Genomic DNA, 72,089 nt, shown 5'->3' on the forward strand with positions numbered 1-72,089 from the left:
GGGCTTATGAGAGTATTATGTCCTTGGGTGGCGTTTAGTCACACATCCCTACCTACAATTGAGTTAGAGTAAGGATTTGGTAAAAGATCCATCATTTAATGTAAATGTAAAATAACAGATCGTGAATGATGATGACAAGTTACAGGATTTGCAAAAAAAAGCTTGCGGACAGGTACACTGCTATCAATTACACTTGTATGAAATAATTAACCATTTTAATCGGTTATTGAAATTACAGTTTTTTAAATTAAATAATGCCCCATTTTAATAGGGTTATTGAAATTCGAGTTTTTTATTATTAAATAATGCCTCCATTTTAATAGGGTTATTGAAATTACAGTTATTTTTTGTTAAATAATGCCCCCATTTTAATAGGGTTATTGAAATTACAGTTATTTTTTATTAAATAATGCCCCCATTTTAATAGGGTATTGAAGTGACAGTTATTTTATTATTAAATAATGCCCCCATTTTAATAGGGTTATTGAAATGACAGTTATTTTTTAATTAAATAATGCCCCCATTTTAATAGGGTTATTGAAATGACAGTTATTTTATTAAATAATGCCCCCATTTTTATAGGGTTATTGAAGTGACAGTTATTTTATTATTAAATAATGCCCCCATTTTAATAGGGTTATTGAAATGACAGTTAATTTTATTATTATTAAATAATGCCCCCATTTTAATAGGGTTATTGAAATGACAATAATTTTTTATTATTAAATAATGCCCCCATTTTCATAGGGTTATTGAAATGAGTTATTTTTTATTATTAAATAATGCCCCCATTTTAATAGGGTTATTGAAATGACAGTTATTTATTATTATTAAATAATGCCCCCATTTTAATAGGGTCATTGAAATGACAGTTATTTTATTATTATTAAATAATGCCCCCATTTTAATAGGGTTATTGAAGTGAGTTATTTTTTATTATTAAATAATGTCCCCATTTTAATAGGGTTATTGAAGTGAGTTCGTGCATCAAGGAAATGGCGTTGGCCTCTGGGTGCTGCAACTTTAACCTCTGTCCGGAACTTTGCAACACAAGTGCCTTCTTCCATTGCCCCCTGGCTATCAATGTTCCACTCGGCTGAGCGGGTATCTATTATTTACCTCAGAGTCGGGTAAAATTCTGTCCACCATTCAGTGTTATCAATGCTCGAGAAGAGGACGCCTATGCAGGAATGTTTTCATTTGCCTCCGAATCTCTTCTCAGAATAGCAGTATGTAAAGTCTTACGCATATTTGTCTAATTGCATCACCATAATATAAATTTGTTCAGCATAGACATTCCTCAGCAGACGATTGATAGGACACAAATAATTACAGTAGATCATCATTTAAATTTTAAGACAGCTTCAGACACATTGTAAGACGTACACTTCAAAACCCATATATTGTCCAGTATAACTTATAATTGGTAAGCCAAAACATCAGAAAGCTGATTAAATAGCCACAACAATACAATACTGTAATATAAAAAAAAACAATTTGTACGCTCTACATTTTTGAAGAACCAGAAGAAAATAAAAATGTAATCGCATAAAGTGTCTGTAACTCCAGACTGCATTGGGAGGAGTATGCGTGTTATGAGTCACCCTACTCGTAATGTTGCAAATCATCATCGGAGGTGTGAAACCAAATTATTTCCCCCCCCCCCCCCCTTTCAGGAGGGTTGGGTGGTTGCCCATGGGGCCTCCTCTCTGGCACGGGAGCCCCACCGTGGGCTATGTAGCATGGCCACAGTGGCACTGCGAGCAACACTTCAGACAGGGAGTTAACACAGTCTGGGTCACGTGCCTCATCTGCTTTTATTTTACTTCTGCTGACTTTGCGCAAGCGATTTGACAGGCCTCTTGTGGCTTTTGAGACATGTTTGTTTCTCTACATGCTGCCTGCTGAAATATATTCATTAGCTAAACACGTTTGTATATGCGTACGTTACTCTGTCCTGCTTAAATTAACGCCCGTCACACCTACTCTATTTTGAAAATCACGTATATTTTATGACATATACACCGGAAAGTTTCTCCCATGTTCAAGGTAACTGGTGAAAATCATAATTAGTGGGGACTTGTTTTATCATAAATACTTTATTTGGGCAAGATATGATTAATTTTAAATGTTAACTTTTAATTTACAAAAATATATTTTAGAATGTCAATAATCTTACACTTATGTTCGATACAATACGCTATGTTAAGATTCGAATATTAAAGTAAAATGTACAAAGATTTTTCCAAGTAAGAAACACGAATTAATACATAATACTTAAGATACCTTTAGCATCGCGATACATTCACGTTCTGAACCAAATAATTTTAAATACCATTGGTGTAAAAAGATGTTTAAAAAAATACATAACAGTGTAAATCCCTTTGCCACTCACCTGGTTTTTAGTTCTACCCATTCAAATCAAACGTTCACCAATTCATTTGCGGTAGTATCCTGTATTTAGTCTTCTTCCGGAGAGGTTTGCATTGAGATATTTGGCCAAATTTCATTCATGAGTCTTTGGCTTCGTGTAGATGGAAACTGGAGTACCCAGGGAAAGCTTATGTATACAAGGAGGTAACAGTCAAACTTCCACACAATTCATTGCTGTAATGCCATCTCCTGACCACCTTGCAACCCGAGCCTACAATTGGTATTCCCGGACATTCTGACATGCAAACGTTAACGAGGGTCCATCCTGCTTGCTTTTTCAGATCTGACGAGATCAGGTGCATTCAAGGATTAATCGTAGGTTATACACAGATGAGTTGCATTTCCTCTCCCGTACTTGTGTGTGCTACACAAATTATTTTAGAGCGCTCAAATTTCATATAATTTTTGTTGTATCTGCAAAGGAAGCATTTAAGAAAATTATGTCCATTTAATAGGGTAGTGCTTCACATATCTGTTGTATAGAATAACCCAACAAGATACTGGTCAGAATTGTCTAACACAAATGAATTAGCAAATACAAACGTACAATTCTTGTTGCTAAAATTTGACGAGATTTGTGTATACAATGTTGTACATTTTAGTAGGTATTACCTTCAAAACATTTTATTGTATGATTGGGGAAATACAATCCAGGAATTAACCTTGAAAGTTAATTAATATAATTTAAATACTGTATTCTTACATGCAAACAGTTCATGTATCGATCTGTTGAAATAGCCTTTACAATAGTGTAGTCTCAATAAGACATGTTTCTTTGTTTTAAAAAGTGTTTATTGACACGATGCATATATCATCTTTTAATTTGTTTGTACAATGCTTTTATACTCCCTTGAGTGGGGGTGATATAATTTATTACAGAACCTTTAAAAACATTTATATCCTGAACCTGTCTTGCTCATATGGCTGTTGGCCTGCATGTATACCATTACTGCTGTTCCCGATGATCTTCATGAACAATTTTTTTTATAGACGTGATAGACTAATGGGTATCCAGTTCCTCATGTCCTAGTTATAACCCGTTTTTTAATAGATTAAAGATTGAAGCACTATCCGATAATTTAGGTATTTAAAGCATGTGTGTACATGAGATATGACAAGGTCTTGGCGAGGCCTTCATCCAGTAGTGGATTGATCATGGCTGACGATGATAGTGAGTGGTCCCTAAACAAGTGATTGAAATTGGAAATCTTAATGATTGGATTTTGTTTGTCTATTTGACAACCACAGTTGACTCATACAGCAAGGGATGCTTACAGAGTTACTCATTTTAGTGACACCGCCCACCTAAACATTTCGGGTGGGGGGGGGGGGAATCAATCTTTGAAGCAAAATAGATTTAATATAAATTAAGCTTTTCATTTAGAATATATTTAAAGAGAAGAAATATGCATCAGTAACAATTTTTGTGTTACAAAATAACATTTATGAAAACTTACAAATATTGGTCCAGAACATACAACTGGCCATCTAAAAATGTCAGGCAGTATGGATAGAGCAGAGGGCAACTCTGACTCACCTTATTGATCCTGAAGTGATAATGGCGTGAGTCAACATTCCTGAAATATCAACTCATGGTCTCATAATTGGGAGAATGCTACTTTACCAACTGAAACCTTCCTTATTTAACCACCCACACGAGAAGATGATTCCAATTACATACCAAAACTTTAAAACTATGTTACTTTACATTTATGGGGGGAGGGGGGACATTATGGACAATAAGTTAAGAGTGTGTATCATGGACAAAGGGTTTCGTGTTTTTTATTTTATTTAGAAAATCGGATTACATGACCAATGGAATACATTTGTGGAGTGTGGCTTTTTAAGGGTTTTACAATGTGTGCTGAACTTCTTTCGTGGGGTAAAACATTTTAGGGATGTGTAGGTTTTGTGTTTTTATTAAGCTTTTGGGAAATGCAGTTACACAAGTAATGAGTATAGTAACTATAATTTTAATCATTGCTAACTTATTGTTGTATTTATTCTTACAAATGTCAATGAGAGGTTTCCACATCGACCAACGAAAATCACTTCCAGGGTCCTAAATGCAATTTTGTATGGGATGTGAATTGAATAATCGACGCATATTCATTACATGATGACATTTTAAATTGCCATTGGTAAGTTAACAGAAGCTGTGGACATTCTCTAACCAGCTCATAATGTCCAATGGCAATGGTGTCTATCTTGTGGTACATCTATCCGGTGATGCCCATGATAGATCCTTTCCATCTGAGCGATCTTCAGCGTCTCTCGTGGAGAGTCCTATGCAAATGCTCACATTGTCCTGCTAACTGATCAGTCTCCTTTCTCTTCAATGCTCCCCTTCCATTTTCCCTTGCAGGATCACCTTCGTCATACCTCCAGCCGACCTTCTTAGGTTATGTTCTGCATATGCCACCTTCCTTCTCATGTACAGGTGTGTTTTTTTCATTGGTTCAGAAATACAGCATTATGATTTCAAGACTAAATGCCGCTGTCCAAATCACAGCAGGTAATGGTGGTTGTAGTTGTACACATTAATCTGTATATGTAATTTATCCCACACTACATCTGCATGTAAGTAATTTGCACACTATCACCAACATTTTTTGACAATATTAAAGATCGTATATTTACTTCCTCTCGTCAACATACTATGTTAGGATGGAATCCAATAATGCGTTCACTCTCTAGTACGCATACAGCCCTTGTCAATCCACTTCTGGATGAGAGCATCTCCACACTGTATGGAAAGCGGCCAATCTAGGGGTTATTTGACTGTACTTCACCACCCGGAGTCAGTTCAAGTTGTTGAAAGCTAGGAGCATAGATGTGGGAGCATAGCTGTGGTCGGATATAAGTATAGTACAATGATGGATGTTGCTGCACAGTCCACAATGTAGCCCTACAGACTATAATGCCTGTAATTCATGGCAGTTGCCCATCCAAGCTCTAGTCAAGCTCAATTCTGCTTCGTCAAGATCAGACGAGATGGGGTTTGTTCAAGGTTATTTAGTTAAAAGGCCCAATCAGATTAGATAACAATATTGCATGCAGTCATGGCCATATAGTATGTAACTATTTGTGACAGTCTGTTTAACACGCTTTAAGATTACCCATTTCATTTTCCAACGAGGGCAGTGAAGTCTTGAACGATATATATATGATTGCCTATATATGTGTACTCCACACTGACATACCAAAGCGAACCACTCATACTGAATGTGCGTGGTTTACTGTACACCCACTTAGCATGCTGCTAGCAATGAGGCATCTATTTTTATCTGCACACAATTCAGCATGCATGCGTTTTTCCTTCTCATGTTGACAGCATGCTTGTTCTGTCATGGCAGGAAAACAAAGGCATTGTATCAGCCTTTTGTGATGTTGAAAAACGCAAAAAAATAATGTTTACGCATTAATATTTCAGATACATTTGCATTTATATTGCTTATCATAGCAATACCATGCAGAGTACATTACATCACCCACAAGAATGAATCATAATTAAAGGAAGCTGCGACCCAAAAAAACAAATAGTCGCTACTTCGTAGACAAATAATTAACCTGTGTTCCAGCCTGTCCAACGTGAGATTGAAGCTTTGTTCATGAGAAATTAAGACTTTAAAGTCACTTTCAGTAGTGCCACTTAGGGTTTCCGCTTGCTTGGGTTTGACATGGACAGTCGAGAAATTGCAATCTATGTTCGGGCGGCAAAAATTGATTTGTACCCAGGTACACGAGTTTAGTGCTGAACGCTATTATAGTAACATGCACAGTATTAATATACACCTCGGCTGACTGATAAATATGTCTGGGGTTGGTGGTCGTCGGTAAAACATGTGACAACCCGCGTGCATCTATCGTGTGCTTTCATGACATCACTGCAGCCTGACTGCTATACCGTTTTGAAACACACACGTGCCAAAACCTGCGATGCATCGTGGAGGCCAACTATATTAAGCCAATGTAAGACGCCGCACACTGAAATTCTTCAAACCTACGACTGAGACCCCACAATTAAAAAAAAAGGCGAGTCATATTTTTTGTTGCATTTAGAAGAGGCGTTTTCAACTGCAGTGGATCGATGTTGTTTTGGGAATAAAATGCAATCTCCTGTCTTTTTGTTTGTCTCTCTTCAATATAAGTAGGTTTACCTATTAATCCAATCTTGCAAAAATTAAGGACTTCTGGCTTGTTCAGCTGAACTGGGACTGAAAAACAATATGCAATGTGCCCTAGATGAAAAAGTTCAATCAGTGGATAGTACCTGCTATGACACGGGGCCAAAACATGGACACTGGCAAAAGAAAATATGAATAAACTCTTGAAAAAAGTTTTTTTTTTTAAACAACGGTTTTATCCACAACTTCGTTTAACTCACCCTCGAGAAGGACGTCAATGATGCGGCGCCTGCTCCCACATCAACGCTTACTTGAAATAATTGTTTATTGGCTCTTTACTTGATAGAGGCATGGGTTGTCTCCGGATCTGAGTAGGTGTGCAAAATTTGGAATTGATTGGACAACAGGAAGTAGACTGACTTTTGATTGCAAGATTTGACCACGACAAACAGGAGCGAAGTGAAATGAAAGCGTTAAAGTGTGCAAAGACGCATCGAGAGGCAAGATGCATTGTGCGATTTACACTTATAGACAATAAATAGGAGCACTTGGATCAGGGAACAAATGTATATAACAAACATATTTACTCTCAAGAAAAGTCAATGGACTTGGACAGAACACATGCCTGGAAGGGATGATTGGCTCGTGGACAACACTGACCAGAGAGTGGTAGCCAGAGGAGCATAGACGCCAATGAGAACCTCTACTGGAGATGGAGCAACGAGGTCGACTCATGTGCAGGGACTCGATGGAATGCTGCGTCACGAGACCGCGATGGATCACAATAAGTTGACAAGGCCTTCATCACAATGATGACAGATTACTTTTTTTCATCACGTATAACTAAATTATTTGTTAGGGTTTAATTTTTTTTTTACATCTGATTTTGTAGCACGCATTACTTTAGAAACACAATAACTACAAAAAACGGCTAAATATTTCATAATGCCTTCAACAGAAGTTGGATATGTGCTCATATTCGTAGTAGCGTGCATGTATCAGAAGTTGCCCTTTGCCTCAATCCCCAACCAGTGTAATATAAGGATGCGTTGCTTAAATCACAACTGTGTTTAGATAAAGTTTGCTTATATCCAGCTTCCGATACGTCCACTATCAAACCCATAGTTCCATCTCAAATGTGTCTGACATTTATCATGCCACGTTGAATTCATCAGGGCAGATAGGATGACTGCAATGACTGGGTAAGTGATCAACTATAGTTGAGCTGCAGATAAACGATGGTGTTGTTTTGAACATGTGTCCATCCTGTAAACGCTTTAACATGAATTGGATTTAATTAACTTTGTAAATATATCAAAAAGGCCATTGCTCAAGACGTCGTCTGTATTATTCACAAATGCGTTGAGTGTTACGTTATTTGTGCTTGCACACCTCACAGTAGCACGGTTGGTTACGTACGGTGGAAAATAAGTTAAACACATGTCCATACATCACATTTTGGCACGCGTTAAAATATTACAGTCATTTTTACATTGTGACTTAAGCAATACCAGTGATGGTATTGTAAAGTTATAATTGCAACGCTGCTAAGAGTTAAACTTGCTACAGTTTACTCTATTCAGAATACAACAGTAAAATACTCATTTATTGTCTGTGTGCTGTTAAGATCGAGTCATTTAACATTTACCTGAAATTATATCAATACATGTCATTCATCCTTTAAGTATGTAGGCGGTATCTATATGCATAAGATTTTGTTGTGGATACATTATTTTGTCCTTGACCAAACCGCTCGGAATTAACCCGATCTCATGTTTCAGAAGCGAAGCAGTGTTGAACCTGGCTTGTGCCGGAGAACGCAATACATTTGTCGGCAGAAATTGTAATGTTACTTACACCAGAACTTGTGAATGCGTGTTCCTGACGTAATTCGAAGTTTTTACTTTAAATCACATATCAAATATGCTATTTTTATAGTTTTCTTAATAACGTTGCTTACATAAGAAGTGCTATTCTAGAAATATAGCTCCAAATGTATTCTGGAGCAGGAAAATTGTTGCCAAAATGTAAGCATTCTGATCTGTCAGGAGAGATGATGTAGCCGCGTCTCTAATTCTACTACTATTTGTATGTGTCGTTAAAGTAGATGGGAATACTCAAATGTGCACTGTAAAATCATTCATAACAATAGAATAACTATATATCGGTACAATGAGTGCACTCTTTTCATTGTACATAATTTCACAGTACACTCATAACACTTTGTTCTGTTCGAGACAAACCGGTCTCTCCTGTCCATTCATAGTATTGTTTGTGATCATGCCCTTATGGTCTGCTCACGGTATTTAAACATGTGTAGTGACTGTGAATGTCACTGTGTGGTGCCGGGCTTGCGAGGCCACGGCGGATAATGTGCTGACATTATGTGCAGCCCGCTTATTGGGCTTTGTACCAGCCCTAGCGGGGCTTGGGTGAGCGCTGGTCAGCGCAGAGGCACCACGTACAATGTGCGGTGCGGGCTCCAGGTGAGGGAGCAAGAGAGCGCGTCAGCCAGCCAGGGTTACGTTGGGGCATGATACGCTGGTTGACCTGCCGACACATGACCGGATGATATTGGAGGGGGGCCACCGGTAGACGGGGGCCACTGGGCGGTCACGTGGTATAGAGGAGCTCTCGGGAGCCTTTGGGAAAGAGCTCGAGAGATCTAGAAGGTGGGCGGGGCGAGGGGCGGAGCCAGCCCCAGCCCAGGCCGATATAACGGGGGTCCCGTGAGGGGCTCGGAGTTCTTCGGGTTGTTGGTGATGAAGATCCACGTCGGGTTGAAGAAGCCTCTAGCCACGTGGTCTGGGACCCAGCTTGTGGCCTGGACCGGGATAGCAGGACCGTGTCTAGTTCTGCCGTAGCATGGTTAGATGGGCGTTCAACACCCAAGTGTAGGTTACATTATGTTGTGTTGAGTTGATGTAATACATAGTGTTGCTCGCAAGACAATGTCTGCGACTTAGTTGGACTCACTACACATGTTTTACTTAGATTTGCACTTCCCTTTCATTGCATTGGCTTATTATTACTCTTTTATATTTTGTTAATTATATGAAAGTCTACCTTGAATTTTACTTTCAGCATTTGCTATAGTGGCCCAAATGAGTACAATCCTTTCACAGCATCCAGGACAAATAGTTTAAAATGTCTGCCTTGACCTGTTTCTTGGGAGATTAATGACTACCGCTCACATATATACCCCAAAATGAGAATGTGTCCGTTCAATGACACTGCAATATTCTCGGATGTGCACAAGGAATTTATGTCATGTACATTCATTGTACTCATGGTATTTTGTCAGTCTTCATCATCCTCGATGAATACCAAAGTGATACTTGTCATTCCTGAGTTGAGCAGCAATCACAAGCCCTGCCTGCCTCTCTTTTTAATATTCATATCAGAAAAAAAAATTGACAGCAGAATTGTCCCAGTTGTGCTTTGACTTCTGTATCCAAGCATTTAACCCAGAACCATCATTTTACTTGCTAATGCACGATATGCTGATTATATTCTAGCCACCCTGATGGAAAATAAATGACCTTTTATTCAACCTGAGTGACATGCCCAAAGATAGTATGGAACTGAAACAATATTGTATATTAATTTAGGCTTTTTCATACACCATTAAAATAAATTATGATTAATTTATATTCAAAGTGTCTAGAGGTGATGGGACATGGTAATTCCATAAAAAATTGACATCAAGAAGATTAGGCACCTGTTTGATTCAGGTGAATGTGTACACGTGTTGAGTATAAAAGGTCACATGTTTAATGTCTATATAAATATATATTTGTATATGTCACATAGTATTTTTTTTATAATCAACATCCTCATTGTCCATCAAGTTCAATGCATCACATTGTCAAGTAGAATTTTACTTAAAACTGCACCAAATGTGAGTTAGAGTTGCATGAAATCATAATGCAAACAAAGGACAGTATGATAAAAACATATAATGGTGCAATTTTATTTGCAATGGACTGATGAAGTATGGCTGATGTTCTATGACTATCGCCTCATAAGACGCTGTACGTTTCTCCTTCCCCATGAACTCAGCTATTTTATTAGTTGGTCAAATTGCTGGTTATCTCTACTTATGTGCAGGTAACCGTCAATGAAAGGTAGCTACGTTTGTACAGAATATATTTAACGTGAGCCATGAAAACGGTTCGCAATTCATAGCTTGGTAGAATACAATAAGTGACTATTGGGTCATGCCAACCTAAGTGCATTGGCACCATGCCTCGAAAAAAATCCCTGAATGTGCAATAAACTTTGTTCTGTTTTCAGCAGTGACAGCTTGATGAGAAATAACTTTGCGGTATGTACACACCCGTCTGACCTTCTGATTCACCATATTTTAGAATTATACTGGTAAAGATTCCTCTCTGAGCACCTGCAGTGTAATGCCAAGTACCATTTGTTGTGCTGGAAACTTAAATAACACATTTGCATTTAGATGCAATGGCAAAGCAACTTCCCCCTTTTATGTTCCCTTTCAGGCGCAATACTGTACCCAATAATTTTATCTGGCATGGTTGAGGTCAAGTGATGCATTTGTGCCCTGTTAAGCTCATGGGAGGCTCTGCAAATTGGCGGTAGAAGCAAAAAAATCTCACGCAAATGACACAGCCAAGGCCCAGTAGTCTAGATGGTCTATGTAGAAGCTGGTCAAAGTTAAATCAGTTTATGATCTGATTTGGTTCCCGCAACTTTGGACCGATCCCACAGTTTGTATTCAACCAGGGTACAGAGAGCACGTCCACTGAGGAGGTGGAGCGATGAAGCAGCTCACGTGCAGGTACTGCTCAGTTCACAGAAGGCTGCAAAGTAGAACTAAAGCTAATTGTGAGCAAAGCAAAAGTCATGCACAATTAGTTTGCTTAACAAAAGAAAATGATTAGTGGAGGCACATGACTGTCAAACACCACAGTGCGGATATCTCAAGCAATCATTGAATGTGGACATAGTTTTACATTATGAAATAAAGCGATGAGTGAGAACCGGATGGGAAAATTGGGACATTTTTATTTGATAAGTGAAAGTATCTTACTAATGTGCCTAAATAATGATGTCTGAGCCAGCCCTGGGCCCACCCCAGTGCCTACTGCATGCCATGAAATATGTAAAACATTGCTAATGACAAAGAAAATAGAACAAGCGCTGAAAAGTATGCAACAATACATGTTGGGAATTACACCGAGGGACATAAATAAGTACACATATAGCTTCGAACAAACACAAATCGGACACATCATTGACTGTCAAAAAAATCACTGGACCTGGGCACGACAAGTTGCCAGCTGGGATGGTGGCTGATGGAAAGCACTGGCGAAGGAATCGCTGTCAAAAATTGGGATCGTGAATGAGAGGACGAGAACAACAATGATGGAGCTCGTGTGCAGAAACAAAAAGACGGATAATGGAATAGGCAAGAGTGTGAGGGACAGTGACTTTTGGAGGTCCTCATTCAGGAGTTAATTGATCATGGCCTCTCACTGCAAAGAGCATTGGTGCCGTAGTTTGCTCTGCTCTGCTATGAGCCTGGCAATCAGAATTCAACTCCCAGCCACGGCTAACATAATTGGCGAGTGATATCTAAACCAGTCCTCTCTTAAATTTTGATTTAAAGCTTTCGTGACTGCAGTAATTCATATTCTTAGTTTTTTCGGTAAAGTCACGTTGAAGAGAAACAACAAAATAACAAAATATATATAAAACAATAAAAAATTCTCACGACGTTTCGACCATAACTCAAACGGTCATCATCAGGTGAGTTATGGTCGAAACGTCGTGAGAATTTTTTATTGTTTTATATATTTTTTGTTATTTTGTTGTTTCTCTTCAACGTGACTTTACCGAAAAAACTAAGAATATAACAGTCCTCTCTTTTTCACCAATACGCACTTACTAACCTGACAAAGTATGCTAAACTCTAATGACCAGAAACAGTGTGGACAGGTCTTTGGTATCTAGCAGTGAATTGACAAAGAGCTGAAACAACATATATTTGTGTGTGTTGAGACTTAAAAAAAAATAACTTTGTTCCAAAGCTACAACTGCCTTTGAGCTACTTTATGCCGACATCACACTTCCATTTCATTTCTGTCAAGCAACTATCACTTTATTGGCAGGGTAATGTTTTCATGCTGTGCCCACTTACTGAGACGTGCTAGAGCTTGTCACATTGCCATGACAGTGTAAGGGCAACGGAGCTCTTCCCAGTGTCTTCGAAGCACAGACATGCTAGCCTGTGTCTCGTGGCAGGCAGCACAATTTGTGATCTCAAAGAGTACAAGACGAACACTCTACTGAAGTGGTATGCACTTTAATGTATGGCAGTAATAATCAGTTATCAACCACGAAAAATAATACATTTGATCAATTAAAACGTTCCAATTTGCACAATACGGAGTTATAATTTGTTTTCAGAATTGCATTTGCAACCTGACATTTTTAACCACATGCAAATAGATTCAAGTTGAAATAAATACCATCTAATACAGTGTCATTTGAATTGTGGTTTCTGTCTTTTAAAATTGTAATCGAATGACCCTCCATGGCCAATGTTCTAGATGCAGTGGGAGTACGCAATCATTTTTATTTTTTGAACTGATACTTTTTAAAAAGTATTGGTAGGCTGAAACGTATATGTACATATATACAGTATGTACTTTATTTTTATGTGCAAGGCTTAAGTGGAAATAGGTGGCTTGTTTTTGAGGTCATGTGGTGTTTTCCTATCTAAAAGAAATGTCTGCTTATGTAAAGGCATTTACTCCCTGCAGACTTGAATAGGCTGACATTTGTACAAACGAATGTGGGCCTCAGGCTACTGCCACCTTCATTAATGCAACACAAAATACATGAAATCAAATTAATCTTGTCATAATTCAATGTTTGTGTTCTTACTTTTTTTGCATGATTTTATAATTTGTTTATTGTAGTCAATGTACTTGTTCGTTTTATTCAGTGTTGTAAGGAACTCCATTGTCTAAATCTACCCTAATGTAAAACTCACTAATAAAGCATACAGAATGAAGATTTGCAAATCACATTACTTGTTGCGTTAATTAATGCTGTCTCCATATATGCACATAGCTTAATTAAAGGATGTTCGCACGTTCCAGGTACATAATCTTGGCTATTATGAAATGTGTTTTGTGCTGCCCTATGAACTGCGAGTACAAATCTACTTATTAGAATGCGGTGACTGTGGTGTATTTTAATCAGCATTATTCGTTAGAAAATAAATGCTTTTTTTAAATAATTGTATGCATAATTACATGTTTACTTCAATCTTTCTCTCATTTTTTTAATATTTGAAAAAGGAACATTACATCACAGCGTTTTTAGAAAATGACATAAAGATATACCGTTTATTGTCTAAAAATATTTAGAACATTTTGGTCTCACTTACATTATGTACTCTCCTCCAAGTCTCCCCACCACCTCTGCTTGACAGTTCCCCACCAGTATCCTACAATTATATCACTACCATCCATCTCCCCTTCAAAAAAGTTCAACTCTCTCCTTGACCCAATCCCCACTAAAAAATACCTAATTTCCTACCAACTCTGTGATCCTCTATGCCTCTGCCTTCATTCATTCCTCCATCCCGAAATCTGTTCCTCTTGAGAGAAAAATCTAGACTGAAACATTCCTGATAATGTCCACCACATCAAAAAAAAGTTCCTTCCTTGGAAAAAAAATCTTCCCGAGGATAATTCTCTCTCACCTCTCCTTCCTTTCACAATCTACAAGGCCAGGTCCAATTCAGTTTTCACTCATTGTTCCACTGAGCCAATCCTCCTGCAAATGGCCAATGGCCTCTCCTCTCCTGGCTGTATCTTATTATCGTCATAGGTATGACTGTGACCTTGAACACCACGCATTCAATCCTCTTCAAACGCCTTAAAGAATACATCAGAACGTCTGGCACCTTCCTCTCTTGATTACACACACACCTCAAAATCTGCCCCTCCCACTTCTCCATGCAATAAATATCTTCTCAAACGTAACCTATGGAGTTCCATATTATTCTATCCCCCATTCTATCTTCTCTCACTTTTAAAATAAACCATAATTTTTATGCTGATTAAACTTAACTCTGTATCTCCTTTGGCTCTTCACGGTCTACTCTTACATCCTGCCTTGATGTGTTGTCATATTGGAGTCAGTGGTGGAGCCAGTGTCGGGGGGGGGGGAGTGTGAGGTGGCACGTGCCCCCCCAATGATCCGATCGAAATCCCTAATTTCGATCAGATCATTGGGGTTTATTAGTAATAAATCGGCATTTTGCGACCCCCACTGCCACTGTGTAGCATATTATTATGTGCCAGGGAATCTATGATATGATAGGACAATAGTCTGAGTCCATAATTGGCAATAAGTAACGGCAAAGCAGTTATAAGTGACTCAGAATTGTGCGCAGTTGCGTATACAGTACACGACTTCCCTGAAGGCGTACCTTCAGCGAGCATGATGCTCATCACACACGGTTCAAATTCGACCCTCGATCGATGGCTGCAGAAGTGCCCGGCGAGTTGTTCGCCAGAGCGTCTTCCAGCTCAGCGTCACCGTTCGCGATCTCCTGACCCTTCGTCTTCAACGGCGGCAGCTGATGAATCGGAAACAGACACACTAGCCAACTCCCTGCGCCCAGTGCCATTGCCCGCAGGGGTGCGTGTCGTCGATCGGGATCCCGGGACGAGACCCACCATTTCGACGTATGATCCAAACATTGTCAACGAGATCTGTCGTTTGTACCTGATGCAGGGCCAGTTCGTTCCACGCCCCCGTTCGTCGGATGGCAGCTTGTACCCGTCAAAGATGATGGGGTGACAAAAGCACCGCCCGCAGCCATCGTGATTTGAGACGTACGATTTGCTCGAATACTCATTCCACACCGAGTTGATATACTGTTTCACGTGCTTCCTCTTCCCGTCCCGCAATCGCTCGGACGCTTTCGTCTCGAATGGATTCTCGGCCTGGAATAAGGTGGACAGCCGCAATTGCTGTCTTCTCCAACATCAAGGCGGTGTGCAGTTGCTCCACAACCAGACGGTACAGAAGGCCAGAGACATGATGAACACGGAGATGCACATCATCATGGGCAAGCACGGCCTGGAGAAGCAGATGGCTCAGGCGATCACCGACAATCGGTCTTGGTTGGAGGGATCAGTTGATGCGATTCGATTCCTGATGAAGCAGGGGCTTGCCTGCCGGGGCCACAATGAGTCGGACGAGTCGCTCAACCGTGGCAACTTCCTCGAGCTGCTTCAGTTCCTGTGCAAACGCGACGTTGAGCTGGTCTGCGTCGCGCTCGACAACGCCCCGCAGAACGCCATCATGACTAGTCCCGACATCCAGAAGGACATCATCCACGCCCACGCCCAGATCGTCCGAAAGCTCCTCGATGATGAACAAGCCGACGCCTTCTACTGCATCATGGCGGACGAGACGCGCGATGCGAGCAAGAAGGAGAAACTGGCCTCGGCTTCGTTGAGATCTAGACTGGCGTGCTGCGCGAACGTCTCGTCGACCTGAAGCATGTCACCGACACGTGCGCCCCCACGCTCCGCAATTCCATTGTCGACATGCAGACCAATCGCTGTTGCCCGATCGCCAACTGCCGCGGGCAGGCCTACTATGGCGCGTCCAATATGAGCGGCGATATCAACGGCCTGCAAGCCCTGATCAGGCAGCGGAACGATTTGGCCGATTACGGGCACTGCTGGTTGCACAAACTCCAACTCTCGCTGGTTGCTGCTTGCAAGGATGGCGTCCCCGACATCGGCCTATTCTTCGCATTGGTCAATGATATCACCAATGTGGCGATGAGCTCCTGCAAGCGCAACGATGATCTCATCAACATGCAGAAGAAGATCGTGCTGGAGATGATCAACGAGCTGCTGGTTGAGACGGGCCGTGGTCTGAACCAGGAGACGGCATTGGTGTGCCCAGGCCACACGTGCTGGTTGTTGTTCTGGTGCACGCTGCGTTGCTTGATCGACATGTTCGGCGCGACAATGCAAGTCATCCAGCATGTGGAGACGGATGGCAGCAAGTCGGAGCAGCGGGTAAAGGTGATGTGCCTGCTCGATGGCATGTGCACGTTCAAGTTTGCGCCTCATGGAGAAGATGCTGCTTATCACGCATGACCTGTCGCAGGCGCTGCAAACGAAGGACCAGGACATCATCAATGCATTGTGGTTGGTCGATGGCGTCGTCAAAGCGCTGACAGAGATGCGCGTTACCAGCTACGACGACCTGCTCCACAAGGTGCAGCAGTTCTGTGAGACCCACAAGATCGAGGTGCCCGATATGACCACCAACTTCACCCGACCTGGCCGGCCTCATCGCGATGGGCACATGAATACCAATGATTATGTTTTCTGTGTCGACCTGTTCTACGCAGCGATCGACAAGATGCTGGCTGCGTTCGCCTACAGATTAAGCGCCGAGTCGATGGAGATGCTCCGCCTAGCAGCATGTATCTCTCCACGCAAGCAGTTCGCCTCGGTTAATGTCGACAAGTTCCTGGAGCTGGCCCGAAAGTTCTACATGATCGACTTTTCTGACGTCGACCTAATGCTTCTCGATCAGCAGCTGGTCCACTTCGGCAGGGAGATTAGAGAAGGACGAGCTATTGAAGAATGTGGGCACGCTCCCTAAACTATCGGTCATGCTGGTGCAGACCGGCCGGGCCACGGCCAGGCTACCACCTTGTATACCGATTGCTGCGGCTGATACTGGCGTTGTCGGTGGCGACAGCCACGGCCGAGCGCATCTTCAGCGTCCTGAAAATCATCAAGACGCGTTTGCGCACCGCAATGGGCTCTGACTACCTCAATGACGCCATGCTGCTGTATGTCGAGAAGGAGACTGCTGCGACGGTGACGAACGATCAAATCATGTCATACTTCCAGGCCATGCGCCATCGCCGCACACGCGTCGAATAAAAAGCAAGGGACAAGTCCTTAAAGACTAACAACTCCTATTATTTTTCATTGCTGGAGGGGTTGCCCCCCCCTACCTGAAAATCCTCACTCCGCCTCTGATTGAAGCAACTTTAACATCTGCAATTAATTGTACTCACAAGAGATGTCTTTGTCATTGTCAAAAATAAGACTACATCTACCGCACTCCCCCAACACAACTAAAAGCTTGTCAAGAACATTTGAAATATTTAAATAATTATGACCCTGAACTCTCTTTACAGAAATAAATCTTACCCCTTACATCTCCGAAATCTGAAGGATTTCATACCTGTACAATATTGCCAAAATCTACCACTTACTTGCCTCTTTGTGGATGAGAATCTTAATTATAGGTGCCACGATGGCTAGATGGGATGCCACGGTGGCAAAATGTTAATTACTTTGCCTAGTATACAGAAGGCCGTGGGTTCGAACCCGACCCTGACACCTGCATATTTGGAGTTTGCACGTTCTCCCCGTGGTTGCATGGATATTTCTCCTGGTCCTCCGGTTTTCCCTCCACATTTACAAACATGTTTCGAGTATTTGGCTGCTATACATTTCCACATGATTAGCTACTTCACGGGGCTATTTGTGTCCTCTCCGAATGCCTCACCTCCAAACTCCAAATGATCCGGAATTAGTTTTTTTTTCTGGCTGCTTGTTGTGCGAGGCCATTGGGCCTGTGCTCGGAACAAAAAATTCCGCACCAATATAAAAACCACATTTCCCCAATTCTCAGACCTATCCAACTATTAACTCACGAATCCACTGATCACTCCTCACAAATGACCACAGCCCACTGTGTTCACAACTACGCATTCATTTGTAATGTCACTACCGTAGTAAGCATACTCTTGACAACTTAATTTACTGTACAGTACTTATGATTGGGTGACAATTAAATAATTACACATTACATGTCCTTCAATAAGTTTAGTGTTTATCATGTGTTTTTTTCAGTGGTCAGTGCTAACAACAAAAGCCTATTGAAATTAAATGCTAAACTGTGACATTGAACATTGTAGTTCTTGCACTTATAGTACTTACGAATTGATGTGAATTTAGTATGTTATTTTGAATGTCAGGTTAAGATAATACACTGAACGATACCTAAAGTATAGACATGAGTCAAGAATTACACCATTCTACAGCAGGGGATATCACCTATGCCAAAACAAATATGAACACAAAAATCACAGCTCAGTGACCCCAAGAACACGTAAATTTTGTGTTTTATATTCGGTAGTTAGAAAATAACTGGTTGCCCCTAAAAGTCAGACCGCAAGGTCTGGCAATTTCATTCAACATCTCATGGGGCTAGGTAAAGCCCCACTTACTATGCTTTCAAATGGTTGTAGTGGGGAATGAGGGGGTTGATGGGGGAATGTCCAATGGTGCTAAAGGAAGGGGCCGAGGAATAGACCATTGCAACGGGTGGGTGGCTTTAATTAAAATGAAACACTACATCATGCTCACATATACTTCACAAACGAACGGGCATGTGCTATGGTTTTAAATATTCACCAATTTTGTGATTTCAAACAATGGCAACACAGCAGTTATCCTTATCAGCTGTACTGTAGCTTTAATTTCTGTTTGGGAAAGATTTGTTTATTTGTAAATATAAACAAAATAAATTAAATAGTTAATTGTGGGACAGTGCGCCTAATATGATTATATTGGAAAAGGAAGACAAAGACTGATAGTTACAACCAGCATCATCAGCGAAACGTCATGTCCAATTGTTAAATGTTGCGTATTTCTCTCCGATACACCAGTGGCGCTGAAGGTGGGGGGGGGGGGGGGACTCTTTACTTCGACTGAGAGCTAAGATAACTGGGGTCCCTGAACACTGGCTATGATATCAAGGATTAACAAGGAATACGATTTATTAAAGATCATGAAAGTGTATGTATGTGTTGGGCAAAATTGTGGTAGAATGAGAAGAGAAATAGATCCTTCAGGTGTTCCCTAGCTGCTGCCCTGACCTTGTCCATTGGCCATTAAAATTTTGAGCAGTTGCCAATACATGCACAAGTGCATGCATTAGCAATGCATGTATGGGAAAGCTTGACAGCACAACAAAAGTAAAATGTAAAGGTGCAACCCTGAAATTACTTACTTACGCCACTGCTGACAGAAGGGCCACCACTTTAAAGAACTCCAGAGAACCTTTTACAGGATATTTTGGTATGCTAATTTTTCACCGGCCACACATCTTGAGTGCTGTGGGGGTACCCACATTTTACCTGACCACATACAACCTTGCCAATCGACTAACAGTGGTGTACCCATTTATACTTTTGGGAGACAGAGGCTGGGGGATTTATGAAAACCATTTCTGCTGCCGCGGCGGGAGATCAAACCGGTGACCAGTGGACTGAAAATCCGGCGTGCCAACCATTAAACCATGGCAGCATCCATTCCACTACAATATCACAACCCAAATTTAATTAGTCTTTTTTTACTACTTCTACTCTTTGCTTAAATACTCTAGAGCTTATGTGGTGAACTTAAGTGAATACAACTCAACAGATTAGAAGCCTCTTATGGTTAATTTGTTTTTTAAAGTTCTCAAATAAAAGCTGTGGAATGGCATTCCATCACAATATATATAAAATATGCATGCGACAACTCTCTATAGAACAATTTGATGGAAATAATTACTGTGCACCCCATTCCACCATTTCTCGAGTGTGCAGTTGAAAAGCAATTATCTTGTTCATAAATGTAGTGCTTTACATGAACATATTTAGAAAGTAATACAAAATATCAAATGCAAATTGACAACCACCAAAAAGTTCAAGGAAATAATCAGTCTGTAACCTTAATTAAGATGTGTATTTGTTGCAATACAAAATGTACACTATATATAAAGTACTTTAATAAAATTCCCCGTAAAATTAGCGATGCATCAATTCACTGATCAAAAAGTGTTTCTTACATTTATGGTCCATCCATCGAATTGTATGTGTACGAATACATTGTTTGCCATTTACTGTATGCAAATTATATTAAAATTATATGATACTTGAGAGGAGAAAACTGTGCAAATGGGACAAAAAATTAGATTAATGATATGACAACTGATTGTTGAGTTATGGATCTTAACTCTTGACCATTTATATTTTTGGGCAGGTAGGAGTAACTCGTCGACTAAAGAACATAGATGGTCTCTCATATGAAGAATAAACATATTTTACCTGATAATGATAACTGGAACAATACCGACATCATTTAGTAAACAATAACCAAAATAGGTGATAATTACACAGTAGGCATTTTTTCTTTGATTTTAATGGAGATTCTGTAATGAATAAAGGAGAATGACTCACTTGAAATAAAAAAAAAACATGCACACAAGCTGAAATGCAAAAAAATTGTAAAACTTGGTAACATTAATTAGGTGCTAAAAATTTAATTATCCTAGAAATGTCCGTAAGACCACTCAATTTTTTCTGAATTCTTAAATCAGGATATGGTTGTTGCTCACAGAACCTGACGGAATATTGTACGTGTATACGTTTAAATATGATTATTATTAAAATATAAGCAGACTGTATTTTGAGATGGCCACTCTTCAGACATAATTAAACCACAGTGCGGCATGTCCATGTGAGTGAAACATTCTTCTCTAAGGTCATATTAAACAGGCCTCTTGAAAGTTTATTGTGTAACAGTAATTGCCTCTTTATGGTAGCAGGGGTAGCTATAGACTTTTTTTGCATGGAAATTGAAATTGAGCAACTCAATATAACGAATTACTAACTTTTTTATTTGTTGCAAGTACCAAAGTGGTCTTAAAACTGCCATGCTCCTGTTTCTGAGTGATATCCCTTTTTGCCATCTTGTTTATGGCGAGGTTACATACCATAAAGCAGAAAACCCTCAATTGAATACATTATTTTTCATATATTCGACTTTGTGCGACGGCTGATGGTGATGTTATTTTATTTTTTATATAAATGTAGTAATTATCGCACAATTATAGTCTATATGTGCTCTTCATCTGTTGTAATCTACAATGTAAATTATGACGTTAACAAGCTGGTGCACTTCTGCAAGGTTTGGCATCTTCAGCCCAGTGCTACTAGGACAATGTCGAGCTCATTCCACCTTCTCCGCCAGCAAACTGAATATTGCCCTCAATGGGCAGCGGCTGAGGCACGACCTTCACCCAAACTCCGTTTGACCATGGAATGGACACTGACTTACCATGATCATGTCAAGGAGACAGCCACAAAAGTAAAGTCTAGCAATAACCTGCTTGGAAAGTTACCGAGCGTGTTATGGGAGTCAGTGCTTCAATCCTATAATGCCAGCACGACCTAGCCCCTAATCTCAATAGCAAACTCCTGCGCGCCTGTCTAGGGCCGGTCGTTATTGATACACGGCTACATTCGACAATGCACATTATCTCAGAAACTGTTTAACCGACTGCTGGTTCCGTGCAACACCGCCCCACTCACAAATCCACTGCGAGGCTGCGACTGGCAAGCTACTGGAAAAGATTCGTGCCAACCACAGTCTGCTATTATACAGTCCGATCCCTTTAGCCCACCTGCTGCCCGTCTGTCATCCCGGCACTCACCATGGACTAACGTTCTGCACACGCCAGGACGTTGTCAGCAGTCGTTGTGGCACGAGCAGTGGCTCTCATCGTCAGGTCGCTTCCGAAAAAGAAGCTAATAGCTCAGTGGACTATACTTGCTAAGAAAACAAAAACAAGTGTAGTTTTATTTGTATCTTTTTCAAGTGAATTACTTACCTTTCTATACTTTGCACTCCGATCATGTTTTAGTATTGTTTGTTGTTGTAACGTTCTCATCCCGCGCCCCTATTGAACATCTGTGGAAAAAGAGCTTCATAGCTCATCAGATTCTCCCCGTAGTAATACATGTTATAAATCCATAATATTAATAAATACAATTCCATAAAACAAATATTCTAAATTCTGAATTTCGTGTGGACGACCCTACGATTCACCAGCCTGATGTTGATGTTTGACGCCATGACTGGGCCGTGCTCAACAGGTTCAGAACTAGCGACGGTCTCCCTGTGTGCTGCACCGGTGGGGGGTTTAGCTATGGTGCAGGACAAACAATTAGGCATAGCAGTTGAAGACTGCGTCTACTAACCCAGTGGCGGTGTGAGGACGACGCCGCATTCTGCAAATGATGAAGCTGCTGCCTGGCTCAATGCAAATGCACATGCTAAATAAAAATGGAAATAATTTTTTCTTTCATAATGCACATGCAAGAGATGTAAATCATCTCCAATGCCTGTGCACTTTGCTTGAATTTGCTGTGTAATCCGTGCCTGCATTTATCACGACTGATTATGAACCTAACCTCCAGGGAATGAGGTATGTACAGTATTACTTTCAACACAATGCTTGTGATGTTTTATGACGCCACTTTGGCAACACATCTATTTTGTGCTTCAACGTTGTATTTTACTTAAAACAAAACTCATTGTTTTCGACATCGCACTGCCCCCACGCGAAGAGTTTGTGATGAAATATGGGCCCTATTTAAAAAAAATGTCACTTCTTGTGAGTCAGGAAATCCATGGCACTTCTCAGCATTTCATCAATTATTGGGTCCATGTGGTAATTTTTCAAAGTTGACACACACACATATAACTACTAAAAATTATGAAATTTACTCATCCGTGGATTTATTCAGAAGCCGACAGGCCACTTATTGCTATGCCTGCGGAAATATCACGCCCGTCAGTCCATTCCACCATCCATTTGAGGAAACGTGTTTTCACCAAAATTACAAAAACCCATCAACTTTCCACATAGCTCTTCAATGCCAATGCCCAGATCTGTGCCTTTATAGGCAAGATTTACAGTGACATGCTTTAACCAAAATCTATTACATGTGTACAACCATTAATGCTGCATACCAGCATGTGCATTTGGAATGTGTGCACCTAATAGAACGCGATAAGCATTCCACGTCATAGAATGGAGGACCCTTTAACGGCCTGGGTTGCCAGCGAATTTTAGTTTATACCACACACGGCTATACAACGTGTACGTGGCTTTCGAGCATGAGCTGATGCTTATTAAATATGTCACGGAAAAACATTGTTCATAATACGTACTGGAAATATAATTAAAGCATAATGAAATGTGGGGGAAATAGGTTCACCAAAAAACTATTATTGAGGTAGCCGGGTGCCTCAGAGGTCATAAATACATGGATCATTCACAGTGCGATGCTCCCGATTTCCACCAACATTTGTACATATACAGCACCTGGTGATGGAACAGGATTGGTGAAATTGTATGTGCTCTCATGGCTCATGGGCCGATTTATTTCGAACTTCATGGACAAAAGAGAAAATGTATATAAAGTGAGAGTAACACAGAGTTTAAAATGGGCTTCTTTTCTAATGATGAATGTGGTCTTATCACATCCACAATGTCCTCCATAACTCTCTGACAGTTTTGCTTGAAAATGTCCATTTTAAAACATAATTGAAATGGTGTTGAATGAAATTCTTGACTTAAAGCTTTCCTGACTGCAGGAATTCATATTCTTTAGGTCTTTCGGTAAAGTCACGTTGATAGAAAAATAACAAAATGAAAAAAAATCGTGGTCATTTGAAAAAAAATCATTGTGATTTTTTTATAATTTAATTTTTCTATCTACGTGACTTTACTGAAAGACCCAAAGAGTATTAATTCCTGCAGTCAGGAAAGCTTTAAGTCAAGATTTAACCGCCTCTACGGGGAGGGTTTCCACACAACCATTAGATCTTTTAACAGACTCCGAGACAAGAAGGCTCATCTGATCGAGTCGCTCACTTCTCTGAAGAGACGCCGCGACACCAAGGCAATACCGATCGCCTTTATTTTCGTTTGCATTCTGACCACAAGTATTGTGGTTAATGCAGACATAAATAGCCGAGGTATAGCTAGCTCTGCGATCTTACATTGACTTGCAAATTCCATCTCTAGCCCCGCCCACTTCAAACATATATAACCTTTGACTGCAGTAACTCTCTCGCTATATTTCGTCCTGCCTCAACAATCCGCCTGCTGTATTTTTTCACCTGAAAACGATTGTTTATGTTGCGATCGAAACGTCGTGATTTTTTTTATCATTTTATTATTTTTCTATCTACGTGACTTTACCGAAAGACCCAAAGAATATGAAATATTCTTGAATTGAGGAGCTCATAACTAATTGTGTATTAGGGACTGGAGCTTCCAGATATTATCACGATGGAAGAGAATGACATCTAGATGATCCAACTGAACATGATCTGATACTTTCTGGATAAATTCTTTCCACATGTGGAAGAAATAAACTAAACTATTTTCTATTTGACAAGGTAAGGCCCACTGAGCTATAAAGTAATTTTTCAGAAGCAACCTAGCCACATACCGTATGATAATTTGACGAAGTGGTTTATTGCGTGGAAATGTATAACAGCCAAATACTCTAAACGCATGTTTCTAAATGTGGAGGGAAAAACCAGATGACTCGGAGAAAAATCCACACGACCAAGGGGAGAACATGAAAACTCCAAATATACAGGCGTCAAGGTCGGAATCGAACCCACGCCCTCCTTTATTCATCTCATGATATGATACGAAGTGCAACAATCGTAATACTAAATTTGGGAAACAAGAACATTCTTTCATAAAGTAATTATTATATTTAAAAAATATAAGTAATAAGGGAAAAATGATGAGCAACCAGTGCAGAGGTTGTGATCAATGTATGAATTAACATAACAAAATGAGTACAATTTATGTGGTAGTAAACTCGTTTCGTATAAGTAAACAATTCCACATTTGAATATTAAAATGTAAAATTGATATTGCTAAATCAGAACTACCAGCAGAGATGAGCACTATCCATTGCGCATTTGAGCATGAAGATATTCTCATTATTTTTTTTCCTTTTTGAACATGGGTCGTATATGAAGCACATTAAAATATCCAAAGTGTGTATTGCTATGCACCACGCAAAGAAGTCCGTGCGTTGAGTAACAAGCTATATTGGAGAACTGGAAAAAAATATAGACAGCCAATTATTTACTTGCCATGCTTATTTATTACAAGCCTGTGTATACTTTACAAAGCAGTACAATCTAAATCAACTGATTACTTCAACTGCTTGACCCTATTAAAACAACTCAGTCTGTAAAAGATGCGATTCCGGACATACAGTACCTTGGCGTCTACAAACTATGTTGCCTCTGTGGTAGTAGTTACATTGGAGAAACCAAACGACATGTCTCGGACCGCATCCGTGAACATATAGCAGACCTAAAATACGGTAGGACCAACACCTCGGCCGTGGCAGATCACTAGTATAATTCAGTAGGCTCGCATGACATTTACTTCTCCAAAACAGAGGTTCTCTGCAAGCCATCTGGCTATCATGAGAGATTCTTTTATGAGGCTATCCACATATACAAACACAGAGACAATTTCAAAGGAGAAGATGGATTCTGGCTTAGCAATCATTGGAAGGATTTGATAAACCATTTCGGGTCTTAATTGATTGTTCACGCTTACGGTGGCTTTCAGACCACATCCATTATTTTCGTCTCCCCCCTCCTCTTTTCTGAACATAGATGGACTCGTCCATCTGAATAACTGCCAAATCGCTCTCCGTGGTGCTAACGTTAAAAGATAACCGCCACTTTTTTCAAATTTTATTGCTGTGGTTTTCACACCTGATGATGATTGCTTGTGTTGCAGTCGAAACGTCGTGAGAATTTTATTGTTTTATATTTTTATTATTTTATTGTTTCCCTTCTACGTGACTTTACCGAAAGAACCAAGAATATGAATCCCTGCAGTCACGAAAGCTTTAAATCAAAAGGTCCTAGGTTGCCACCATGACAGGCACCAACTGCCTTCAGGTCACAACTGAACATCGTCCACTCGGACTCAATGTCCACGACCTCCCCTGGAGTGTAGGAGAAGTTTTCCCGGAGGCGGAAGTTTAAATCTTTCTGCACTGGGTCTTCCGACAGACGTTTCCAGAACACCCACAATATTCGTTTGGGCCTTTCACGTCTATTTGGTTGGTGATCAGTTGACAGCTCTGCCCCTCTCTTCACCCAAGTGTCTAGAACATACGGCCTTAGGTCCGATGATGCAACTATAAAGTAAATAATTGACCTTCGGCCCAAGGTGCTCTGGTACCAAGTACACTCATGAGCATTATTGTGTTTGAACATGGTGTTTGTTATTGACATTCCGTGATGAGCACAAAATTCCAATAACATCTCACCTTTCGGGTTCAGATCAGGGGGGCTATTCCTCCTAATCACACCTCTCCAGGTATCTCCATCGTTTCCCACATGAGCATTGAAGTCACCCAGTAAGACTATGCAGTGCGTAGGCAGCACTCTTTTGAGCACTGCACCCACCATCTCCAAAGACGCCGAATACTCTGAACTACTGTTTGGTGCATAAGCACAGACAACAGTCAGAGTTTTCCTTGCTGAGACCCGAAGTCTCATTGAGGTGACTCTCTCATCCACTGGGCCAAACTCCAACTGAACATCACCCAATGGGGGGCTTGTGAGTATCCCCACACCTGCCCGGGACCTCTCACCAGGGGTTACTCCGGAGTAGCAGAGAGACCACCCCTGATCGAGACGTTTGGAGGTGAGACTGACTATATCTAGTCAGTAACTTTTCACCTCCTCCACCAGCTCTCTATTGTTGTTGTAACTTGCTGACCCGCCTGTACTGGACATCTGTGAAAAAGAGCTTCTCTGATAATAATCTTTAGCCCCAATTTGTTAAGGAAATAATTCTAGTATTCATACGAAACTATCATGCTGATAGCACTGTAAACATTAATATTCCGCCATTGGCTACTTTCTCCAAATAAAACTCTTGGTCTCTGTGTGCTATTTGGGGAAATGCTTCAGTGACCTGCAGAACTGTTCATTAAGTGAATTAATGTTGTCTGGAGCTACAAGCAGCCCTCTGGTAAATAAATACGGAAATGTGAAACATCACGGATGAGTCATCGTTGTAATCAAGACAGATAAATAGCTTATAGCCAATTATGTCAAATCATTCTTCATTGTAAAATGAATGAGTTAAAATGAACTTCAACCTAAAGGCACAAATTCAACAATATAACTTATTTACATTGATATATATACGCATACTGGTTATTTTTTCTGTCGTCACCATCATCAGCCATGGTCAATCTGCTGCTGAATGATGGCCTTCCCAATCCATCATTTTCTCTCATTGTATAGTAGGAGTGATAATAATACACCTGGCACCTGTACAAACCTGATTTTATGGTTGATGTGATCTTGGACAAATTCCATTCCTTGGCTGCCATTCAATAATTATGTTTTTTTTCATTCATATACATTTGTTGCACACTCCAAATGAAGGACGTGGGCAGGTGCTCCAAATCGAGGCCAAACACATTCATTGTGGTAATCTGTAAAAATGTAACAGCACGTGTGTCACACAGCAATCCTCAACCGAGTCGCCATTAGCCACGTGACTGGAGAACAGGTTAGGTTTACTCAATAACCCTTCCAGCCACCTCCAGGCCCGACTCAGTTATCGCACGCTGGTGTACAACACGTGCATTGATGTACTGCACAGCACGTAAGGACCTTCACAAAACCACACTTTACTCCATTGCTGCATGAGGAAATAATTAAAAGAGTGGTACATTCCTAATGTGCCACACATTATATGTGATATCTATCTATTTGAAGCTGTGTGCTATATGTTATACCTACGTGACTTTACCGAAAGAACCATAGAGTATGTAACATCTATGTTGAGCCCAGATTGTTGAGAATGTGTTTATTTTATGACTGTCAGCTGAATGTAAATGCGCATTTTGAGTTCGTTTCCATTCAATAACTGTGAAACCAGCGTTTAATTACCCAGAATATTACTTGCGATAGCTACATATTACAATATCAAAATAATTACTCAATTTCTTTCCCTGCTATATTATTCCAATTTATATGATAAGAGTATTATTTAGAATTATATTCTTCAATATGTTAATGCGTGTAATTGTTTACTCTCATATCTGACAAAATTTAGTTTTAAAATTTAGAGGACAAATATACAATTCTAGATTTGAAGCTTTCGTGACTGCAAGGATCCATACTCTTTGGTTCTATTCGGTAAAGTCACGTAGGTAAAAAAATAAAATGTGATTTTTGTTGTTTTATTTTTTACCTACGTGACTTTACCGAATAGAACCAAAGAGTATGACAAATATACACTTTGGTTGCACACTGTAATTGTCAAGTTTATTTTTGAAAGGCTACCCACTGCAAATGACGACTTGGACCACTGTGGAGCTTCCCGACCAAGCAATCAGCCACATACATGCATGTGAGGGGTGAATGAGCTAAAATCTGCATTGCACTTCTCTCTACCAAAAGGCACATTTTGAAGTGCATGCGCACGCACCACCCACCTAATTTTACAGTGGCCAAAATGGAAATTCGATGCAGAATTGATTGCATTATTTCTGTTCCAATTGCATTGAATTTCCAACCATTACATATTCAGTATGCACTCTTTCATTTGTAAAATGAAAGTTTCATTATCTCTACCCCCCCCCCCCCAAATAAAATATTGTCACACCAGTTCTGAAGAAATGCATTTGTTTTGGTATTTTTAAAAAAAATATTTTGCAGGCCCCATGCTCATGCATCTTAGGACAACACGCATTATTCAAAATATTGTCTTCTAAAATGTTTTCAAAGGAGCAAACATGCCAATTAAAAGCCTGCATTCCAATTTCACTGCGTTAAAATCTCAAATAACATTATGTTTGACCTCCTCTGTAAGTGGGAGAAACCATTGCTCCCAAAAAGAAAGCCAATGCGTATGAAGTGACAATACTTAATAGACACAATTCGAACCTAATATCACAGGATCAAGAGAGATGGCAGTGAATTAGGGAGATCTTAATCAATCAGTTGAGTGACCATGGTGAATGATGATAGACCCAATTCACAAGTTGACAAATGCTCCTTTTGGATTGATATTTTGATGAAAATATGCCAATATCTTAAATGGAAACATTGGAGAAAACTGCTAAAGGCAATGTGTTTCATCAACGCCGTATGTGGATCGAGCACAATGTTAACACAGACAAGGCAGAAATACATCTCATGTACTGTTATCCCATGCTCACCTACTGGCATAACACCTGGAATTAACTTGCTTATTTATCATGCATCCTCTTTAACATATTAAAGAATATGTTTTACTTGTAAAATTCAAGCGATATACAACTTGTTCTGTTGATAAAGCATACCGGAGGAATATTAAAATTTAAAAAGCTGAGTTTTGAAATGTCTGTTCTTATTATAGTTTTAATATGATGTGTTTGCTTCCATAAGCATATATATTTTAAAACATATAGCATTTATTGTAGTTTGGTAAGAGAAAATTACCATGTATAGAATTTATAGCATGAATATTTAAGTTTGATTATGCTCTGACATCTGCTGCCAGTTTCCAGCGTAAGCCTTCCCAATCTCAATGCCGTCAGGTTTTATTATGTCGGAGTTGTTATTTAAATCACATCCCTTATAATGTGCATGCGCTTCATTAAGTGTGAGATATTGGTAAGGATGTCTATTAACTTTTAAGTGGAGGAATATCTTGGCTGGATGCAACTGCGATACTATTGAAGCTTTCCCCAGGTGGTCGAGAGTAAAGCTATAAACTTTATACCTACAATAGCTTATGATGCGATGCAAGTTACAGAGAAAAATTAAATGCATTTGCAGCCATAGTGGTAACTTATGATTTGCTTGGCAAAAGAGGAAGATGAACAGTTTCATTTTACAACAAATTGTACACTGGGGGAGGAACAGTGGTGCAATGGTAATCACAATCGACTATTATGAAACTGGCCTTCAGGAGCGAATGCTTGCTGTCTGAACGGGTCCTGGGTGACCCCCTCATCCCCTGCCCCATTCACCAACTCGCACTGACCGGCATGGGCAATTATGTTACAAAAAGAAACCTCCAAGACTGGCATGGCATGGGAAGGCCTTGATCCAGCTGTGAATGGACAACTTATGATTTTATTTGACACAATATGGGGAGGCTTGATCCCAGAGCAAGCTGGATTTTGCCCAGGTAAGTCATGCACAAGCCAGCTGCATAATCTTACACTTCGATGATGATCTTGAGAAAGGATTCATTACAGGAGCTGTATTCGTCACCTTTCACTCAAACTGGCCACTCACGGGGATTCAACAGCTATGGGGCCGTCCATAAATGACGTGACGCGATTTTGGACGATTTTTGACCCCCCCCCCTCGTCAAAAGGCGTCACAAAAAGTCAGACCCCCCCTCAAATGTGACGTCACAAAGCTCTGCCCCCCCCCCCCCCAAAATAAAACATGCTTCAAATCGCTTTAAACTATTGTGATTGTAGTGCGTATTTAATGTGCCGCTGCACTCTGATGTTGTTGGATAAAACATTTATTAAAAAGTCTATTTAATTAAGTAGAACGTGTTGTCTATATTTATTTAAAGTTGCGCATTTTAACGTGACGTCACATTTCTCACCCCCCCCCCCCTCGTCATACATCGTCACAAATGTCTGACCCCCACCCCCACCCCCTAGGTGCGTGACGTCATTTATGGACGGCCCTTATGACAGGGATTTGGCTCCTCCCCCCCGTCGTATTGTGAGCGCCGAACCGTCCGCTCACGAGCCGCGCCCACCAACGGGTTGCACGTGGCTCTTTGCGTTGTGCAATAACAGTTGCAACATTACCACCGAATGCGTTTGAATTAATAACAACAGTCGCCATTCGCCACTAAGTGGCGGTGACGTCAACAGGGCGCTTGTGCCAGGCTAGGTGCAGTTTGAGACCGCGTGAAAGTTAGAAGGCTCGCTTGCTGGCAGGAGGTCACTGGGCAGACCCAGGTGACTGGGATGACAGGCAGATGCACCACCTGTGCCCCCCACGGCACCATTTGAATTAACACACACATGCAATAAATTCGTTTTCGATCATACTCTATGAGAGCACAGAGGGTTCCACTGCACAAATAAAAGTGAGGCTATTATCTTCATCGCCGCCAATGTCACATGCAAACACCCTCGTGCCACGAAACTTTTTACGAAATGTCATTTTAGTTGGAGTCAACATCCTTTGTTGTTGCGTCCATAATATATCGACAAAGACTGTAATAGCCCTGGTACTTACCAACAATCTATAATAATAAAACATAGAGATCAAGGGTCAAACATGATTCACAGCTGGTCTTGCGATTGAGCATTGATCCGTTGATGATGAATAATGATGGCCACAAATGCCACGTGATGGTTTTATCCTCTCACCATTTTCCACAACCCTCAAAGCTCTGCACCGAGGCTCAGAGCGAAGCAAGTGTGCAGGGCCCCTGCATGAACTCTGCGGCATGCACAGAGGCTGTTTTATAGCTGTACTGTATCACACGATGGTGGATGGGAGAGCTCAAATCTGACCTCCTCTCGAAATCTGATTCAACAATGCCCTTACATGCAGCGGTAATCTATAAGGAGAATTACGGTTTGGGGTGAGGGGGCGGGACCTGCTGTGGGTACAATTATTTTAGAGAGGCGCAAAACTCCCCCCACCTTCAACGGCACTAAATAATGAGTGTAAAAATATCCTCTCGGGGAGTTTGGGGTGAGGAGGGAAAACTGACATTTGAGCTTTACCATTGGGAGCCTGCTGACTGGCCTGTAGCATGTATCGATTAATTGATGAATATTGATTCTGAAAGTTCACGATTCATGCATCAAATTGTGTCCGTGTCAATCGACATTTTAAATGTATGCACATCACACGGAAGGGATAAGCAAATGTTACCTTTAGGCTAAAAAAGTGTACAAAACTGATCATCACCATGAGAGTAAGTGCTGCAATACAAAAAAACTGCAAAGTAGATTGTGTGGGAGCCTGTGGACAATATTTAATTTTAATTAAGTATATAAAAAAATCACGAATTGTAAAGTTGGTACCTTTGCCAACGCTATCGTTAACCATATGATCTGAATATATAAGCCAACAAGGCTGCAGCCTATAGCCACTCGGCATGCTACGTTTCACTTTACAGGCATTATTTGTTCATTTGTTATTTGTGCAATAACGCTCATGAATTGAATTGGCCAAACATCTAAATGCAGGACCCTCGTGAATACGAATCTGAGTGCTCAGCCGACGCTTTCTCAGGTAAACAATTTGCATTATTACCATCTTACACACGTACACGATTACAATTAGCGAAAGTTTGTTTTTCTTTATAAGAAAAAAATAAGCAACACTTGGCTTTTCTGTGAAAGTTTTTAAGTAAATAAACTGGCTAATGGAAAAGGAAATATATGTGTGGACCAAGCCATCAGCCAGATTGTCGTTTGTATGTTTGTTCCAGCACTGTGGGTCCGTTTAGAGTAACCGGCAGGTCCTACAGAAACAATCACAAGGCTAACATTCGCTTTGTATGGCATACTCTACACTCCCATGTATTATATTTATGACCGTGCATGCTGCTGCGTGTTAAATGTATGTCTATGGTGGTGAGAATGAGGAGGAAAAACATTTCCCCTCTCAACAAGAGCATCTTTATGTGCCACAATTCCAAAGTGTCACTGTGTTTATTGTAGGTTGAAATCATGGAATGGGGCGTTTTACAGAATAAAACTGATATATTCTATGACAGGGCTACTGCATCTCCTGCAGTCTAGGTGTTTAGAATTGCACATGCATAGAATGAAAGCATATCTCTTGTTGCTTGGTTATAAAGTGCATGTTATCTACATCAGTTTGATGGGTATACCTCAAAGGCTATATTTTATTTTTCCCCAGTATCAGTTTTCCAGCGTGGTGGCAATAGATGATAGACTTCACTTTGTCAACCCTTTCACTTTGGTAGATCTACTTCCGAAAAATGGTTCTGAGGAGTGTCACAACACTGAAACTGGCACACAAACACTCATGTCTACAACAACGTTATGGGAGCACATCATCAATAATAAATGTCCCAGAATACATACAAACATATATGCATGACGGTGTTTATATGATCATCTAAGGACACCAAGCCAAGTTAACAGTATTGTGTTCCATGGCACTGTAAGGACTGAACTATGACTGAACTATGCAAAGGTCATATAAGTTGCTTCATATAATTCTTTTAAACCTCGCCAATTTCCCCACATAGCAATCCACAATTGCTTTTTTAAGTCTTATCTTTGCATTTTGTGGAGACCTTCCAACTAAACTATTTAAGTCGTAATTATTGATAACATTTACATGTCCAAGTAACTCTTCTTTTTGATTTGTTAAATATGTATTTTAAAATGTTAGTATGCGATTACATTGAATGTATACTTGCATAGAAATGCATTGAACACCTATATGTAAGCAAATACGTGCAGTTGTTTGCCTAATTTGCGTATATTTTCCATCATTCTTTATCTATCCTGGCCACCTCCACCTCAAAATATAGAGTTTACTAGATTACATTGGGTGCAGTAGTTATAATTGGACATGCTCAATAAAAAAATAAGTACAGTATTAGAAAAAATACCTATGCTTAACAATTCATTTCTGCTCAACTAAATGGCAGGAAGTTCTTAAAATATGAACGAGGAAGAAAGTAGCAAAAGAGAGGAGTCTGAATTTTGCGAGGCAGTGGTTGACATGGCCCTACGTATCAAATTGTGCCAAATAAACGCTACATGTAAACATAATTTTAGAAAGTCCCCATTAAACTTGATGATCCATGAAATAGCTTGGTGATCCATTGTATTTTTCACATGCGTTGCAGGTGTGACTAGATGCTCCTAAACGAAATACATGCTTTTAAAAATAATAGGAGAGGACCCGCATTGTTTTTAACGTATTATTGGTCATGCCTTTTTAATAATGCATTGGTATCTATGGTGTAATCATATACATTTTAGCAATTTTTTTCTGTTAATTTCAAAATATGGAATGTTATTTCTTGCCTATATTGATGAGGTCTGTACAACACCATTCAGAGATTGCCTGAAGACCACCATTACACCATGCATAGCAATTTGACACCGAAAGCATACATCTTACAAGGTAATTTTATTTTTATTTTTACAGTTCACCTGATGAACAGTTTTCATTTTAGAGGTAATGAATGCAATGATATAAAATGAAAGGGTTATAAATCTTAAAATCTCATCATTCAAATTTTCAAATAATGACGTTGGTAGCAAACCAAACTCAAAATATCTGATATAAGAAAACTAATATATTAATATAATTGGCTTATAATTTTCAATAATGACATAATTTGGTTTGCAGAGGAAACCTAGATAGCTGAGATTATATTATGCCCTCTTGGCAAACATGATATTTCATGAACTGATGTCGGCCTGAGTAAATATATATTTTGCCTTATACGTTATTTGGCGAGCTACAAAAACACAGTTGCTTATGTACAGATTTATAAACAATGTTAAGACAAACAAAACGTTTACGTAAACGGGAGTATGCCATACGATGTAATCATCAAAATGTTATGCGACAGCCACAGAATCCTCACATTAATATTTATACAGCAGCTGTAAATTAGATTCCATTCTGGTTTTCATAACGAATTTTTTTTGTTCTTCAATGACTAATAAAGGACAAGATTCTGCTATGAGCTTAAAAAGCCTATTTATTTCTATGCCGTGACTATGAATCTATGAATAGAGTTTAATAATTAAAATTTACACTTAACTGCCAGCATATTATATTACTGCATTGTACAACAGAATGTGAATATGTCTGCCCTTTATATTCTACGTGCATGTCATGGTCACTGAAACCAAGGAATCAGACCCTGATAGAGGGCAAAGGTGTTCATAATCAGTAATGGGTTTCCTAGATATTAAAGCGCTATGTGGGTTCAACATTCATACTTTATATTAGGTTATCTGTGACTCCTCGCGTATTCTTATTGCGCATAAAAATACAGTTTCTGAAATTACTGGACTTTGAATCAAGAATATTATTGTTTTGTGACACGTTTTTATAATTGTTTGTTAAAAATGTTTTACATATTTTTTTGTATGTGAAAGGCATGCATATATGCATGCTTAAACATGCTCTTGCTTTTCACAAATTATGAGCTTGACTTTTAAGCAATACAAGTCTTCGAGTTGCATTCATAAATAATGTAACTACATTATAGAATCAACACATGAACTGTACTATTTGTTAGCATGGTAGCTATAACCATGTTTACACAAATCACAAACACTGTCTTTATTTTTCACATGATAGACCTAGACAACCCGTTATACAAATTTTAAACGGTAATATATTTACATATGATATGGGACTTTGTGTTATCTCGCTTTAACCCGGGAGCAAAGTATAACGCTGTGGTGGTTGTGCTGCAATTTCCCAGCAAACATTGCTCTGTGAGCTATGTGCTCATGGCGATGTCAGGAAATTGCTCCACAAGTGCATCTCAGGTGGGAAAGAGCGGATTTAACTTCCTCATAACAGCTCACAGAGGGGACCTAGTTATTGGAGACTTTAAATTAAGCCAATACTTCAGACAGGCGTAAACTTTAATTTCGTGGAACATCAATAATCAGTTCAAAAGCAATACTGTCAATGTTTAATGTTTCCTGAGGGTTGTGTTATTTTTTTTCGTACATTTACAATGGCAGTAATTGTGGACAAAAGATTCACCCTAGACAATTGTGTTAAATTTAAGTGTATTCGAAATGTTGATTACATATTTATTTTACTCACGATTTGAACAATACCAATGTTTATTCGTTGATAGTGTTGAAATCTATCACAGGGTACACATTTATTGGACATGTAGCAGTTCCCATATATACAGAGTTGAACCTGTAAAATTGTAGTTCCCAAATTCCAATATAAATCCCAGGCAATATATACAATGTACGGCTAAATTAATATAATATATGTTAAACTTACAACATTATCATCTGGATCATTAAATTATTTCTGGCAATGACCCACAGACTCGTAAGAAGAACTGCCAATTACAATGTATAATTTACGACATAAGCTTTCAAAATATCACGGTACAACACAGGCTAATGAATAAATAAAATATGAAATTAGTTAAAAAGTGTGACTACTTACAGTAGCAATAAACTGGTTTGGACAAATATCAAGCTGCATTATAGAGCATCCAAAGTTTAAATATCTCATTTGTAATTTTCCAGAATTATTTTTCATTATTATCAAGGTAATGTGTGTAAGAGACTACCACAAAGGTTTGAAAACTAAACAGCATCGCAATGCACAGTATGCTTTTGCTGTATCAGAGGAATGATGGCACGACATTGTACTGAGGTAATACCAGATTGCCGCAGTAAATCATACTTCCTTCTGCTTAACATCTCCCACATCCGGCATTTCCTCAGTGCAGGCAATTTCGAGGCACTCATTCCCACCTTCATTACCTCCAATTTCAACTATCCAACTCTCTCCTTGACGGCCTTCTCGAATCCCTCATCACCAAGACTCCAGATGATCCAAAATGCCACTGACATACTCACCTACAGCTGTAAAAGAGACCACATGACCCCAATGCAATCCCTTCCATCCTGAGATCAATTTCAATATCGGTCTTATAGTCTTCACGATCCTCCATGGACTCGACCCTGCCTACGTATCCTGTCTAATCTGACTCCACTCCCCTTCGTGCACTCTTTGCTTAAGCAATTAAGACTTTCTATCAAAGCCCAGTCAACGTTCAATCAGTGGGAGGTCACTAATTCTCCTCTGCTGCCCCTGTGGTCTGGAACTCCCTCTTCCCCTGCACACCTGTCCGGTTAACGCCTTTCCCCGGTTCAAGTCCAGGCTCAGAACAATTCCTCTTTAGTCTGCCTATGGCTGACCATTTCTATAAACATAATAAATCCAAATTGTATTATTTGAAATAGTATCTGTGATCAAACGTATACTTGTGTACCCCAGAACATGTCAAATAAATGTACATGCATTAACCAAAAGATGCCTTGTATGAGTATGTCAATATAAATAAAGTGTGGAACAGCAGGGAAACATTTAAAAAACAATAATATCCATACGTAAAGAAACAAATATCTGCAACATTTTCAGTTTAACCTAATAAATAATTGAAAGATAGCCACAACCATCGCTGGCCGTACCTGTAGATTATGTTGTAATAATTCATCAGCAGACACCTGTGCTGAATAAGAGCTGCCGATACATTACCATATGCCTAACCCAACTAATATGAACAGCCTGTTTGTGCTCGCTGTAATCACCCCAAAGGACATTTAGGAGAGCGGTCGTAAGCAAAATAGAATGATCACGGCATACTGAGGACATTAGACATCCACGATATGACCACTCACACAGCAGCTGTAAGCCGCCTGAAATCACGGAAAAACTTCCTAGCCACAACTGAACAACTTAAAAATAACCACCGACTTCTACACGACTGGACAAGTGGCGATCACAGCTCGACACAATAACCAAAGGACATGACGTCGACATTGCAGAACACCTCATCACTGGCGCAGAGAAAGATCGGTCAACCTGAATATGTGGAAATCACCTTTAAGTGGGAGTCGGCAGCTGAAAGAGTGAACATGTAAAAGTGGGGCTACTCTAACAATTCCGAAACGTGTGATCCCGGTGAGACACAGCCCACGTAACATCTATTACTCTGTCGATTGCTGGGGCAGCCATGTACCGTGGAAGACCTCGACAGGGCTTCAGACTGGGCCACATCACCATCATGTTGCCAACACTGCATAAACAGATGTATATATCTTGACTTAAAGCTTTCGTGACTGTAGGAATTCATATTCTTTGGGTCTTTCGATAAAGTCACGTCGATAGGTTGAAAGAAGAATAACAAAAAAATAACAACAACAAAAACTACGACGTTTCGATCACAACACAAGCGATCATCATCAGGAGGAGAAAAGAGGAAAGCTGCTGAGGCAGACTGTTTTAAAGGTTTGAAATGGGTGTAGCCCAAGCGTCATAAACGAAGTGGGCGGGGCTAGTGATGTTAATGTGAGAAATTAGCATGTCAATGTAAGATCTGAGAGCGGTGGCTATGTTAATGTGAGATATTGACATGTTAATGGAAGTGGCTATGTTAATGTGAGAGATTGACATGTTAATGGCAGTGGCTATGTTAATGTGAGATGTTGACATGTTAATGGCAGTGGCTATGTTAATGTGAGATGTTGACATGTTAATGGCAGTGGCTATGTTAATGTGAGAGATTGACATGTTAATGGCAGTGGCTATGTTAATGTGAGAGATTGACATGTTAATGGCAGTGGCTATGTTATTGTGAGAGATTGACATGTTAATGGCAGTGGCTATGTTAATGTGAGAGATTGACATGTTAATGGCAGTGGCTATGTTAATGTGAGAGGTTGACATGTTAATGGCAGTGGCTATGTTAATGTGAGAGATTTACATGTTAATGGCAGTGGCTATGTTAATGTGAGATGTTGACATGTTAATGGCAGTGGCTATGTTAATGTGAGAGATTGACATGTTAATGGCAGTGGCTATGTTAATGTGAGAGATTGACATGTTAATGGCAGTGGCTATGTTAATGTGAGAGATTGACATGTTAATGGCAGTAGCTATGTTAATGTGAGAGGTTGACATGTTAATGGCAGTGGCTATGTTAATGTGAGAGATTGACATGTTAATGGAAGTGGCTATGTTAATGTGAGAGATTGACATGTTAATGGCAGTGGCTATGTTAATGTGAGAGGTTGACATGTTAATGGCAGTGGCTATGTTAATGTGAGATATTGACATGTTAATGGCAGTGGCTATGTTAATGTGAGAGATTGACATGTTAATGGCAGTGGCTATGTTAATGTGAGATATTGACATGTTAATGGCAGTGGCTATGTTAATGTGAGAGATTGACATGTTAATGGCAGTGGCTATGTTAATGTGAGAGATTGACATGTTAATGGCAGTGGCTATGTTAATGTGAGAGATTGACATGTTAATGGCAGTGGCTATGTTAATGTGAGAGATTGACATGTTAATGGCAGTGGCTATGTTAATGTGAGAGATTGACATGTTAATGGCAGTGGCTATGTTAATGTGAGAGATTGACATGTTAATGGCAGTGGCTATGTTAATGTGAGAGATTGACATGTTAATGGAAGATCGCAGAGCCGCTGCCGCGTCCGCGCGCGAGGTGGCTGTGTTAGTGTGAGAAATTTAACCTGTTAATGTAAAATCAGAGAGCCGAAAATAACAACCAACATCGGAAGGTAGGGGGGAAACATATGTTGAACTTTTTTTCACTGTACGTAGCAAACTGTGCTAATCAGAGGTTTGGGTGAAGGACAAAAACTAAGCACAAAAAGCAGTTCTAAAGAAATGAGTTTTTAATCTAGATTTAAAACTGCTTAGCTCCAGTGGCTTCCTAAAGATGACTGTGGTGTTAGGACAAGAGAAAAAGAAGATCAGAAACATTGTGGGCCATAGACTAAATTGCAATGAAAAAAACAGTCATAGTTAATTAAGCAAACCCAGTGCAGAAGCTTACAAGCACAATATACCCATCCTAGCAGGTCCACTTTACACATTTACGGTTTAAGTTGTTTTTTTTCTTCCAGAAGCTTGCCCATGAACGGCTGCCTTAACCTAATTTGCTGCTCTACGGCCCTTTACGAGTGCAAAAAACACACGAGTTAAACTTGTTCAACCGATATCTCGAAAAAATAAAAGCCGAAACCACAGGGCATGTCTAATTTCAAATGCTCATTTCATTACTTGCATCTATCGACAATGTGCAAGACCAGATACATTTTAGAAGTAAAAATTGCTAGCATAGTGAACGCACCTCATTTTATTTGTTACCAGAGGAATGTGAGGTGGTTTGAGGGTCAAATATGTACTGTATGTACTGCATAAATCAGAGAATACAGGACTCAAAATGAGATATTCCATATCTAATGTAAAAATAGAGTGGTGATGCAAAAGAAAGCAAACTGAAGATGTCGTGGGTCTCTGTTCACATCTCATTGGGTTTATGAACCATAAACTTATGATATAAAGGAGCATTCAAAACTGAATGTTTTTTTTTCTACAATATTCATTTTATCCTATTTCAATACAGCTATCCTCACTGTATATGTGGTTATGTTTTGTTGCTTTTCATCATTACTGTATTGCAGGTAATTACAAAACGGTGATGTTGTCCATAGCATCTGATTCTTTATGCAAACTATATTTTTCTGTCAAGACAAATCTAGAACATATTTGTTTTCTTTGAATAAATCAAAATACTCTAGGTCGTCACGTATGAAGAAAATAATTCACATTTATGGAGCAATGCTGTACTGTATTGTTTTGATAACTTACTGCGTTGTTATTACAGTGTGGTATTTTACATTTCATCACTGGTTATGCTTATAGTACCATAATATCGTTTTTATATATATAAAGTAATGTAAAACCCCTGTAATTATATTTTACGGTGATGTAATAACTGGCATGGAAAATGAATTAACACAACATCGAATGTTTTGTCTTTGTGTTGCAATTAAGTGTATATTCGGCGAAGAGGCAAACGTTATGAATTTTCTCAGGTCTTGACCTATTTTTTTGGTCCCAAATTGCCTTTTTCCTGGGAAGTGAGATCTGATTTTACAATTTTGCAGAGACATAGTTATCTACAGTCAAATTATAAAGTGTCTGATCAAATAAAAATGTTCAATTACGATTTACAAGTTATTACTGACCCTAGCACAGTTAATAAGACCCTACATCTTATTGCAAACCTGATTAGCAGCCAATTTTGAACTCAGCCAATGTGTAATTGATGAATATTTTGTCATTTGTGGCATTGTGTTATATTTCCCCACAATTTAAACATTTTGCTCTGAAATATAAAAACTAGAAAGCAACGTTTTAGTAATGCAACTATAAATGGGGTGGCATTATAATTGAAAACCGTGTTTGTGTGTGAGCTATGATCTTTGAAGATTGAAAATTATAGTTTTCATTTTGGTAAGCTCTATATCCTATGAAGTGATCAATTGACAACCCCTCACCGAGACATATAAGGATGAGATAATTCCCTGTCATTTTTGACCTGCTTATTCCTGTCCCCAATCACCTTCAAGTAAAAAAGAGACAAGCATGCCTTACTTTGAAATGATAAAAAATATATTTAGCGATGTTAATTAGTGAATTCCAACAAAGAACGAATATGTCAGTAAGAGGTGTGTGTGTTTTCCTGTTGGCTGTAACAAGGGCCTCCACGAGGGGAAGCCCTAGAGAGCCCCTATAATCGAGAGCGGTGTTTCTCAAAGTGCGGGGTCCCTGGACTGGACCACCGGTGGTCTGCGACGACGGTCGTCCAAGGTGGTCCGCGGCTCTAATATGCAAATGCGGGTTGATCCGGAAATAATCACCTTTTGATTTGATGAAAAAAAACAGTTATGTAAACTAACCTTATTAAGCTATCCTAACCGTAATATATAAATGTCCACCCTAAAAACAACCTTATAACTGCGTAAAAAAACTTTTTTTTTATGTTCTGGCAATATGAATATTTTTTTTTATGATTTGCACGGTTGGCTACGTATGGTGCAAAAGAAGTTCAACGTACATACATACTATTGAGCGGGTATTTGGCCCACTCTTCCAAAACTGGCCAGACACTTTACCTCACCACTCTGACAATCCACAAGCTTTGGTGCAACCATGCTGCTGAGAGAACAGAGGCGGGGGGAGGGGGGGATTTAATAAACTGTGGCCTTCACTCGTTGGTTTTTTCGGTAAAGTCACGTATAAATAAGAAATAATAAAATAACATAATAGCGTATGACGTTTCGGTTGCAACACAAGCAGCCATCATCAGGTACAGAAGAGCTAAATTTACGAGAGAGAGAGGAAACACATAACCCCAGGTGTATATACAGACACCCAAGTAGGGGGAACTAACACAGATACAACAGGGGACACAGAGAGAGAATCACACCAAACAAACAGGCTTTAGCAACCCTCTGTGTCCCCTGTTGTATCTGTGTTAGTTCCCCCCTACTTGGGTGTCTGTATATACACCTGGGGTTATGTGTTTCCTCTCTCTCGTAAATTTAGCTCTTCTGTACCTGACGATGGCTGCTTGTGTTGCAACCGAAACGTCGTACGCTATTATGTTATTTTATTATTTCTTATTTATACGTGACTTTACCGAAACAAACAAAGAGTTATTCCTGCAGTCACGAAAGCTTCGAGTCAAGTCTACTGTGGCCTTTGTTTCAACTGCCATGCGGGGAGATGGAACCGATGACCTCTGGATTGCAAGTGCAGTGCACTAACAATTGCACGACGGAAGCATCCATAGTACGGTGGCATGTTTATAATATCAATAACATTGAGGAGTTTGTCGTGAAAGCCGCCAATATTAACGGTTGCCTAATTTGTGTCGGCATTGGAATAAGATGAGTCCTGCTTAAATTTTAGGTGGGATTATTTTCAAAGTTCTAAAGTTAAAATAATGGACCTATTAAACAATAGTGTGTCGGATGAGTAGCAAAGTTATGGAAAGACATACATGCTTACAAACCCTTGAATGTGTACACACGTGTAAGATATTAATTATTATGCGACACTGAAATAATTACTCAGAGGTAAATGTAACTTGTCACACTACACAAGTCTGGTTGATCGTATCGTTCTGAGAAACTGTTATAATTCGCTTAGAGTGCAGATGAATACTGCTGCTTTCCAGCTCAGTAGTTGTTTGATCAATGGCTCAGGTTTTTTTTCTCCAAATGTTAGCAACGCCTTTAAGCACCAGTGAAATGATGCATTAATAAAACCATACGCTGATTAATGATTTTGCCACAGCACTGAACATTTGCAGGGTTACGATACCCTACTATTTAGTTCACCATCCGTACCAGAGACATAAAACAAAAACCACATACAGCAAAATCATTTGAATGAACACCAGTATAGGATTCCACATTTGAAAACATTTGTCCCCTTGAGATGTATTTGCTTGAGAAATCTGTCACCATCAGCAGGCATGGTCAGTCCACTGCTGGATGAAAGCGCTTCTCATGATCCTGTGATGCAATAATCTACATAGCACCTGCATGCGAAATGATTTATCCAGAGAAATATGTTAGTCCATAAAATTCTGAGGTACCGGTCAATGTTAAGATACTGAGACCAGGGTTATGTACTACTCCTGCCGGCAGTGAAGCCAGGCCATATCTCCTGGTGACCATTTAGTTCCAGATTCCCGGAGTCCAACTATCCGCTGGTTAGCAGCTTCCCTTGCTTCTGACAAACGCTTGAGGGTAAGGCGTATAGGGCTAGGCATTTTCTTGTTACCATACTCCGGGTTCAATTGAACCTCAATTGGTGGATCCTGCTCCCTCCCATACATAAGGAAACACGGCGAGAAGCCGGTGGAGGCGTGATGGACCAATCGGTACGCCGCGAGAACACCTGAAACCTGCAGGTCCCAGTCAGAGTGGTCCTCATTGACCTGCTGACATAGCATGGATGTCAGGGTCCTGTGTAGACGTTCCACCATGCCATCCGTCTGCGGGTGATAGGGTGAGGTGCGATCCTTTTTGGTACCTGACAGATCGCACACCTCCTTAAGTAACTTATAAGAATTTTTTTTTTGCCGTGGTCCGTAAGAAGGCGTTCCGGGGCCCCCTTATCCAAAACCGACTAGCCCGACACCGGCCAGGCTATTGGCCACCGAGATAGGTACTCGACACCCACCAACAAATATTGATTACCCCGCGGGGTGGAAGGAAACGGGCCGAGCACGTCGAGCGCGATGAGTTCATTCACAAGGGACATGCTGATCGATTTTAGAGGGGGGCAAGCCATTTTTGGCATCCTTTCAAAACATAATGGACGTCTCCTGCCATCCCAGGCCAGAAGAAATTAAGCCGGAGAGTCGACAATGTCTTTTGGACACCAAGATGCATCACTCATTCATGCGTCGCCCATATAACTTTACCCCGCAAAACGGTGGGCACAACGATCTTATATTTCCACAATTCCCCGTCCCACCTCATCAATAGACCCCCTCCAAGGATAACGGTGGACAATGCTCGTAGGCCCCCATCCTCCTCGGAGTTCTTAACACGGCGCCTTATTTTAAATAAGGAGGCATCCTCCGCCTGGAGTTGCCCCCATTCCGTGTGGGTGAGGCCAATTGTGTTGTGCCACATATCAGCAGTGCCCATGTGTGCAGCGTCTGCTGTATCCACAACAGTGCGAGACGGTCCCGTCTCAATGGGCTTACAACGCCCTGCCCCCGTAACGCATGCACACTGATCACCCGGTGGCAGTCGTGACAGTGCTTCAGCGTTTATATGGCGAACACCCTTCCTATATGAGACCATGAATGAATAGTCCTGAAGGACCTCTAGCCACCGGGAGAGCTGCCCAGACGGCTATTCGACACGTAGCACATACAGGAGAGCCGCATTGTCCGAGCGTTCCTCGAACTTCCATCCATAGAGGTACGGACAGTACTGCTGGATGAAATGGACGATAGCCAGCAACTCCCAGCGCGTCGCGCAGTAGCGCTGCTCCACTGGTGACAGTACTCTGCTACCGTATAAAACCACATGCTCCACTCCATTTACAACCTGGGATAACACTGCACCAATCCCAGTGTTACTTGAATCGGTAACCAGGATATAGGGCAAAGAAAAATCAGGGTACCAAAGGGGAGATGCGTTGACCAGGCCATCTCGCAGCACGGCAAACGCAGCCTCCTCCTCCTCTCCTTATCGAAATTTCTGCCCTTTAGCCATGAGGACGTGGAGAGGCCTTGCAATTGTGGCAAACCCGGGAACAAAATGCCAATAGTAGGAGGCAAACCCAACGGAACTACGCACTTCACCCACTGACTTGGAGGTTGGCCATGTGCGCACGCACGCAGTTTTATCAGGAAAACCCCATGCAACCGCTGCAGGTGTTCCTCGAAAGTCCGGCCGAAAACAATGACTTCGTCAAGGTAAATCAGACACGCGTCCCATTGGAGTCCTGCCAACACCAATTCCATGAGCCTCTGGAACGTGGCAGGGGCCGAATGAAGTCCCATCTGGAGCCAGTTAAATTAAAATAACCCTTGGGGTGTGCGCAACGCAGTCTTAGGTTTGGAACTGTCGTCCAAGGGTAATTGCCAAAATCCCGAGAACAAATCAAGAGTTGAAAAGTAATTGCCCCCAACTAAGCGTCCAAAGAGTCATTCATCCATGGGAGCGGGTATGCATCAGCCATGGAGACTTTGATTAGCTTGAGAAAATCGACACAAACGTGCAGACTCCCATCCTGCTTTTAAACAAGCACAATGGGGGCCCCCACAAACTGTTTGACGGGGAAATGATGTCAGCGGCCAACATCTCATCAAATGCGTGATGCACATGGTCCTTCTCCTTGGGACTCAATCGATATGGGTTTTGGCGAATGGGGGTGGCATTTCCCATGTTGATGTGGTGATGTAGCGAAGGCGTTCAGCCAATATCGAATTTGGTTTTACTTAAAACATCTGAGAATTCTTTCAAAAGTGCACGCAACTCAAGCCTCTGTGCCTTTGATAAATCCTTGCTCTTGGTGCAGAGAGCATCAAGCCATGACTCATCACATTTTTCACCATGCCCCACGGCCGCCACAACTTTTAAAGTCCTGTCGTTTTCTCCTTCACAACATGAGGCCGATGAGTGAGCCAATACAGTACCCGCCTGTATGACGGACGTCTCTGACCTGATGTTCAGAACCTTGAAAAACGGCTGCTGATCATTTGCCACTAAGGTCTGCACATAAACCAAGGTCGGACCTCGAACTGTCTTATTGAAAGGGACCAACAGCATCCCTTCCACGGTCGTTTCCTGGTCTAGTTGTTTACGCAGACGCAAGGGCAAGAGCATCTGTGCACTGGAGGGAACTTTCACTATTTGCATGGCCAGCGCTTGAACCGAGGTGTTAGCCATGCGAAACTGAGTCGGGGAGGACAAAAACGCCATTCGACGGCCCGATGGCAATTCAATGCAGCCCTGATCCACAAGGATCTTCAGCAGCATTTTACCAAGGAAATCTGTCCCTAACAGGCAGGGTACAGCCAGGGACTTGGAGACAAGTGCCAGTCCTGTTAGCCAAATGTCGCCTATACAGACCGTCGCTGATATCTGGCCAATAATCCCTAAGGATTGTCTATTAGCATAAAAACAAGGGATGTCAACGGGCCAAATAGTAGCGCATTAAGCAGAAAACAATAAAAAATCATCTCCGAAATGATGGTGGCGGATGCTCGATGAGCACTCGCACCTTTACGCCCTGAACGGTTCCGTTCACAGGCGACGAACGCGCCGCTGCAGCAACAACATGGCGGCCTAACGACAACAACTGACCGGCACGTCCTGGCTACCCATCGCTTACAACAACACGATCCTCACACAACGCATCCCGACAAGAAACCGACGATCCGCGACTCCGAACACAATGCCTGAGTGACTGCAAGGGCTGTGTGTGTGGTGCACCGCGACTTGCCTGAGGACCCAGCGGAGTGAAGGACGGTCGAGCAGAGGATGGAGGCATCGTGAAGGGTCTCCCACGTCGGGTGTGGCATCCCATCGAGACGTGTCCCGGCAGGCCACACCTGAAGCAGATGACCGGGTCGTCTCCTTGGTGGGAGAAGGTTCCTTCCGGCCACCTTGTCACCTCGTATCGCCCGTCTTCCACTTGGTACCGTCAAGTGAAGCACAGGCTTGCAGAGGCCTCGCATCTTTGGGTGCTCCTCTGCCCTCAGGAGGTCCGGTGCATGCGGCCATGGTCGCACGCTGCTGGATGTTGAGATGTGCCTGGAGGCACCGTGCAACTTGAAGTGAAGACAGTTCTTGGGCCAGCACCAACATCATTTCAAGGACCAGGGAATCTCGTCCGACGTGGTCCATGCCGGGGTATACAGATTTTGCCAGCACCATGAGCGCACTGTGGAAGGCGATGGACGTCTCGGCCTCCCCCCACCTTCGCGTGGTGAACTTCTGGCGCTTGATGGACGGCGGTGCGAAAATTGCCGCCATCTGCGCGAGGGCTGGAGTCAGCATCGACTTTTCATCGGACGGGATGGCGTCGAAAGCTGCCAAGGCGTCGTCGTCGAGTGCGGTGGGAAGTGCCCGCAGCACTTCCTCCTCTGTCCACCCCACAAGATCGCAGGCGGCAGCGATGCGTCGTCGAAACGCCTCCCAGTCACCACCCGCAGCCGCAAATTCCTTTACCAGAAGAAGCCTCTTCTTTAGAGCGTCGTCGTGAAATTTCGGCACTTTCGTCGGGAGGTCTGGTTTGGCGGGAATCTCATCCCGCCCGTCCGGCAAAATGGCGGCCACTGGCGCTTGACCGCGCTTCGAACCCGCGGCGGTGGAGACTTCTTGGCGCGTCTCTAGGGCACCGACGACGTCCATCCTCTTCACAGCAGCAGCCAGAGCAGCAACGGCGACCAGAAGGTTGTCGATGCATTCTGATGGCGATCGGCGCTCCCCCTCTGGCGACGACGACGCGGCGAGGTCCGGGTTCCCTCACTGCTCCACCAGCAGAATCTCCTCGCGCTCCATCTCTGGGGCTGCAGCTCCCGAGGCTATGTCTGTGGAATACCCCTGTTGTCATCCTCTTCGTCTGAAGACGACTTGGTGAGTTGTTTACCGACGAGTCAATATTTTATTAACGCTAGGCTATGACCTAACAGTTACTTTTGACTTCTGACTCCAGTTGTAGTTTTAAACATGGAAGCACACACTTTGACTTGGAGACAACACGTCATTACACAGCCCCAACAAGAATAACGACATAAACGTACACATTAACTAGACCCGAACAGGGTAACAACACCTAGGCCTAACAGGGTAACTACATAACCGGGTCAGTCAGTAACATTCTGGCTGACCCACATTGCCGAACGAAGACCCCCGATCCAAGAGACGTAGTGCCGAGGGTTGATTCCAGAGAACAGCCAAGAATACTCTCGGGACTGCCCCTTTACGCTCCCGAGCGTGGCCTTGCTCTGCCCTCGGCCACGCCCCCCATCGTGACCCTTCCCGAAGGATCTCGACCGAGCATCACATGTCCCTCAAGCCCTCCTCGGGCCCCCCTCACTAGCCTGTCCAGGTCACGTGCCCTCTCGGGCTCAACCAGACTACCACGTCCTGACTTGCCCTCTCAGGCCGTCACCAGGACCATGCCCCCTAGCGCCCGTTCGCATGTCATACTCACTCTGGCCCCAGAGAGAAGCTCCAGATGCACAGTAGCACTCTTATGACAGTGCCTGGCACTAACACCACAGTGACACCCTTAATGTCATTACACTACGATGTATACATGTAAAATCTTCTTCATGTTTCAAGCATGTACCTTTTGTATATAGTAGCTGAACTTAAAGAGCAGTACGTTCCAATGAGCAAACTGACACTGTTATAAAAACAAAGTAACGTACTGAGATCTAAACTTGGATAAATACATTTGTGGTAAAATTTCACAAATAGAGATGTAACATTGTATTGATTCATCTACACAATGATTGTTTGCACTCAACAATACTTGCATCGAAAAGTGTGTGAGAAAAATCTGTTTTCTAATTAATGTCATTGGTGAATGTAGCTCAAGCAGCCACTAGAGGTGCTGCAATCAACACCAAGTTAAACAAAATAATTACCGAATAAAAAAAAATCAGTTCAACGTTCATGTGTTCGGTGAATGATTACATCGCAGGATCGATGGAGGCCACAGCAGTGGATTTCATCTAGCAGTGGCTTAACCATAGTGGACGATGGTGATTGAATGAAACCATCACCCCAATCGTAACAGTTCTTACAATGAAAACGAGGCAAAATGTTACACCTCTAAGGGTAAACAAATCTCTGCTTTCTTCTGGTATGTTTTTTGTGTTGTTGTTTGTGCGCTGCTGGTTGCGCTTGTCAATTGGAAATACCCTCACACACGCAAACGCGAATATCCAGATGCGTGACAGCTCACTTCGTTACACCACAATATGCCTGTACGGGCCTGATTGACTTTGCTGCTTTCAAACGATATGTAGTCCGGTTCTTGTGTACGTAGCCATTAGAGTGTGCTGTCTAATTAGCCAAGATTGATTACAAAGCTCACGGAGCTGACAGTTGTTTGAATTTGCTAGCACGACAGAGCTCGTCGCATTGATTAACTAACTCAAAGTTTTAAATTTGAAATGCACGCAGATTTCAATGAAGAATGCTACATTTCAATCCCAAATGTTAATAGTAAAAAATCATTTCGATTTAAAGCTTTCGTGACTGCAGGGATTCATACTCTTGGTTATTTCAGTAAAGTCACGTAGAAGGGAAATAATAAAATAATACAAATAAAAAATTACATTATCACGATGTTTCGATTGCAACACAAGCAATCATCATCAGGTGTGAAAACCACAGCAAGAAAATGTATATAGAGTAAAAAATCACAGCAGTGGATTGTTCATCAGCCATGATCAATCCACTGCTGGATAAAGGCCACCCTAAGTTGTCATTATCTCACCAGCCACATCCTCTCCAGTAGACATAATTGCGCAAGCGTTACATTGTATATATAGCGTGCTGCATATTGTGAAGAGTTTCTTTAAAATATACAACAAAAGAGTGCATGCAGTAAAGTAAATAAAAAAAGCATTCGTGAGAAGGAGGTACCAAAATGAGTCAAACTCATGCATTTACAATAACATAGTTTCAGAATATAATACACTGCTGGATTAACGCCTGACCACAACCCTTCATTTTAGAGGGTGTTTGTCCATACTTCGCCACGCTTGTAAGTGCAGGGTGGTGAATGGGGTAGCCCAGGAAAAATACAGATATCACTCAACACTGATGTCAGCCAACGATGGGACTCAAACTCAGGTCGTAGGGTTTGAAGCGCAGTCTGTTATCCAACTAACCACTGCTCCACCACTCTGCCCCCGGTGTATATACAATATGTAATATATACTAAGGGTGTAATGAATGCTATTGATTGACTCTGCCTCTGGCAATTCAATTAATGGTTGTGATTCAGGATCACAATTCAGGGATCGATACTATTGTTTTTGCATTGTGGTGAATGCACTGTCCACGTGCGATTTGATGCATATATTTTGATCCTAAGAATCGATAGCAATCGATTGCATATTTTATAACGTCCACGAGTTTTTCTTGCGCCTCTAAAACCAATTCTCTCCGCATTTCTGATGGGGGGAAATACAACTGCGATGCCCAGCTCACCAACTGCAATAAGGCTCCTTGACGCTCCTAATGAACAAAAACAAAACAAAAATAGACACACGAACAAGCTATTGCCGGGAATCGTGCGGCTGAATTTCACACAGCTGTGCGCACGTTAAGAAGCCACCACGAATGCAAGTGGTTTAATCATGTTATTTAGGGAAAAAAAAAACTACAATTCTGTTTGTCTGCCTTTTAACGCATCGGTACGATGTCAACGCGAGATTGGGGAGAGAGAGAGAGGCTTTGATGACGAGACGCGGAGGGAGCGGTGCAGGGGGCATCCAGCAACGGGCATGAAAATGTGAATCCCGTTGCGCCGTCATTATATGTGAGAAAAAATATAAATATATTTCTGTGTGAAATCAGTACGGGAAATCATCGGAGTCTCTCCATATTCGCCATCGTTTGACTGTGGAATTTCCGAGGGTTTCTGCTCGCTTATTCTGTTCCATAATAACTGTGTTAGATTTATATTCTTAGTTTTTTCGGTAAAGTCACGTTGAAGAGAAACAACAAAATAACAAAATATATATATAAAACAATAAAAAATTCTCACGACGTTTCGACCATAACTCAAACGGTCATCATCAGGTGTGTCGGTTTGCATAAATTTATTTTGAAAACGGCATATTTATTTATATATATAAAAATAACGTTTGCGTCACGCGCAACGATGGCAGTTTGCCAGGACTAGTCCATCTATTTTTTGAAAAGAGGAGGGGGGAGACGAAATTTGTTTTTATGTATGCTGTCTGAAAGGCACTGTAAGCGTGAACAATCAATCAAGAACTGAAATGATTTATCAAATCTTTCCAATGATTGCTAAGATAGAATCCATCTTCTCGGTTGAAATTGTCTCTGTGTTTGTATATGTGGATAGCCTCATGAACGAATCTCTCATGGAAGCCAGATGGCTTACAAAGAACCTCCGTCTTGGAAAAGTCAATGGCATGTGAGCCTACTGAATTAGAACAATGATCTGCTACGGCCGAGGTGTTGGTCCTACCGTGTTTAAGGTCTGCTTTATGTTCACGAATGCGGTCCGAGATATGGCGTTTGGTTTCTCCAATGTAACTACTACCACAGAGGCAACTTAGTTTGTAGACACCAGGGTATTGTATGTCCGGAATCACATCTTTTACAGACGGAACCAGATCACGGATTTTATGTAATGTGTTGAAACGGACCTGGATCTTGTGTTTATTCAAGATTTTGGAGATCTTTTTTGTGATCCCAGCAATGTAGGGTAAAGTGATGGTTTTGAAAGGCTCCTCAAGAGGGTTCTTCTTCATGGTTTGAGTGATAGCTTTGCGGATTGTATAGTCGGAGTAACCATTAGCCCTAAGAGCTTGGTGTACGTGCTTGAGTTCACTGCTTATGTGTTCCTGGTCGGATATGCATTGGGCTCTATGATACAGAGTCTTGATGAGAGAATTCTTCTGTGATGGATGGTGGTGGGAATCCGGTTTCAGATAAGCATCCGTATGGGTAGCTTTCCTGTAGACAGAGTGGCTCATTGAACCATCAGGTCTCTTTTTAATTAGGACATCCAAAAAAGGTATCTTGCCATCTATTTCGACTTCCATGGTAAATCTGATGGCTGGGTGTATGGAATTGATGTGGTCGAAGAATTTGTCTAGAGCAGGCCGGCCATGTGGCCAGATGACAAAAGTGTCATCCACGTACCTCTTCCATAAGGTTGGGCGCAGAGTGGCAGTCTGGATGGCGTCAGTCTCAAATTTCTCCATGAAAATGTTAGCTATAACTGGAGAAAGGGGGGAGCCCATTGGGGTGCCCTCAGTTTGTTTGTAGAAAGTTCCATTCCAAGTGAAGTATGTATTGGTTAAACAGTGTCTCACCAGGGGGGGTACCTCAGTGTTTAGTCCTTGATGAACCAAGTCTTCAATGATTGCAATGGTGTCAGGTACAGGAACCTTGGTGAATAAGGAAACTACCACAGAGTTGCCTCTGTGGTAGTAGTTACATTGGAGAAACCAAACGCCATATCTCGGACCGCATTCGTGAACATAAAGCAGACCTTAAACACGGTAGGACCAACACCTCGGCCGTAGCAGATCATTGTTCTAATTCAGTAGGCTCACATGCCATTGACTTTTCCAAGACGGAGGTTCTTTGTAAGCCATCTGGCTTCCATGAGAGATTCGTTCATGAGGCTATCCACATATACAAACACAGAGACAATTTCAACCGAGAAGATGGATTCTATCTTAGCAATCATTGGAAAGATTTGATAAATCATTTCAGTTCTTGATTGATTGTTCACGCTTACAGTGCCTTTCAGACAGCATACATAAAAACAAATTTCGTCTCCCCCCTCCTCTTTTCAAAAAATAGATGGACTAGTCCTGGCAAACTGCCATCGTTGCGCGTGACGCAAACGTTATTTTTATATATATAAATAAATATGCCGTTTTCAAAATAAATTTATGCAAACCGACACACCTGATGATGACCGTTTGAGTTATGGTCGAAACGTCGTGAGAATTTTTTATTGTTTTATATATATATTTTGTTATTTTGTTGTTTCTCTTCAACGTGACTTTACCGAAAAAACTAAGAATATGAATTACTGTGTTAGATTTCTCTGCTTTGCAACTCGATACGATGGCACACCACTTGGATTTGTAAAGCGTTGTGTGACCGCATCTCACGATGGGGCATACGCATTGCGATCGTTCGAATAGGTTTATATATTTTGTTTGTGAAGAGGGGAAGAAGACATTCGTATGGTGAAGGTGCGAATAAAGACCCTTTAGAAACAATTATAAGTCACGAGGAATAACGCGAATGTCTTGAGCCTGGACCTGAACAGGGGAATGGAATTGGCAGTGTGGGTGTCCAGCAGAAGGGATAATTCAATTCCCATAGGGGCAAGCAGTAGGGAAGGAATTGGCTCCCAATGAGCAGGGGTTGATTTGGAATTCGACCGGAGGCCTTGGCCGCTGGAGCAGAGACCGTGGTGTAAAGTAGTTTAGCGAATCTGGAGGTAAGGGATGGGTGCGGTGTGAGTCCCATGGAGCATTTGGGAGAGAATGAGAATAACCTTGCAGGCAATCTGGCAACAATTTGGATCTGAGAAGGCCACAGAAGAGAACGTTACAGGAGTTGCATTGCGATGTCACAAAATTCGCATCAAGGTCTCAGCAAGGGATAGTGAACATGTCAGGTGAAAACACACGTGGTGGCGGCAGGAGGCCCTGCAGGGGCGAGATGAATGCAACAAGAACAATAGCTCAGGATCGATGATGGCTCTAAGGTTTCCGATACTTACTCGTTGCCTGCTTGATGTCAGACTTGAGGAGGCGCAACACCCAGACCGGAATCTCTTCTTCTTATAAAACAATGAGGCTTTATGACCACAAGGCTTAAAGCAGGGTAATTTTTAGCAATGTCTATAATACGTCCAAATACGTGAGCTCAAACAATATTAGTATTGTGTGGAATGTAACATCATCCCAAATGATTAAATAAAAATTCATTTTGGAAAATGGTTTTATTACTCAAAATATGTTTTAGTCATGCTTTGACTTCGTGAGACTTTGGATAACTGCATCAATTTCCACGGAGTTGAACGCCTGTTCATAATCTACAAAGGCTGGGCATAAATGGAATTTGATATTTACGTGTTGTTTTCAGAATACGATTGATAGTGTTATTCAAAGAAATAATCTACGCTCTTTTCAGAAAATTAGATTGGAGAAAGCAAAAGGCATAATTATATGAACGGGGAAAATTTTAATGACATGAGTCATTAAAATTATTGATGGGAATAAACTACAGGAAATGATAGACGAACTTGATAAGAAGGCTACAAAGTCGAGCTCAAGATATAGATGAGCAAAACGAAAGTCACGCAGAGCAAGCTCGCTAAAAAATTGAACATACATGTTGGAGGGACGACTGCAAGACACATTAGAGTATGCATACCTAGGGAAGTTATTGAAGACGAACAGAATGAGATTAGTATGCTTTTAGAAACTGGCAATGGCTTGGGATGACCTTCATCCAGCAATGGATAATGGCTGATGATGAAGCATTTCATATTTCAAAGGGTAGTATAGGTTAGGATCGTTTATTTGCCTTATTTTCAGAGTTAAAAAAGATGAGCAGAAAGAGAGGAAGATCCAAATATGAGCTAGAAAGGGAACACAAAACATGGACAAAGAGGTTGAGGAAGGAGACTCGGGCAGTCAGCCCCATAGCAACGTGAGAACAGTTGCCACGAGAAGAAGGAATTCCCCTTATGTACAAGGTTTTACTATCACAGATTTTTATAAGACAATGCCATTTACACAAATAAAAGGCAGGGGAGAACGAATGGCAATTGCAAGAGCAAAGCCCATCATTGTCACGTTACACCTTCTGCAATGGTTGCCATCCGGTTTACAGTGTAACCGTGTGTTCAAGCCAAGCTTGAATTGCTTTTGCTTCATAAATAATGTACGTAACAAACAATGAGCTCGACGTGTTTTTTTTGGCCACGGAACATGCTAAATAGATGGATGTGTGTGGCCAGGATGTTTGCGTGAATATACATCAACTGCTCGCCTCTGGTTATCACGCTTAGCCACGAATCTACATCTGTTCTCTGCTGGACACCGTTTGTTTAAAAAAAGCGAAATATATACATATAGTAACAGGATATCAAGTTTGCCTTGCCCCAGTTGCTTTTGCTAAATTCAGTATCACAGCACTTGCCTTTGTGTACAAAAAAAGTCTTGTAAAATAGGTGCATGGTTCCGAAATATAATTTTAGATACTGTAACTTCAGAGTGACAAGGAGCGGCGGTGCAGTGGTTCACTGCACAACGAACCCAGCGACCCGAGTTTGATTTCTTGATCACATTTAACATCAGTGGTGCGTGATATCTGAAGCGATCCTGAGCTCCCCTTCACCAATGCACTCAGACCCATGTCGTGAAGTATGGTCAAACAAGTCGCATGACCTAAACTGCACGGGGAGGCTTGCATCCAGCAGTGGGTAGACAAATGGATACAAATTATGAATATTTTCAAAGTAGATGTCGTAGATCTGTATTTATTTTGAGATATTCAGATTCACAGCTTAAGTAAATAGAGGTGCAGGAATTGCGCTATGAAAACAGTAAACAATTGAGTATGGCTTCATTTTCTAATCCATTTGAACAGCATCTTAACTACTCTACTATCTGAATAAAATGGTAGTCTTCTCGTGGCCCGCTTTATACGTGCCTCGTTGCATGACTAATACAATCATGGCCTTCTTTTTAAATCGTGTATATTTCAGGTAAAAAGTATTTATAATGCCATGCAAAAAGATGGTCATTTTAAGAGCCAAAAGATCAGAAAAGAAGAGTGGGACCTGCATTCCGAATGTATCAACTAAACGTGGAAGGCCTCTCACATGCAAAGTGCGAGGTGCTGGCCAAGTGTTTACATCAAGAACACATCGACGTTGTTGCACTCCAGGAAATCCAATGCCGAAAATAACCGATTCACGAACAATAAAATCAACGGATGAGTTCAACCATCTGAAATACGGCCTCACCGCTTACATTAAGCAAGGCCTTACAAACTATGAGGTAAAATAAGTCATCACCAATGAAACATTGGCCATTACCATCAGAATAGGCCAGGTATCAGTGACCAACGTGTACAAACTACCAAAGAGTCCCTGGCCAACTTCAATGATCTCTATTGCAGCTCATTCATCGGCATACGTGGGTGACTTTAACAGCCACCACACGCAATTGAGCTACTTCACAAACGATGAAGCAGGATATCAACTCATCGACTGGTCATCCATAAATGATCTGCACCTGCTTTTCAACCCTATACAGAGGGACAGTTTCCACTCTGCTTGATGACAATGGGAGTACAACCCAGACGTCTGCTTAGTATCGAAAGATAACCATGGCCTCCCGCTCTCCACAACGAGAAAAATCCTAGGACCGTTTTCCAATAGCCAACACCGACCAACAGTCATCCACATCGGGCTTCAAATCCGATGATCACATTCAAACCAGTTGCTCGCTGGAACTTCCGGAAGGCGAACTGGTTGGCCTTCCAGACTGAAACAGAAATCGCGCTGAAAACCATCGATCACCGTCTGGAGACATGGACTCCTACTCGAGGCACCATGCATCATAAAATGCCGTTCATCACTGAATCTGCTGAACTTGATGCTCAGCAACCAAAAATTCCGGGTACACTTTTCCGGTAACGCAGGCCCATACAAAAAAATGTTGGCTTACCTCACAGATCAGTACTGGCTCCGATCCTGTTTAACATCTTTACCAGTTACCTGCCAAAGCCATCATCCTGCAAATTTATCTATGCGGACAACATAGCAATGACTACCCAGGGAACAAACCTGAAGACTTAGTGACACACGAACAGAAGACTTGTCCGTTTTAGAAGACTACTTCTGAAGTTGGAAACTACGGCTGAATCCATCCAAAACGACTGTCTCAATCCACCATCTCAATAACCGTGACATAAACACCCAGTTGGAAGTGACTTTCTGTGGTAATCCTGTAAAAAAAACTAGCCATATTCCATGTACTTGGCCATAACATTAGACAGAAGCCTCACATTAAAAAAGCACATTGAAAAGGTGTGTGAAAAAACGAAAAGCAGAGGGGCTCTAATATGCAAATTAGCCGGTACAACGTTGGGAGCCGCCATCAAAACTCTCCACACGGCCGCCAGTGCTGAGTCCTGCGCGCCAGTCTGGGCATCAAGCACCCACACAAAGAAATTGGACGTCCAGATCAACAGCGTCCTTCGAAGAATAACGGGCACACTGTATCGCACTCTCACTGAGTGGCTACCTGTTCTAGCCAACATTACGCCAACAAACCTCCACCGGGATGCCGCGACATCAAACCAGCTGGGAAAAATTCGAGGTAGTGTACATCTACTGTTACACCAAGACTTGCTCAACCCTCCATGAACCCGTTTGAAATCCAGGAAACAAATCTGGGATCGCACGAGACGATTGGGTGACGCGAGGGTCAACTCAAGACCGCTGGCGAGCACTATGGAGTTCTGCAGAGGTTACAAATAAACGCCTCATCGACGACCCACTATTATTCTGCACGGCTTTGATCTGTCAAGAAAACTATGGTGCTCCATCAACCGTTTCAGAACAGCAACTGGTCACTGCACACACCTTCTCCACAAGTGGAGAATTAAAGACAACCCACAGTGTGACTGTGGCCACCCAAATCAGACAATAGACCATCTCGAGAATAACTGCATCTTACGTCGTCCGCTTTCTGGCGGACTCAGCAGTATTAGTCGCGCAACTCCCGAAGCTATTGCATGGCTCACAGGCTTAAACTTGGACGTGTGATTTCCACATACTTGCTATACGCTGGAGAGAGAGATATCTGAGTAAACGAATGCTAATTATTGCAAATTATTTCTATAATTAGTGCTGAATGCAATTTAAATGTTAATATAAGTTATATTTTTCAAGCAGTGATGTTAAGGCAATTTAGCTTTCAGAACATCACTCTACATTTGCAGAATCGCAGAAAGTTAATTGTTTAAATTTGGCATCGTATAATCTTGATTTGAAGCTTTCGTGACTGCAGGAATCCATACTCTTTGCTTCTTTCGGTAAAGTCACGTGACTTTACCGAAATAACCAAAGAGTATGGCATAGTATATTTCTGTAATTAAAAATGTATACCTTGCATAAAACCCAACATCTGTTTTTAATATGCTAGATGAAGTTATATTGGAAGCATTATCGAACAGAAAATAAAGTGAAGCAAACAATTAGTCCATGCCTTTTATTTTAGCAGGCTAGAGTCCATCGAGGCAGGTAACTTTTGTTCAAGACACTCTCGGGTTAACGATAGTCCATAGGGACACATGCACTTTATTCCAATCGTTAAAGAGGTAGCTCTGTCGCTTCGACGTATAATGCTATGTGTAAATCAGAACCTCGAGCCAGCAGTGCTGGCATCATAGGTTTAAATTATGGGCTTGCGCACAATTTAACATCTGGCTCTAAAGTGTAGATAGTTTAATGGTCTCGCCCAGTTACCAGTTGAGAATACCCAAAGCATTACAGTGTCCTTTGGTACGTGCCAGCGTTTCAAGTGAGTTGTCGCCCTAAGCCAACAGTGCCCCCAACTGAGCTGCCAACACGACTTCTTTTTGCAGCGTTATATTCCATTTGTGGAGCCGTTGACGCAATTACTGACTGGACGCGACTGCTTAGCAACACATCCTTTCAAAGGACCGTAAAAAGGCCATGTTTAATAAAAAAAACAATCTTCAACACTGTTCACTTGAGCTGTTTAATTTATTTCACGGTGGAAATGTAATATTAATAATTTCATTTCAGAGGGATGAAAAATCCCCAATATAAATTGTTTAAAAACACGACATTTCAATATCTTATAATGTATTTAGTGTTGGTTGCTGCAGCCACATCATCACTGCTTAATTTCTCAAGGTTTACTTTTATGGTGCATTTAAGAATCTAGTTCAAAATGACTATATTACTGATTTAGAACCTGTTTGAGCTTCCTGTTCTGAGTGCGTTTGTGAAGATAAAACAACCAAAAAATGTGCTTCTTCTTGCATAGCAGGCAGATGAGGTATAGCCACAACAGTAAGTTTGCATAGCTATTTCTAGAATTGCTACGTTTTGGCAAATTTCAGTAATTGAATCCTACAGTGGTATATTTCTCATAAAATGAAACACATGTTTGACTCAAATGTCATTTCAGGGCACATTTTAATATGTATTACTTTTATGATTAAGAAACATTGTATTTTTTTTATCTACATTCTGGCATGTAATTCTTTCGTTCTCATCTGTCATTTATATCGCAAATGTAAAAGTTTAATCACTTTTAAACTTTTAAGAATGTTCACCAGAAATGAAAATAAAGACCATTTATTTATCTTCCTGACAGTTTCCAAATGAGAAGATAAGCACGGCAATACTCGCATAAACAGTTTAAGAACTAAGTCACGATCTCGATCACAGTCATTTCATATTTACCACCGTTTCCAGGGCAATCCTTTCTACTCCGTATGTGCTTGCTCGTGCTACTGCTGGTGGAAATGCCTTCACGAGAGGAAGCTCGAGAAACACAAATCTAGTCTGTATTTTGCCTACTTTTTCACCTTGGCCAGACGTCTTTGGAGGATTAAAATTAGTAATATTTTTAAAATACTTTTTTAAAAATACTTTTTTTTTAAAAACATGCTTTAATGAAATGTACCGTACTCGTAATAGCAAAACTCCACGACTCCAGGAAGTGGCCCCGAAGCTTGCCATAACGTAAGGGGGCCGTGGTGATTTACAGCCAACGTCAGTTGAGCGTGGACAGTTAGACCCAAGCCGAAACATAACATATAAAAAAGATGGTTAAATTTTTTTATGATAGCATATAGTATATTGTCATCAGTATGACATAAGTATTCCAAGTTTGCAGTCGATACCCCATTGGGAAGTTGGTTAAAATTGAGTTGCAAGATTTGAGGATACGGCAGCAACAACAACAGAGTGAGTTAAATAAAAGCGTGTAAAAAAAACGTGCACCATTGTTTCACCTTGCCATGCCAGGAGGTCAAATTGAACTGGTCGCCTCTGCATTGCAAGTCCAGTGCGCTGACCGTTACATAAGGGCAGCATGCCAAATAAGCGGAATACGGTATAAAATGAACACAACTATATAGTATCATACTATAAAATCTATTGCTCCACTCTTTCTCGGTGTGTGCAGGATAACGAGGGCGTAATATTGGTTAATGTGATATTGTGCCAACATTATTCTACTTAATTATCACTTGACACCCAAGTCCTGAACATAATAATGGGCATGCGATCACCATCTCAGATCCTTACAGAACATCCACCCAACGTTGACTACAGCCACTGCGAACACTCTGGCTTGTAGCATTGTAAGCCATCGCTTTGATTTTTGCAACGCCATCCTCACCCGGACATCAGAAAAAAACACCTCAACAATACTCTTTGGTTCTATTCGTGACTTTACCAGTCACGAAAGCTTCAAATCTACACCTCAACAAACTAGAGCGGCTTCCAAACAACCTGTCTCGCGCTGTCCTGGGCATTAGGTGCGGTCATATGGCCCCCTTGGCTTCAATAATAACTCCCCATGCCACCCAGCTTTCTTTCAAAATCTCCTATCACACCGCTGCCACCCTTCTCGCTGCATTGACCCCGGCAAACCGCAGCGTCCTACGGAGCACGTCTAAGAATCTGCTCATCGTACCTAAAACCAGAACCGTCGTGGCTGAGTGGCGTTTCTCCGTGGCTGCATCGGCAGCAACCGTGTGGAACTCTGTCCCACTGCACGTGCACAGCAGCCAATCACAATCCCCCTTCAAGAGGCAGCTCAAGGAAGGCTCTCACCTGTTCTGGACTTTGCGCCTCCGAGTTCTCGATCGAACAATGTGTCCGATTCGTGAAATATGGGTGTGCTACAATTTGTTTGTTACTACATTTCACCCATTCAAAGTGAAACAATTGCACACTTTTCATTCAGTTGTTAAACTAAAAATGTATAATTGTAAATGTGCTTGAGGTAATCGTTATTGAATTCACTGTCAAATTCTTTCAGCCATCAGGTATTCCAATTTCAAAAGATGCACTGGTATATACTTTATCCAGGTATTAAAGATTGTGGACCAAGAAAGATGTATTTCAAAGGACTTCCCGAAGACAATTAACTTTGTGAAAAGAAAACGCGAAAATATGTATGCATGAACAGTAACTTACAAAATAAACCATTAGAAAAAATATTAAAGCCCCTTTCTTCCAAAAGAATACGCAAAACTGCAGAGTGATTGATGGAAGCACCACATTGTACTATATACATTATCTTAAGACAATAAGATAATTATAAATATCGCATGTAACACTTTATGTAAAATACAGTTGTATATATGTAATGCAGATGTATTAAAGTAACACTGTGGATGCGAAGACCAAGCTTACTGAATATTTACCATTAAACACAATATTTAAAGGTATATAAAACGACCGTCATTGATGGCCTTCCCACGAGAGAAGGGGAGGCACATTATTGACTGCAGTGTTAGTGGATAACGTCACCTATCGGCTTATACACTTGGGTTCAATGCATTCAGATGTTACCTCAACATGCCTACAAATGGCATGTTATATAGTAAAAAAAAAGAACAACGTGTATTGACTGATGACTGTAGCAGTCAACGTCGTTGTGCACAGGCATAAACAAACCTCACTCATTTGCAGCACTGCCTGAAACAACAGAAACACAGTACAGTGGATTACATTTAATAGGCTGTCATTTTGGGAAATATGTCTTCTTCTGTTGTTAATTTACCAAAGCTCTGAAGAAACGTAATTGCCTGAAACATCAGCCTATTATACCATTTCCATATTCTAAGGCAGTGATGGCAATGAATGTAGGCATGTTTTACAGTCTGTGGATTGACTGTTGAGGGCATCATCTTAATGATACAAGTCATCATTAACTTCATAAATTCAAATGCAAAGTGATGGGGAATGGTTATGTGCCATAAAATATAATAACAGAATTCCGCAGATAATAGGAGTGACAGGTAATAGGGTCGTGGATAAAAGGAGTTATCCTTTATGAGGGTATAACACTATATCCATATATATGTCGTGGTTATGTACTATTTTATACGTGCACAGTGTCATTTCATGGTGATGCAGCGTTTGACAAAGAGCAATGTTTAGTTTCATTTTGGATGATGCAGTGAGGAAAAAGAAATAGCCAGATGGCATACTTTGGCTTTGGCATAGCATTCAGATTATCGGATATAGTTTTACCTTTGGGGGTTACGGGAATTTGAATAATGTATTTAAATAATAATAAATTCCATCCCTTTGTCAATCCGCAGCTGGATGAAGGCCTCCCAACACTGTCAGTCATTGAGGTTGCTTGATCATACTGCACCACACTGGCCAGTGCAGGATGGTGAAAGTGCAGGCCGGCTGCCCAAGGCCTGTTGAGATATCACTTGTTATGATATTAGCCATGGCAGGGAATTAAACTCAGGTTGCTGAGTTAATAGTGCAGTGCACTAATTAAGCACTGTTTCACCAGTCTCCCAATGTTTGTTTTGAGGTCTGATTTGTTTCGTATGATTGTCCACATTTGTGTATACTGTATTACTTTAGATTACCAACACATTCGTCAATAATACTGCCTTACAATCAAAAGCATACAAGAGGTGACGTTTCAGGCAATGGCCCTTCTTCATAGCAAATTCGCTGTGAAAGCAGTGCTATTTATTCGTGCCTTTTTGTTATTTGTGCTTGTGCACCCCATGGTAATTCAGTATCACCAAACAATTGGTTTACTCTAGTCTAACATCTGCCAAGTGAACTTGTTTACTATTGGTGTGGTTAGAGTAATGGAAAGATTAAAACATAGTTAATATTTCTATTACTCAATATGTTCAGGCTTGTTATGTGCACTGAAAGTCAAAGGTCCCTCAACACACAATGCAGCACGAATCATCTCCATCGTCGACGTCAGTGGTGGGAATGTTACAATTGGCATGGCAGGGACCATTCACTCTCCAAAGTGCAACCACTGTTGTCTTCCCACAATATAGGCACTCTTTTTTTATCAACCCCAGAGGATGATTGGCTCATGTTGTACACTTTGGAAGAAAGAGGCTTGAAAGGACGAACATGAGAGAGTTGAGATGGATGTTGGGAATAACTCTCAGAAAAAGGAGGGAAAGGTATTAAGAAGCCTGAGCGGAGGTAATGCATATTCCTGGAGAAGGTTAGTGAGGTATGACTTAGATGGTTGTGGCACGTGTTGAGAAGATAGAGAAGATGCAATTAGAAGACCGATGAAGTTCCTGATAAAAGATAAAAAGTAGAGAAAGATCGAGATGGACCTATTGTGGTAGAATGAGATATGCGAACAGTGGAATTGACTAGAGAACAGGCACATAATTAATTAGCAGAGAGAGAGAGAACGTCTTGAGCAGCAGATTCCATGCAGAAATTGGACTTTTGCTTAGAATATGAAGAAGAACATGATGGGATGAGTCATCCCCTAAAGGCATTTGAGCTAATAACCTTCCATCCGTCAGTCAGGTGCTTTAATTACAGCACCCCTAGGCCAAGAAGTTACGTGTGCTCATAAGCACATTTTTAAATACAGTTATAGAAATATGTTTTAATAATACATAAATAAACACAACTAAGCTCAACCATTAACAATATTGTGTTAAGAAAAATAACCCTTGTCATTTATTTATTCAAGTGTGTTATCGTAAGATTATAATAATGCAATTGTATTTCACACGATTATTGTCTTTCATACAACAAAGCTAAACTTCAATTTTTAGAGTTTTAACTTAGTTCTGTTATCATAATCCCATCTGTAAATCTTCTCGTAATGCCTAGAATATTTTTTTAAACAAACGTATAATATTGTTTGGGTATTTCGGTAAAGTCACATAGATAGGTTCAAATCAATTAAAATAAACAAAAAAAACTACGACGTTTCGATCACAACACAAGTGATCGTCATCAGGAGGAAAAAAGAGGATATTTATTTTTCCTCCTGATGACGATAATAACTTGAGGGTAATGTTCATTTCCATTCGACGCGATTTACCGAAAGACCCAAAGAATTCCTGCAGTCACGAAAGCTTTCAGTCAAGAAAAAGTATAATGACTCATGATTGACGTAGATTTCAATTATAATTTTAAATCGTAGTTACTTTAAGAATAAATTGCACATTGTTATATAGATTGAGTACGAACTCACATATTCACTTTCTTGTCCAGTTAACATTTTATATAAGATGTATTTATTTAATAATAGGGTTTTTCCCCTTTTTTCTGGCAACAAAACTGAAACCTTTTTACAAGGATTCATGTCTGCATTAACCACGATACCTGCAGTCAAAATGCAAACAAAAAACCTACTATGATAATATATGCATTGTCCTTGTACGCCTTTTGGCGGCACCAATTGGGTCGAGGCTCAAAAGAAAGCCGTCCCTTGGTGTGGACCAATCAGTTTTAAGGACAATGCATATAAAACCATAGTATGTTTTTTGTTTGCATTTTGACAGCAGGTAATGTGGTTAATGCAGACATGAATCCTTGTAAAAAGGTTTCAGTTTTGTTGACAGATAAAAGTGGAAAAACCCTATTATTACATTTTGGTACTGGCAAAGGAGGTCTAATGATGTAGATGCTCACCCCGAGCCCTCATTACTTTGATAGTGCATTGTCTTTGAGCTGTACGCCTTTTGGCGTCATCTGGTCGAGCACCAATTGGGTCGAGGCTCAAAAGAAAGCCGTCCCTTGGTGTGGACCAATCAGTTTCAAGGACAATGCATCATATATTACCATAGTATGTTTTTTGTTTGCATTTTTACTGCAGGTATTTTGGATATAGCAGACATGAATCCTTGTGAAAAGGTTTCAGTTTTGTTGCCAGAAAAAAGGGGAAAACCCCTATTATTACATTTTGGTACTGGCAAAGGAGGTCTAATGATATATTTATTTGCATGTATGTATGTATGTTAAATCTTAATTTGAAGCTTTCGTGACTGCAGGAATCCAGACTCTTTGGTTCTTTCGGTAAAGTCACGTAGATATAAAATAAAATAAATCACGACGTTTCGGGCGCAACACAAGCGTCCATCATCAGGTGGGAAAGCATGGTCCCCACCTGATGACGGATGCTTGTGTTGCGCCCGAAACGTCGTGATTTATTTTATTTTATACCTACTACGTGACTTTACCGAAAGAACCAAAGAGTATTATGTTAAACTTAATTTGCACCGTACGTAGCCAACCGCGCCAGAAAATATGGACAGGATATGTTAAATATCTAAACTGTTACATTCAACACATTTTTGTTCAAACAAATAATACAGCTGAGTGTACATTTAGTAAAACTATGACTGCCAAAATATAATGTATGGCTTTGTTTGAAACTTGTGACATGAGTATGAAATGTAATACAACACTCAATACATTTTTCGCTGGTTGATTCAACATGTGTTTTTTATCACTGCTTTAATGTGACATTGGTCATCAATTATATTATTAGTGTAGTGCATGCTGTATTGTAATTAAGCATATTGTGATTTGAAGAAGCTACATCATTTTATAATCTTTTTTGACATTCAGTTTGCATTCGTTTCTTTAGAGGAATTTATGACCGACAGTAAATTAACCATATTTGTGCTCACGAGATTTATTACATACAGCCAAATAACCATGAACCATAACGACCAAGAATTGTGTAAAACGGATAGAACATGTCTTACGTCCCGTAACCGCGTACCCTCCAATTTTCAACCTGAAACCTAGCCGTGAGCCACATTGCCCAGGGACATCATTATGTTTGAATACAGTAGGCCCATCGGTTCTGTAAATTTTTATTTTATATTTTCGCATATCACATTTGATATATATGCCAAATCAGTGGCATGGCACCAGAATAACTTGAAGGTAATGTTCTCCTGAAAAAATGCTATTCAAAAAGATATCATGCATCCGTGCCCTTTAATTTGTACCAAACCGTGTAAAGTATGCATCTTCACGAAAATTATAATTTCATATACGCAAAGAACGTGCATAATTATATTCCATTCTAAAGTGTTATCAATCTTAGATGGTAGTAAAAACTAATATTTGTGCACAGCGTTCTTATTACTTTTATGCTATTGACTGTGGACATTTTTACATTTTCTGTTTGCGAAGTCCATTAAGACTCCGGTCTGCTTCTGGTATGCTCATTAGTGGCAGGTGATCATGTCAAAATTCATTCTTGACACACAGGTATTGAAATGTTTTCATTTGAATCAACACCAAAAGCCAACTTTTGTAAAATTATCTTAAACTGAGATCAGACATGGGAATTATAGAAACTGATCACGTATGTAATTTCAGTCATGACATTATTCAAATTGTATGCATATTAGTTACACTTTAGCTATGAACTTAAAATTGAAAGTATTGCCAAGTGTGTAGAATGTATATCATATTGTGTTTGTACATACTCATGTGGAGTAGTAATGCAGTGGTTAGCGTGCCGCGTTACGAACCCGGCGTCCCGATTTTGATTCCTGCTCACGGCCAACACCGGTGATAATTATCTGAACTGGTCCTGGGCCTTTCCTAGGTCGACGCAGCCTCAAATGAGTACCTGTTGCGGTGTATAAACATTGTCACTAGGGTGATAAAGGCGGCCCGGCGTGGTACTGGCCACCAACTCCCTCGTGTGCTGAACCAGCCTTCATAGGTGTTTGCTAACAGCACTTTCTCCAACAGTCTGTTAAGACTATAAGGGGGATGTTTTTTGTTCATACTAAACTATTTCAAAACAACTATTACAACCAATTCATTCTCGAAATTGTAACCTCTTTGCTTTGCCACTGGTTCACCAAGCATCTGAATGTACTTGCATGTGGAAAGTAGCTTTTCCTGCCAATAAGTCTTTGCATGTTTATGGTCTGCTATAATCTACAGTTAGTGCATGTTCTGTGGGAAATAGAGGTGGTTGGGACCGTATCTACAAGGTTAATTTGAAATCCAAAGCTTTACATTAAGGAAAACATAATTGCCTCCATGAATGCCCCAAGTGGGATGCATGTCCATATATTTCCAGTAGGGTGCTACCGTACAGTCACAATATGGTCATGCAAGCGCGTGATACATTTTTTTTCGAATTTTCATTGTTTAAGATGAATGTAGCTATAAAGTTGAATGCAATCGATGTCGTTGCATTCATTGCTGAGCTTATCAGCCCGAATTCGGCTCAGCATGCCTGGCCGTATTTGGCACAGCCCAAAATTTGTGCTCCGAAGTTAAGCCGTCACCGTTTTATTTTTGTGCCCATGAACTCTGACAAGGACTGACTCCACAAGCAGTGGAATAATACATCTGAAGTATTATTTGGAGCCTGCAGGGTTCACAATATTACATCTTGAAGAGCGAATGCACATTGAGAGAGTAACGTGACATTTGCTTTCCATACAAAATTTCCAATAGGTAAAATAAGATAATCAAAATCAATTGGCAATGATACATTAATAAATTGATAGGCAAATGTAACGTAGGTAACGTCGTCTCAGGTTAAGTAAATCTTTGCACATTTTCTCGCAAAATGAATGTCTTGAGTTAAAATCGAAGTCAAACTATAACAATTATTTGAATAAGGAATGTCAAAATTAAATTGCATTTCAGACCCCATTTTTAGGATGACGAGGAGTTAGGAGAAATGTGTTCCGGGGGGGGGGGGGGGGTTTCCGCAAGTCGGGCCAAGCGCCAACAACAACTGCAATCAGCGAGCTCCAGGAACAGCGGGGACAGCCAGGCCAGCGCTCACGAGTCAGGAATTAACCCAATCCATCCTCCCCTCGAGCATCAATAAAATGAGTAAGCCTGAGTGGGAAGTTAATAGTAGTCGTTTCATCTGCAGTGTAGTAAAATAGAAATGATATCGCTGGCTCTGGCTAGTAATGAAAATGAGCACCACCCCCATGCACATTGGACACGTTGGTAACACCCGCACACAAAAAGTACCATGTAAATAGGTACCATATATAAAAATGTACCATATAACCCACACAAAAAGTACCATACAAAAAGTGTACCACGTAAAAAGTACGAAATAACTATATATAAAGTACCATATAACAAGTACCATGTAGAAAGAACCATATAACTCCCGCAAAAGGGTAACCATATAAAAAAAGTTCCATATAAAAACGTACCGTATAACATAAATATATGTAACCTACAAAACTAAACGTTTATAGAGTTACAATATCCATTCAATTGTCATCAAGTGTTACATCATCACGGCACATAACGAATATTGACGTGTGTGCAGTTCATTCGGGACCCCACTTATACACAGAGATAACAATATTCCCACACAATCAGTTGGTTCATCAACACTTGATCATAATTATGACAATTTTAGTTTATCTTGGAGGGAAATACTAATATATTCGATCAGATCATATATCTGCATACCAATTTTCTTCGTCTACATGTTATCTACAAATGTAAGGTTTATAACTAACCTGACCTCGAGTTGTGACATACATAAGTTGATATCGCTACCACATATAGTTCACGATATTTTTTTCAAACAAAAGCAAAAATATGAGTCTGCTGGTTACATAACAATGGTGTGTGACAACGCGTCTCAACTACGTGCGAACGAAAATACAAGTCATAGTTAAATAAAACTAAGAAAATAAATACCTCCACAACCAGTGTATTGAATAACTGTGGGATTCTTTTCAGTTTAAATGCCAAAGGTTTTTTTTACAGCCAATCGTAATCGACTTAACAAAGATCATAAGTGCAATGGCAGAAACGTCCTAAACCATCCGACATGGCTGCCATGGTTTTTTTTTATTCTAGGAACACTCTCGCTGCCCTTGGCATTTGACAGCGATAACTTAACCTATTTTTCGATTTAAAGCTTTCGTGACTGCAGGGATTCATCTTCTTGGTTCTTTCGGTAAAGTCACGTAGAATAACATTACACTGTTAATTCTCACGACGTTTCGGCCACAACACAGAAGAAGGCTACTTGTGCTGTGGCCGAAACGTCGTGAGAATTAACAGTGTAATGTTATTCAACTTAACCTATTTTCCCATAGAGCCAAAAATGGACCAGGGCTTTAAAAATGTTTGTACCGATATCATGCAACTGTTTAGGGCACGTTTAGTGATGTAACCACACTTCATGTGTGCCCCCACGTAAACGGCAGGGAGACGCGACCACAAAATATTCACATTCAGATGGTTAAATATGTTATGCAAAAGATGAGATAATAATGTTTTACTTGAAATAAAACAGACTTTCTATCATGTGTTCCCATGAGCTCCATAGCCATGTATATGTCGATTAGGTTGGTTTCCTTGATGGATGAAGCTGTTACCATGGGTGGTCATTCACATTCAGCGAACCTGGATCTCTGACCAAGTTTCACGCGAGAGGCAGCTGGAATGTGATAATCACAGGAAGTAAGCATACTTTTCACACCATCGTATAATAAATGTTACTTTGCTAGCACACGTGATTTAATATCAAGTTAAGCATATGCTTTGGGTAGGACTTTATGGTAAGATGCAATATTTGTGAAATAATATAATCCAATTTCTGTTTGAAATGTTTTGAGCTTTTAGGTTGTACATCTTATTCATGTACGGTATATTTATAAATAAGTTGTGTTTATAGAAACATGGATTTAAAGGAAAGTTTAAGGATGATAAATGTTAATATAATTAACTATATTCTTTGTAGATCTTACCAGTATATGCTGGCAAGGCTATATGAATGACTACAGCAAGAAAGCCTAATATCACGTTTTATTGCAAATGTGAATAATAATTTAACATTGGAATTTTCGTTGTTTGGTGTTTTACATAAAATAACTTGGCCGCAATTTTGGTTCAGGTGTGCATTATATTTCATCGAAATAAAATATATGGTATATTAATGGTATCGGTTTTAGATATTGCAGTGTTATTGTAATTTATTGCATTGAATATCGTGTTTGCTTAATTATGTTGATGCAGCAATTAAAAGGAGCCACTTTAGCAAAAAGAGGCACTGTGTATGTTTTATTTTTACGACGTGATGTGTTGATTGAAAATTGTGTGGACACGCACTCAGAAACATTTAATTGGAAACATTAGGACCTGACCTTTTCGTTCATTTACATTATAAGCTAACCATTTCATCCTTATAATTTTAAATTGAATTAGTATGTATCTCGTTATATAGTTAAAAATGCAAATAGTGTAATACCAGTGCTTAAAGTGGGGGCCATATATGCCGGTTGATATCAATACAAAGGTAATAAAAATGGACGGTATGATATAACGGGAAATAAAATGAATGATAACTTAAAGTATGTTTTATACCGTTACAAAACATGCGACCTGCACCTCTTGAGCTTCACGACAAAATATGTTTGGAAGTCGAATAACACAGGCAGTCTCTGCTGGCACAAATCGTGAGATCATCACTCTATTAACATACATTTTGATCACACTAACTAATCATGATGTAGTTCATAATGGATTTTAAATGCACCAGAATATGTTGTATAGTGTGTCAAAGGTAACGGTGCAGCCCCAGGATTTATTTGCTCAATGCTGCTAGAAGTGCCTCAACTAGAGGAAGCTCGAGAGAGCCTTTCTGGAGGGTGTTTGGCCTAATCTTCCACAACGACCAGACGCATTGTAACAGATGGGAGCACCTACAATTTACCGCACAATACACGACCTGCTGATTCACTAACTCATTTATACTGCTAGGTGGACAAAAGGTGGTGGGGATTTAATAAATTTCCCCCATTTTCCAAATGCTACCCCAGGAGACATTGACCCGAGCACGCTAGCCCTAGCTTGCAAGACCAAAGTACTGAACATTAACCCACAACATCATCGTATACAGTATATACAGTGATGTCTAATATATATTGCAGCACTGAATGTGTATATTAAATGCATTACAATACTGTTCCATCATCAAGTACCGTATAGTATATATATTCTCTGCTCATAACCGCATTGTCAAACCACTCTAAACACGTTTTATGAGCCAAGGAGTACACTTTTCAAGGGAGCCACTGGACGGGGACAATGTATTTCTAATCCCAGGAAATATTATGTCTGGCAGTCCGTCTGTCAATCCATCCAGATACTTAAAAAACCCAACAAAACCACGAAACCGACCATTTCCTAGCTTACCACAAGCTTTCCAATAGCAATCCCCAGATCAGCATAGTTTTCAGACAAGATTGGCCAAATCTATACACAGTATTTGAAAAGTTGTTTAACTTTCATATGTTTTGAAGTTATATTTTCAACATCCAACAAGAGTGCGTAAACATTCGGTCCCCTTACGATTCATTATTTTAAATTAAAGGCAGGCTGGTGGAAGAGGAAAAACAAATTGGGATTACCCAACAGTAATAATACACATGCATTATCCCCCCGCACCCAGCGTGTCAATGTTTTACTTATTTTAAAGTTGAATGTTATGCTGCAGCACCAGAATAATTGGAGCGTGTGCGTGAGAATGTGTTCAAGTGTAAGCAAATTTGTCTACACAGTTAACTCTCTTGACAACATGTTATAACTTTTCTGCTTCATATTACGTTGGTGTAACTTTCTTTGCTTTCATTTTGACATGCAACCCATATAC

The sequence above is a fragment of the Petromyzon marinus genome, chromosome 6 (genome assembly GCF_048934315.1).
Source record: "Petromyzon marinus isolate PM22_M1 ecotype Great Lakes invasive population chromosome 6, UKy_Petmar_22M1.pri1.0, whole genome shotgun sequence".
NCBI classification, from domain to species: domain Eukaryota; kingdom Metazoa; phylum Chordata; class Hyperoartia; order Petromyzontiformes; family Petromyzontidae; genus Petromyzon; species Petromyzon marinus.